Below are 72,089 nucleotides of genomic sequence, written 5' to 3' on the forward strand. Positions count from 1 at the left end.
CCCCTCAAACTTCAGGATTGGCTTTGGTGATAATTTTCATAATGCTCAAGATCGATCTCCCCTTGAGACCGAAGGACCCTGTAGATCAAGTTAGGAAAAGGCAGGACATTCTGGATTTGATTAGGAAACCGAGCTGCTCGTTCTACTTGGTCGTATACTAACTTGCCAAAATTGAAAGGAATCTTGTTTTCCAGCAGATACAAAAGCTTGGCACGATCAATGGTGACATTGGATTTGTTAGTCTAGGGAATCCAATTCAAACAACATATAAGATACAACCCAACCAGTGTCTTAGACATCACAGACGTCCGCAAACACTCAGAACCTCTGAGCTTGACGATTTAAAAGACATGTTAGACGATTTTGGACTGCGGTGTTTATGTCCATTTAAAAAAGGGGATGAACTCAAGATCTATAACCAAACACTCAAAACCTCTGAGCTTTTCATTACAACTCACTTAATTTGGTTTACACAACCACTAAAATACTTTAGTTTGGCACATGAGATTTCTACCACTAACTAGAACAGATCAAAAGAACACACTCTCTCTTATCTTTCTAGTCTACCGTAAACAGAGTAAACCTACTCTCTCTCAAGAAAAAGCTTCTCACAATCTTTTTTACTTCAAAACGGCTAACCCTAGCTGATCCCATTCATATCCCTTTATAGTCATAGGTCTTCATGGATCTTCTAGGTTAGATAACATGATCTTGGATGCCTCCAAATCACCAAGAGAATATATTTCTTTCAACCAGAATGTGCTCTGTGATCTCCTCCTCGTCATCACTTCAGTTCACGCAAAATCCACGTCATCACTTAATCCTTGTTGAATACTCCTTTGACGTAGAAAACCATGCCCATAAAGCTTGTAGAATATGATGCCCATAAAGGTTGCACTCTCACGTTTGGTTCATGTGTTGGATCCATTTCTGAACATTTGATTGGACTTCCCAAAAGATACAATGTCCTCTGGTTTCTATGTTGTTGCTACTACACAAGGTTAGCATATCGTCTGCATCTTGGTAGTAAAGCTTCCCTTGCTCTGATTCTATCTATTACCATTTTAGTTCGTTACGAAACACCGCCCAATTATTGTTTTTCAAGAAGAGCTCGAGAAAATCTTCGTTATCAATATTTGTTCTGCTTATGCAAGTTCCAACTGGGAAACTGTTTCTTATTTGTCGAACTCTAACCATAGCTCCAGACAGATTGCTAGAATCAACACCAGAAAACTTGAGGGTAACTTCACTCTTACGGATCTGCATACGACAAAAGTTACTATAAAAGTCTCATGGTACTTATTGTATATTATGTTGTCACATTGTCTTCTCAAATGCTTAATTCTTGCGACTCGATCACCCGGAAAAAATCTGCAATTCAGCGACCATGAGATCAATGCCAGAAGAAGGGCCTTGAACATAAACCAAAGCATTAGATGGCTACTTCTCAATTCGGAAAGAACCACCGATCTCATGCCATCTATCATCATTGATCTGTGTAACATCCCAAACCCAGTTTTGGGTGGGTTTCGATCAACACCAAGGAGGTTATCGGTCGACACCACTAAATTGGTGGTTGTTTGGTTTGTTTCAAAATCGATCGGTTTAGCTTGGCTTGGTTTGAAAACCCTAAGTCTCATTTTAAAAGTCAAGAGCAACCTACTTTTAAAGGGGTGGTCTTTGGTTGCTTCTAGGAGGGAGGGAGAAAGAGAGAGGGTGCTTGTGAGTTTGATCCTAAGAGCAAATGGAGCCTTGAGGATGGTTAAGAGGAGCAGAGAGATCTGTTTTGGTGGTTCTAGAGGAGAGAATGAGAGAGTTGTAGTACTCTGACTTGGAAGGGAGGAGAAAGGAGATGTGCGAACTGCAGTGGACACCAACACCTGCGGATGAATGCGCGAACTGGTTCGGGATAACGTCTTCAGAGCATCGTTTGGAGGATGAAACAAAGTCCGATTTGGCTGAAATTTGGTCTGGAGTGTCGTTGTGCTGTAGGCTTCGTATCCAACGGTTGGTTTTTCAAATAAAAGGTTGGTTCGTGATTTAATCAAGTGTTCATATTGTGGTCTGGCATAAACGGTTTTGTGGTAAGGTTGGAGTGTCGAGCGACACCAAGGTGGTGTTAGGTTTGGATGAGGAGAGAAAGTTGCAGTTAGGTTTGGATGAGGAGAGGTCAATGAAAGTGATGTCGTGGGCGTCGGTGTTGAACGACACTAGGGGAGTGTCGATCGACACCACATGTGTTGGTTTGCAAGTGGTGCGATGGATGACATTAAACATTAGGTGGAGGTGTCGTTTGACACTAGAGGAGTGGATAGTGAATTGGAGTGTTTGTGGAGAAGTATTGTCCATGGCTGAACGAAATCAAATATTCCAGTCCACCTCTCTTGTTACTCAGTCGCTAGGGGTGGTTGGTTGTACGACTCAGTAACTAGATGAGGTGGGGTTTGGTGCGATTGTGGGAGTTTTTGTAAGGAGCGATTTCTACGCCGGTTGTCTCGTCGGAATTATGGAGTTCTGGTAAGATCGTTTCCAATGGATCCTGTGTGAGGAAAGGGAATCCGGGTGCGGTCGTTTCACATGGTGATCACGCAACTCCTCCCAAAGCAACTTATGCTCCTCCACACTCTTAGAAGCATAGACAAATGAACAGACTCCTCATTAGATTCCTCTAACTTTACGGAGCAAGTTATCAGCTGACTACTCTTAAAAAAAGGAGTTTGACATTACTACGCCATACCACCCAAAGTCGACCACACCGGTGATGTTCATAGTTTTTCAACAGCGACCAACCTTTAAACATTTTACCTCCTAACCACTGAGCTTTCGTCTCCCGAACCCGAGTCTCAATCAAACAACCAAACTGAAAATTATTTTTCCTCACCCAATCCTATTTGATGGAATGTTATGAAAATTTATTTAAGCAACGAACATTCCAATAAAAACACGACATTTAATGATGCATGGGGGGGTATCTTATTACGCGAATCTTTAGGGATAACCCTATTTGATTGCTTACGAAGATATGATACAGTCTTATGAGCAGTCTTTGATTCTCAGGGAAGCAATTGTCTTAAAGGACAATCTCCCTTTGTACCACGTCCCTGAACCACAGTCCCAGTACCAGCATGGGGATCGGATGGACCGGCCAGCTTAGCTGAATCAACTTCAAAAGCCGTGTCTCCAAAATTCCCCGACTGATCTGCGTCCACCTGCTCGCAGTCCTCACCAAGAAAAGAGTAAGAATTGGAGAGGAGGGAGACTGCATCGTGAGGAAAAGCCTTTGTTCTTTTCCCTGAGCTGCGTGAATACTTTGGAGTAATCCAAGCTTCCTCCAAGGTCTCCTCAATACGGACAGTTGCCAGCTTCTCCCCAGTAGAGACTATAACCACACTATCACCAACTAGACTATCCGTAGGGGTTACAATGGTAGTTGGAACCAATGATGGCACTGTAACAGCGGAAACTGAAGGCTCCTTAGACACTTCTTCCGCGACTATCTCCTTACTTGTAGAAACAGACTTATCTTAAACAACCATAACATGCACAAAGAGACAAGTGGCACTAAGATACCCCAACTTCTTACAACAACTACACATGGGAGGCAACCAAGGGTATGAATAGTGGACAGTAGTATCGAGTTCTCCATCCTCCTCACCCGTGACAACATATTCGCTAGGCAAATTTTTTGTCAAATCCACCTTCCACCAGTATCTGAGCTTTATCGAAACTTACACAAGCTTCCGTTTTCAGGTGTAAACGAACCGGTTTGCCAACAGCACTCGCAAGAAATTCTAACCCCTTGTCCGTAAACATGGAGTGAGGAATATCAGTGAGAATGACCCATAAAGGTATGGACTTCATGGTTGGCTGAGAGTCCTTTGTTAAAGGCGTCCATTTAGAAACAATCATTGGAATGTCATGATGTTCCACATGCCCAAATTTAAAACTCGATGCCGCATGCCTTCATTCCATATACGAAACTTAACCATAGACTCATTAATCTCATAGACATTAATCAATGATGACTTATCCCCCAAACGCCAAAATTTTTTCACTATCATGTGGATATTTCCCACATGAGGTGCTTTAGAATTAAGAAACTTCCCTAAGAGAAAGTCCTCCCAGATTGGTTTCGCATCAACGAAAACCTCATGAGGCACCACCACTCTCTCTCGCCCATCCACCTCTAAAACCACAAACTTTTGTTGAGTGAAGACACGGTTTTGGGCTATATGAACCCAAGGCCTTCGCATCTTTGGAACCGCCGTTGTTGGATTTATCAAACCGATTGCCGTCTCGACTCATCGGACCCCTTTGAAACAGTTTCCACCTCCACAACCCTCAGCCCAACAGCCTTGGATACATCTGCTGAAGGAGAACCTGCCTGCCCCCCTCCGGACTCCAGTACATACGCGGAACGGCTCGGAGAGACCGCCAACGGCTGTATATGTGACCCAAAATTAAGAAAACCCTAATTGCTCTTTTTCTTTAGTTTACTAATATTATCGTCTGTCAATCAACTTAATTCTTCTTTCACTGTAATTTTAAAAAAGAGTGGTGGATGTCATATCGCAATTGTAGGTTGCGGCTTTTTTTAGTGGATGATTTCTAAACTAGATCCTGGAGATGTAGGTGGTTAACCGAACTCCTTTAACAAATCTCTTTGTCTCGTTTACTATACGCACATACCGATTCGTTACACTCTCTCATCATACAAACACTCTTAGATCTACCACACATACGTGTTTTCAACTTAAGCAACTGAATATATAAATCATAAACACAAATTATGATTCAATCTATAAACACAAATTAAACATCATTACCGATCAGGTAGCAGCACAACGGAAGTAAGGACGTCATGGATTCTGTTTTGACTGTAATGTATTAGTATAAATGCTAAAATCACTTCTACACATACATGTCGTTGGAAATCAACTTCCACCACATTTGTTCCCCTAGCTAAACGAATTTGCAGAATTATAAATTATCTTCCTGAAAATTTCAATCAAATGAAGTACCATCATGAGATTAAAACTTCCAAACATTTATATTCTGCTACACCACTCAACAACGCAAATCTAGTGAATCCTTCTTCAGCTTCCCAAACATGTTTCTTTTCATTTTTCGAAGTGGGGACCATGGTTTGTTTTAAGAGCCAACTCAAAAAACGCAAACCAAGTTAGAAAGATGTGCTATTGAANCCCGCCCTCCGGACTCCGGGACATCCGTGGAACAGCTCAGAGAGACCACCAACGGCTGCATACGTGACCCAAAACTAAGAAAACCCTAATCGCTCTTTTTTACTTAGTTTACTAATAATATCTTCTATCAATCAACTTAATTCTTTTTTCATTGTAATTTTAGAAAAGAGTGATGGATGTCGTATAGCAATTGTAGGTTGCAGCTTTTTCTAGTGGATGATTTCTGGACTAGGTCCTGGGGATGTAGGCTGTTAACCGAACCCCTTTAACACATCGCTGTGTCTTGTTTACTATACGCACATACCGATTTGTTACACTCTCTCATCGTACAAACACTCATAGATCTAGCGCACATACCTGTTTTCAATTTAAGCAACTGAATATATAAATCATAAACACAAATTATGATTCAATCTATAAACACAAATTAAACATCATTACCGATCGGGTAGCAGCACAACGGAAGTAAGGACGTCATGGATTCTGTTTTCACTGTAATGTATAAATGGTAAAATCACTTCTACACATACATGTTGTTGGAAATCGACTTCCACCACATTTGTTCCCCTAGCTAAACGAATTTGCAGAATTATAAATTATCTTCCTGAAATTTTCCATCAGAAATCACCAAAATGAAGTATCATCATGAGATTAAAACTTTCAAACAATTATATTCTGCTACACTACTCAACAACGCAAATCTAGTGAATCCTTCTTTAGCTTACCAAACATGTATCTTTTCATTTTTCGAATTGGGGACCATGGTTTGTTTTAAGAGCCAACTCAAAGAACACAAACCAAGTTAGAAAGATGTGCTATTAAATTATTATTTTCTTACAATAATCTATTAGTAAATTGCAAATGTACCATGACTCAAACCTTCAATTATAGAAAATCCTTAAATAAGATATTCTTCCACCACTAGGGCACTAAAAGAGCATCTATATTGGTCATACACTTATACCCAATAACCCAATTCATGTGCCTTAAACATTTTTTATAATCTATATTATTATTTTCACAGCAATTTTTCAGAAGAAGACTTGGAATTCAGACTTATTTACATACAATGATATTGTAATTAATTGTATTATTAATTTGAATGCTATATCATTAATTTGAATCACTCTTTCTATATTTAAACAACATTTAATAAATGACCAGTCATAAGAGTGTTATTTTGGTATCAAATAGGATTTTATTTACGTATTATTTTTACGATAGAGAATTAAGTTTTTAACTTATGTTAAACATAATATAGATTGTAACATGTTATATTTACATGTAAACATCATTTAATAAATCACCGGTCATAAGTTAAAAACTTAATTCTCTATCGTATTTGTCATTTAAATTTTTTATTGGATATGGTTATATACAATATGCATTATCAATACAAACTACAAACATTACCTCTCCAAAATGATAATTAAAAATATGTTATTACAAAAACACTTTCTACGAACACAGAAACAAACCAAACCTATTAACAACAATATAACTATATGAATTATACACAAAAAAAAATTCCTTATCAAAATTTCCCGGCACGTACGTGCTACAGCACGGGCAAAATATTTTCATATCATTATATTTTTTTAAATTATATAATGTAAGTATTTGTATATTATTTGTATGAAATCCAAATATCGGATTTCAGTTTGGTTTAAATTTGGATTAGTGCGTATGTAACATAGATGTATCTACTTTGGGATGGGAAGGGATCATGTCTCGTTCCATCCCCTCTCGTCCTAAATATTCAAATGGAGACTTTATATATTTTGTGAAGTAATTCTCCACTTTGGAACGGTTACTTTCAGAATTTTAGTATTTAAAAAAATGTTAGATCGATAGTTTGTTAAAATTGTTATTATTTTTTGATAATTCCAAATAACTAAATAAAAATTAAATATTCAAATAAAATTTGGGTATCCCGTCTAAATTTTTACCCAATCTCTATTAAAAATATAGTCTAACAAGTAATTATTTAAAAGAGAACGTTCATCATTGTGACATCCCGGTTTGCGGAGAGGTTTACGCCACCCATGTCACCAAAGTACAATTATTTTTTCGGTCAAGGGTCCTGAGAGAACTTCAAAGTTATGTATGCTTGGTATTCTTGAGCTGGAGTAGTTTCAAGATGGGTGACCTTCCAAGAAGTGATTGTCAGAACTGTGCGATTGGAGACAAAACACAGGGAAAGATCATGTGGTGATTTTTAGGGACGGTAAACAATTTTTAAAGCTTTTCGAGGGTAGTAAATCAGTCATTGGATATGGATAGGCCCATGGGCTGGGAGTGGACGTGGGCCCACTAAGAATGGTGACAACCGAAGCGTTACAATAATACAGAAAAATTCTGATGGATATAGGACGAGAGGGGATGGAATGGGACATGATCCTTTCCCATCCCAAAGTAGATACGTCTATGTTACATGCGCATAATAATCTAAATTTAAACCAAACTGAAATCCGATATTTAAATTTCATACCAATAGTTTTTAACTTATGACCGGTGATTTATTAAATGTTGTTTACATGTAAATATAACATGTTACAATCTATATTTTTTTAACTTACTTATATTCTATTAGCAATTTGTGTCGGACAATAAAGCAAAGGAGAAAGCAGATCGATTTAGACTATTTGAGATTTGCCCATCAAGGATTTAATTGAGACAAATTAGAAAAAATCAAACTTAAATTTAAAATAAAATAAAAAAATTAGAAAAAATATAGACCCGCGGTGTACCGCGGGTTAAAATCTAGTTAATTTTATTATTACTGTAATGTGAGTGTATATTAATGTTTCTGAAAAACACTATAAAAGATGTCTCAAATTCTAAAATTCTAAATTTTTTCTTTCTTTTTGTTGTTGTTAAAAACACCCAACCCCTCCATAGAGTTTTGACGTTTGGTTTTTAAACTTTTGTAATTCATGAGCTGAAAAAAGATTTTGAAAGGGTAATCTAAAAATATATGGGATATTCCATATTTTAATTAGTATTATAGGAAGAAATTCTTTTTTAACCCAGGAAACGTGCTGAGTTTATTCTGTTTCAGTTTGTCAATTGCGTCGAAGTTAGGACAATCTTATTTTATTTTCTAAACTGACGATTGCACTGCCTTATTTAAATACTTATTTCTGTCGGTAAACTCCTCTTGACAGATCTTAAGTTGAGACTTGAGACTTTATAACTAAGCATCAAAATCCTAAACGTATGTTTAGTTGAGACGACGGGAGAAATCCTTTTCTCGTGCAAGAGGTTAGTCATTTTTATTAAATTGTAATTCTCTTTCTTTCTTTTTTTTTTCTTTTTTTTTTTCATGGCATATTGATGTGCCTACGGTTAACGATATCTATAATTGAAATGACGATATATATCTATTTTCTCGAGTATTGACAGTAATACTTTGTCCATCTCTTCGACCGGTGCTACGATAGAGATTCTCTTCTTTTTTCTTACACATCATATAGAGATTCTGTCTAAGTTCGAAAATATAGGGTTTGGCTGCTCTAAGTTTACTCACAAAAATATGCCTCATGTCAAGAAAATAGAAATCAATTCTTGAAACGATTAGAATTATGAATTTATGAGGGAACTTTAGAATCAAACCTGATTAACAAGTTCTTTACATATATGATAATGGTAAATTAACCTATTTAGCAATAAGAAGATATACACAAATATTAGTTTTCTATTTATCTCGATCTTGTATCTCCGAAATCTTTTACCCTCCAACAATTTCACACGTGGTAACATGTATGAGATTGTAAAATCATCATATCCTCTTCTCAGTCTCCACAGCCAATATAGGGTCATCAGTGGCGTCTATACCTTGCCATAAGGTCATCAAATCAATGGAAGATATTGTAGTGGTTGTATATCTCCATCGCCTTATGTCACTATGTGAACTGAAAAAATTCATCAATTGGTCATAGTTCACAGCAACATCATGTCATCACCACATAAAACCCTGAAAGAGAAAGATAAGATAGGTGAATAGAACGAACCCATCAATGGTCCATGCTCATAATCCACATCAATATCATCATTCAAGGGAGGTCGCCTTTATAGTATGAGACAATCGTTCCGTTTTTTTTATAGGCGAGTATTACAAGTAGATCATAGATGGTAACCAAATCTTCCACTCCAACATCTAGCCACGGCCGCGATTCGCGCATCCACAATATCGATGGCTACGAGACCTACGTCCACAGTTTCCTTTTCCTCCAGCATTAAAAGACTCTTGACACTGTACCGGACTGTGTTCGTCCTATCTTGTTGGAGGATGCTTGTGGAACTTCGTTCCCAAGACAACTCCGGTTGTAGTTCTTTTTTCTCTTTTTAGTTGAATAAAGTTGGGAGGCTTGCCTCCCTTTTCCGACCAAAAAAAAAACTCCGTAGCTTTGAAGGATGGTTGAACCGTCTCTCACGTAATAATCTTTGTTCGGAAGGAGTCATATATATGATCCATCACTTCAGATTCACTGTTTGAATCCTCTGGATCAATAGCATCTCCATCAGAAGGAAGTGAATCCGCATCTGAAAAAGAGGAGCCCAAACAGTTAAACTTGTTTTTAGCAAGGACACTTACCTCACAGTCATTAAGAATATCACTATCTTTTATGACTTGATTAACAAGTTTTTTACATATATGTAGGGATATCAAAATGGTTAATCCAACCCAACTAAACTCATTATCCATGAGTTTATGAGTTGACTAGACTCAATTTAACAATTGAGTTAGATCAACTCATGAACTCATTTAATTAAATGGGTTAAATGATTAATTGGGTTGATCTATAAAAATATAAATTAATGTATAACCAAAATAGAAACAAGTATAATTAATTATCACCATCATAATGATCAACGTCACATAATTTTTGACTGGAAATTGTGGATTTGTGTTTTGGTGTAAAATTTACAAATTGCGCTTTTTGGCAGGAAAATTGTGGGGTTTGCATTTTTGGCAGAAAATTTTTGGGTTTGCGCTTTTTGGCAGAAAAATTACGGATTTACATTTTTGGCTGAAAATTTGCAGATTTACAATTTTGCGAGAAAAATTATGGGTATGAGATTTTAGCGGAAAAATAACGGGTTTGCGTTTTTTTGCGAGAAAATTGATGATGGTAGTATGATGATGATGATGGTGATAGTATGATGATGATGATGATGGTAATATGATGATAGTGATGATGATGATGATGATGATGATGATGATGATGATGATGATGATGATGATGATGATGATGACGATGATGATGGTACTATGATGATGATATTGGGTTGACAATGAAGAAAGTAAGGGATTAGTGGGTTAACTCATGAAGTCATACCTATAATCCTATATTCGAACTCATTTGACTCATTAATTTAAGCCATCAAGCCATTGAAGTTAAAATTTTCAACTCATTAGAGTTCATGTTGAATTGAGTTGACTCATAAACCCGATGGGTTCACTGTTGAGTTTTAAAAATGTGCTTGGTCAATTGTGGGGGCTGATCTTACTAGTGTGATTCGGTCGTTCTTCAGGTATGGTTTCCTACCTACTGGCGTGAATGCCACCATTCTAGCTCTTATCCCCAAAAAACAAAAAGCTAGTAAAATTAGGGAATACCAGCCCATTTCTTGTTGTAATGTGATCTATAAGCTCATTTCTAAGCTCCTTGCTCGCTGTCTCAAAACCATTCTTCCTCGTTTTATTGCCCCTAATCAGTCAGCATTCAAAAAAGATTGTTTGGTGATGGAGAACTTGCTTCTTGCAACTAAGTTGGTTAAGGAATATCATAAGGAGGAGGTGTCTTCTAGATGCGTGATGAAGATAGATATATCTAAACCTTTTGACTCGGTTCAGTGGTCCTTCTTGTTTAATGTGTTTGCTGCATTGAATCTTCCAGAGCAATTTATTCATTGGATCCGACTGTGTGTTACAACAACATCCTTCTCTATTCAGTTAAATGGGGAATTGGCAGGTTTTCTTAAGAGTGAGAGAGGTTGGAGGCAGGGCTGCTCCCTATCGCCTTACTTGTTTGTGATTTGCATTAATGTTCTCTCTACTTTGCTTGACAAAGTTGCCGCTGATCGGAGCTTTGGTTATCATCCTCGTTGTCGATGTATGGGGCTCACTCATCTTTGTTTTGCGGATGACATCAGGGTCTTCTCTGATGGATAGGTTTCATCATTGGAGGGTATTTTAGTCATTTTTAAAGAGTTTAAGGACATCTCAGGGCTCAGCATTTAGTTTGGAAAAATCAACCCTATATTTGGCGGGAGTCTCTAATTCAATCAGGTCTGAGGTCTTGGCTCGGTTTCCTTTTGCAAGTGGTTCTTTGCCTGTTTGGTATTTGGGCCTGCCTTTGCTTACTAAGCGGATGGCCCTGGCATATTGTCTACCTCTACTCGAGAAAATCAGGCAAACGATAAGCTCTTAGCAGAGTTGGTTATTATCTTTTGTTGGACGATTGCAGTTGTTGAGCTCAGTGATTTCAAGTCTAACAAACTTTTGGATCTCTCCTTTTCGGCTGCGAAGAGCATGTGTTCAGGAAATAGAAAAACTATGCTCCGTATTTCTTTGGTCTTGTCCGGAACTTAAATTGAAGAAAAGCAAAGTAGCATGGACGGATGTTTGTCTACCTAAATCTGAGGGGGGCCTTGGTCTGCAGTCGCTAGCAGAGGCTAACAAGGTCAGTTGTTTCAAGCTCATTTGGCGCCTTATCTCAGAAACAAACTCATTATGGGTTAACTGGGTCAAACGAGAACTAATTCAGTCATCTTCTTTTTGGTCAGTCAGTAATTCCACAAGTCTTGGAAGTTGGATGTGGAAGAAACTCTTAAAATATAGAACCCATGCCAAGGTTTTTTCATCAATGGAGGTTAAGAGAGGATTGTAGACTTCTTTTTGGCATGATTACTGGTGTCCAATGGGTCGGTTATATGATGTCATTGGTAACCGCGGATTTGTTGCTTTTGGTATCCCTTCCTCAGCCTCTGTTGCATCAATACTTGCTTCTCACCGCCGACGTCATCACAAGGACTCGATATTAAATGCAATAGAGAAAGAGCTTGACAAGCTTCTCCGTAGGGGCGCCTCGTCAAAGGAGGATGTTGCCTTATGGTGGCACTCAGATAACAACTTTCTGCCTTGTTTTTCAACATCAAATACATGGTTGCAGCTTCGTCAACCTAAGCCACATGTACCCTGGTCTAAGGCTATCTGGTTTTCTGATGCTATTCCCAAGTTTTCTTTCATTCTTTGGCTAGCTGTGAAGAATAGGCTCTCGACGGACAATCGTATGGCTGTGTGAAACAGAGGCATATCACCCTACAGAGCGCCTTCGGATCGTCACCCGAAGTCAATATACCAATTATACCCTCAGGCCGCAAAGTCCTTCGAGATAGTGGTACATCCCCTCATGAGTTGTTCGAGATCTCATATCTCCAAAGCAATAATTATGAGCTCGACCGAGTACTACGCTGACCATAACTACCTTTATGGCTCTCGCAGGAACATCGCAATGTCCCACGGCCAACACTTGCCACTAAGGCTACCGAGACGTCACAAAGACCCTAAACACGTCACAAAGACTCTAAACACATCATAAAGACCACACAAGTGCCCCGCAGGACTGCCACCAAGGCCACACAAATGTCAAAAAAAAGACCACCACAAAGGCCACAAACATCATCAAGACCGCCACCATTATATATGGCGTCACTAAGACCACCACCAAGGTATCCGACATCAGCAAGACCACTAACCCTGACCGGCGTAACCAAGAACTCTGTCACCAAGACCACCATCAGGTACAGAATATCACTAAGACATACTACCACTGACAAACATCACCAAGATCTTTGTGACCAAGACCACTGTCATGGTACAAAACATCACTAAGACTCCTATCAGAAACAAGCGTCACCAAGACCACTCAATGCCATGACAATAAACGTCACAAAGACCGTCACCCAGGCACACATCCCGCATGATCATCACAAGGATCACCACACTTTCCACAAAACTTTCCATTTTTAGAAACTTTCTAATTATGGAAACCTCATTTTTATGGAAACTTTCTATTTATGGAAACTCCTAGCTATTTCTCTTTTCTATGACACACCAGCCAAGTAAAGAAATACTCATCTTAATAGTCATAAAATGTAATAATTGTTACAACCCCAATGAATATTACATAATGAGAAAAGAAAATATAACAGCACCGAGCCAACGACCCGCATCCCAACCACCACCTCATCTTGGTACTTAGTCGCACAACCAACCACCCCTAAGCAACCAAGTATCAAGAGAGATGGGCTGGAATACTCTGTTCGCTCCAGCCACGGTCTTCAAACCCTCATGACATTGGGACCGAGGTTAGGCAAGCTCAAGCCTCGACCTGCTTCTCGAAACACTTTTTGAACCTTGCCTTCATCCTTGCCTATGGCTCCCAAGTCTCCTCTAACTCACCATCACAGTCCCACTGGAATCTCAACAAGAGAATCTTCTTCCGCCGAAGTTCCTTGATCCGCCTCTCGAGTACCGTCACCGGTCTAGCCTCAAGAGTCATGTTGGGCTGAAGATCTGTAGGAATCTTAGCCAACACCTTGTCATCCTTGCGAAGACACTTCATCAGCATCGATACATGGACGACCTTGTGGAACACATGCATAACCTCAGGCAACTCCAACCTGTATGCAACCGGTCCCACCCGCTCCAATATCCTAAAAGGACCCATGTACCTCGAACTCAACTTAGTCTCTGAGATAGACCTGTTTGGACCTCGAAACATGGCCATCTTGAGTTACGTCCTGTCATCCACCTGAAACTTAATGTCCTTCCTCCTCTGATCAGCATAACTCCTCTGCCAATCCTGAGCCTCTCTCATGTTCAACTTGAGCACCCGGATCATCTCTGTGGTCTCCTAAACAAAACTCACATCCAATATGCTCCTCTCCCCCACCTGAGTCCAGCATACAGGTGTGCGACATGTCTCCCATACAACGCCTCATAAGGAGTCATACTAATACTCGCCTAATAGATGTTGTTGTAAGCAAACTTTACCAGGTTCAGGTAATCAACCTAGTGACAACTCCAGTCCAGTACACACATCCTCAGCAAGTCCTCCAGAGTCTGAATCGTCCTCTCCGATTGCCCATCTGTCTAAGGATGGTAAGTTGTACTTATGTGCACCTTAGTGCCCAACTCTGCCATAAACGCCCTCCAGAACGCTAAAGTGAAAATAGAATCCATGTATGACACTATGCACACAGGCACGCCATGTAACCTCACAATCACCCTCACATATTTCTTAGCCAAAACTGCTGCTCTATCAGTCTTCTTAATGACCAGAAAATGTGCAGACTTGGTCAGACGATCCACAATCACCTAGATAGCATCCATACTACGCGACATAGGCAAACCAACCATGAAGTCCATCGTGATCATATCCCACTTCCACTCTGGAATAGGTAAACTCTGCAATAAGCCACCCGGCATCTGATACTTAGCCTTCACTAGCTTGCACGTGTCAAAACTCGAGATCCAACTAGCGACATCAATCTTCATCCAAACCCAGTGATAATACCGTTTGAGGTCACGGTACATCTTGGTCGCTCTATGAAGAACAGAGAACTTGCTCTAATGAGCCTCCCTCAAAATCTCTTTCCTCAGGCCCTCATCCTTGGGCACACAAACCCGACCATGCACAAGGATATTCCCATTAGCAGAGACCTGATACTCAGAACCCTCTGCTTTGGAGGCATTCACTAACCCCATATCACTCTCCTGAGCCAACCGCACTCTACTCATAAGATCCACTTCATCAGCTGCCTCTAGTCCCAATGGTTCTTGTGAAATAGCAAACAACTTCAAAGTACTAATCTCACTAACCATAGACTCTATATCCTGCTCCTAAGCAGAAGCCGCCCGCTTACTGCTCAGAGCATCAGATACCAAGTTAGCTTTACTAGGGTGGTAAGCTATATCCAGATCATAGTCTGCCACCAACACCATCCACCGCCTCTGCCTCAAGTTCAACTCAAGCTGAGTGAAGATATGCTTTAGATTCTTATGATTTGTGTACACCTGTACCTTTCTGCCATAAAGATAAGATCTCTAAATCTTGAAAGCGAAAACTACAGCTGTCATCTTCAACTCATGGGTAGGGTAGTTGCCTTCAAGCTTCTATAACTATCGCTAAGCATAGGCAATGACCTTCCCCTCTTGCATCATCACACACCCAAAACAAACTCTAGAAACATCTGTACACAACACATATAACATATCCTGCTCCGGCAAAGCCAATACTGGTGTACTCGTCAACTTCTGCTCCAGGCTCTCTAAAGCCGTCTCGCACTCCGGCGACCACACAAAGGAAACATCCTTCCCTCTCAGTTTAGTCATCGGTTATGCCATACTCGCAAAACCCCTCACAAACTTCATGTAGTACCCTGCCAACCAAAGAAAACTCATGTGATGTTCTGCGGTCTAGGCCAATCTCTGATGGTCTGAATCTTCTCTGGATCCACAGAAACTTCTGCTGCAGAAACAACATGACTCAAGAAACCCATCTCCCTCTGTCAAAAACTACACTTGTTCAGCTTAGCGAAAAGCTTCTACTCCTGAAACTTCTTTAGAACTGCTCTCAGATGGATATCATGCTCTTCATGACTCTTGGAATACACCAGGATGTCGTCGATGAAGATGATGACAAACTCATCCAAAAACTCCTGGAATACGCTGCTCATCAACCTCATAAACGCAGCTGGTGCATTAGTTAAGTTAATGGCATCACCACAAACTCATAGTGTCAATACCTCGTCCTAAAAGCTATCTTCCTGACATACAACAAATCTATCAGAATTCGGTGGTAACCCGATGCTAAATCAATCTTGGAAAACCAAGTAGCACCCCTCAATTGGTCCAAAAACTCATCAATCCGTAGAAGAGGGTATTTTTTCTTCACAGTAACTCGGTTAGACCCCGATAATCTATATACAAGTAGAAACTTTCGTCCTTCTTCTTAACAAATAACATCTCCCCACGGTGAAGTACTAGTACGAATGACTCCCTTTCCCAACGAGTCCTCCAACTGCTTCTTAAGCTCTGCCATCTCTGCATGAGCCATCCCGTAGGGCACATTGGACAATGGCATAGTCTCTGGTTCCAACTTAGTCGTGAAGGGATCATACCGAAATGGTGGTAACCCCTGCAGCAATTGGAAAACATCCTCAAACTCCTAAACCACAAGGATCTCACCCACACCAACCTGCCCCAAAGAATCTGACATCAAAATCGTAGCCAAATACGTTTCCTGCCCCTTCCTGATCATCTTCTCTACTTGCACAGCTGATATAACCAGACTTAACGGTCCTAAACCGCTCTATTGGGTCTCCACAAATGTAGCCCCTCTCGGCACACTCTGGGGTAAAGAAACAATGAGTAACTCCCGCGTCACACAACACATGGACGGAAGTCCTCCCACCAATAAAGTCCCTACACGCACCTTATGTACTAAAAACCCTAACATTCATCACAACCACCCATAATAACCAAAAATAACAGAAAACTACAAAGTCAATTTTCAAGATTATACCCATGATCGCGTTAGCACTGGTTCCTCCACCTTCCACTGTCGTGTACACACGCGGTGCCGCTGGCAATGGCAACACCGTCTGTCCCGCCTGCTGCACTCCTGACTGCACTGCTGCTACAGCCATCAGGTGTAGCTTAGGACACGACAATCTGAGTTGCCCCACATCCATGCAATGGTAACATACACGAGTCTTCGGCAGTGCTGGCTGGTTTCCCCTCTGTGGATAACTCGCCACTATATGCTCCAAACTCCCACCTCGAAGCATCCCGCAAAACTAGACTCCGACCTCTGCATGACATCAAACTTCCTCTTCTGCCCCTATGCAGGCTTAACGCCCTTTCTAGGAACAAAATGTGGCTGAGTCCGCTTCGGCTGCGCCGGAGGACTGACCACCACAACATGTAACCTCAAGTCATCATCTATCCCACTACAGTCTCCACTAGCTCCGCTCTTGTAGCGTAACTCCTCACTTTGCACCGAGTCCTCAGGTCATCACGTAGAGCCAATAAGAACCTCCGCACCTTAGCCGACTTTGGCTCCAAAGCCCGGCCTATATACCCTACAAGCCGAGTGAACTCTGCGTCCAGCTCCCTCACAGTACAGTTTCTCTGGGTCAATCCCAAGAACCGCGCCTCCATGCGATCAAGTGCCTCCTGCGTAAAATACTTGGCGTTGAACTCTCCCACAAAGTCCATTCAAGTCATCTCACGTTGCACTCCTCGTTTCATCACCGACCACCACCAGACCCTCGCATCCCCCGAAAGGTAGTCTGCTGCCAAGTCTACTCGATAGTGGTCGGGACACCAGAGCAATTGGAAAATATCCTCCTCCTGCTCTCTCCATTCATCCGCTGCACTCAGATCTGTGCCTACTAGGGAAAATCCTGATCCACATGTCGTAGCTGCACCAACATCTGAACATATTGTGCATCTACTACCCCAGCTCTCGGCTGCACACATGTCTGCACTCGAGCCATAGGCTGCACCGCAAGACCCTGCCCACCAACCATTGGCGGCACCAGAAGAGCCTGCATACCAACCGCTAGCGGCGCCACTGCTGGAAGCCATGCCAACACCAGAGCTACTAAGGCCCCAGGATATCCTCTCTACCTGCAACACCGTCCGCTGCAACCCCCACTCCCGGGGCAACACCGGTACTGACACCGAGCCCATCAGTCCTGCCGATACCGATACCAATCTAGTCTCCAGACACTCTAGGAAGAACCTGCGAGTCTGCCACCTCCACACTGGCAATGCTCTGGGCCACACGAACACTGGCCTCGAGAACCTGTTCCCATCCACGGCCACACTCATAACCTCGACCACGACCATGACCACGACCACGACCACGCCCGCGACCAGCAGCTACCTCACCTCTAACAATTTTTATCACCAAGAACAGAAGGCTAAGCAAACAAAACGACTCTAACTACACAAAGAGCACAACTCATCTTGGAATCACTAAGTAGGCTCGAAGAGGATGTTCTAGTACCCTATGCCACAAACAAGCATTCAATCCAAAATCCACAACACAAAGTACACATCGAACCCATACCTAAACCATATGGGCTCGACATTCCCGAATCTCTAACAGTGTCGACTGACACCTCCACATGACATCGACCGACACTTGCCAGGTCCTCGAGTCATCCTCGTGTTGGTGTCGACCGACACTGATGCTGAGCATCGATTTCCTTCAAACAAAACCTCTGAATCTCGCTTCCAAGCTTCTCCTTTCGGTCCCACATGATCCCAGGAACAGATATAAGCCTCAAGAGTCACGAAAAACACAAAAAAAACTCACAAGAAAACGACAACACATCCCAAAAATCATAAAAACAGTGATATTAGCTTAGATAAGCCATGGTCATACACTCACCTTTGCCAAAACAATGAGATTTCACCAACAAACAACAAAACCACACAACCACAACCTTCTCCCACGTTCTCAGCCTTAGATCTCCAACCTCCAAGCCAGAAACTCACCAGAACAAGGACAAAAGCTTCAGCAAAACCTTCAGGAACTCTTAGGAACTTTTGGGAATCGCTTTCTCTCTTTTTCACACCAAGGAGGCGACAATTAGGTTTCCTGAACCCAAAAATGTCCATTTCCCACTTTAAATATGACCCCCAAACCGAACCAACCTGAACTGATAATCAAACCGAACATCCCTCTACTTAAGGTATCGACCGACACCACCACTAATGTCGATCGATACCCTCACCAAATTATCAAAATTTGTATCACGGGTGTTACAGTAATGAACTATATGAAATCGGTCCTATAATTTAATTTTAAACTAGTAAACCTCAAACATAGTATTAGTAGACTACATATAATATATAGATAACATGGATTTACATTCTAAATATACAAAACATTAGTCATATATAAAGTTAATCTACTAAACAAATTATATTTTTCATTTTTTTAAAAAAACATATCACATGGTGTACTGCAGGTTAAAATCAAGTTGAGAATTAAAGTCAAAACCTATAAAAATTGTTAAAAATCAAATAATACTTTATAAAATTGTTAAAATTATAGAAGATACTATCACACTAGGGATCGAGTCCCACTCTCTACGAATGTAGGGATTTGGCTAATTTGTCGGCCTGTTGTGGCTCCAATGTTGACCAAAAAAATTAAACTAGATTAAGAAAAACTTTAAGTGATTTTTTTCATTATGGAAAAGAAAATTTTAACATTTTTCGTCTTACAATCTTAATTATTTTATATATTTATAAATAATAAAGTAATAATCTCAAACAAATATTACAGGTTTCAGGATCCTGTAAATTTGATTTTTGGTCACTTCCAACGCTAATGTTAAAAAAAATTCCTTCTTTTCATTATGAAAAATAACTGACTTCACCTCCTGTTTCATAACCAACGAAAAGATGTCACGTAATATAATCTTTAAAAATAAATAAAAATTAAAATCATATAAACAATTTAAAGAAACGAAATCCATAAACTTTTTTCAAATGAGTTCAAATATCAGTTTGAATTTATATAAGAGAATTATAGTTCAATTTTTAATTAAACAAAATTATATATCAGTTTGGGTTTATAATTGATGATTTAGAATTTAGAATTTCAATTAGACGAGATTATATGTCGGTTTAGATTTATAAAAGAGGATTTGGATTTATAATTAAACGAGATTATGTGTCTGTTTAATTTTATAAATGAGAATTAAGATTTATATTTTATAATATTATATTAAAAAGTTTATATATCGGTTTCAGTTTACAAAAAAGAATTAGAGTTTACATTTTATAATACTAAATGAGTTCATATGTGAGTTTAGGTTTACAAAGTAGAATTAGGGTTTAGATTTTATAATATAAAACGAGTTTATATGTCGGTTTGGATATACAAAATTTAGTTTTTATAATAATAAACGAGTTTATATGTCGTTTTGGGTTTACAAAGAATAGTTAGGATTTATATTTTATAATAAGAAACAAGCTTCTATGTCGATTTGGATTTAGAAAGGATAACTAGGGTTTACATTTATTTATTTTTAAAAAATATAATATGGCATAAATATTTATTTTGTTTAATGATTCTGTTTTTTATAATTCATTTTGTTTTATTCTGATTTTAGTTTGAAATTAATATTTTGTTTATATGTAGTATTACTTGGCATCTTTTTATTGTTTATAAAAAAGTAAGTTAACAAAAAAAAAAATCACCCTAGGGTGAACCGAGTATTGTCCTTTCATTATTACATTAGTACGTATACTTGATTCTGATTTTCATATTGCTTAAGCAGGAGCTATTATGGCTGGGGAACTTGTGTCGTTTGGAGTACAAAAGCTATGGAATCTACTCACGCATAAATACGAGCAAATTCATGGAGTTAATTATCAAGTTACTGAACTAAAACGATATCTAAACTTGTTAAGTTCTTTTATGGAAGATGCAGATAAGAAACGTACACGTGCGGTGGTGCGAAACTGTTTGGAAGAGATCAAAGAAATTATTTTTGATGCAGAGGACATAATCGAAACCTTTCTTTTAAAGGAAGAACCCGGAATGACAAGTGGCGTGCATAACCATTTCAGAAGGCTTGCTTTGTATATTCCAGATCGCAAGGAAATTGCAGTAGATATTGAAGGCATAAGTAAGAGGATCTCCAAGGTGATAGGTGATATGCAAAGTTTTGGAGTACAACAGATAATTGCCGATATCAGTACCCCGCCTTTATATGATAGACAAAGGGAGATGCGATTAACGTTTTCCACGGATCAGGAAAAAGATCTTGTGGGGTTGGAAGTAAATATTCAGACACTAGTTGAAATAATGGTGGAAGAAAATAACGTTGAAGTGGTTTCAATAACTGGGATGGGTGGTGTTGGTAAAACCACCCTTGCTAGGCAAGTTTTTAATCACAAGAAGGTTAAAGATAAGTTTGATGGATTTTCATGGGTGTGTCTCTCACAAGAGTTTAGCCGAATATCTGTCTGGCAAACAATCTTGCGGAATCTCAGTCCCACAGAAGACGAAAAGAAAATCATGAAAATGACAGAATCTACACTCCAAGGTGAACTCTTTCAATTGTTGGAAACATCTAAATCATTAATTGTCCTTGATGACATATGGAAAGAGGAAGACTGGGACCGAATCAAGCCAATATTTCCACCAAAAAAAAGGTGACCTCTTATGGTACTTAATAAATGGAAAATTGTACTCATTATGCTCTTTGTGTTTCTATATTATTAAACAAGTAAACGCTTTTACAGATTGGAAGGTGTTACTCACTTCACGGAATGAGAGTGTCGCAGCATGTGGAGATACGACATATATCAACTTCAAACCAGATTGCCTAACTTTCCAAAACAGTTGGACACTTTTTCAAAGAGTAGCATTTCCAAGGAAAGATGTTTGCGGTACGTGAAGGGGTTTTCATTTCTATTCTGATGAAAATCATAAATTTTTATAAAATCGCAACAAAGGAAAGATGTTTGCGGTACCTTATTTTGATATCTCTTTTACCACATCCAATTAAATTACATGTTTGTTTTATGGCCCAAATTTATAAATATAATTTAACATAGTGATGACAATGTGCAGAATTTACGGTTAATGAAGAAATGGAAGGGATGGGTAAGCAAATGATCAAACATTGTGGGGGATTGCCTTTGGCTGTCAAAGTGTTAGGAGGTCTGTTAGCTGCAAAATACACACTGCATGATTGGAAAAGATTATCTGAGAATATTAAATCGCATATCATGGGAAGAAACAATTTCAATGACAGAAACAACTCGGTGTACTATGTATTGTCTCTAAGCTTTGAGGAGTTGCCAACATATTTGAAGCAATGCTTCCTCTACCTAGCTCATTTTCCAGAAGATCATGCGATAAATGTAGAGAAATTGTCGTTTTACTGAGCTGCAGAAGGAAATCCAAAACCTAGGTATTACGATGGAGCAACTATTCGAGATGTTGCAAATGGCTACGTAGAAGAGCTCATGATGAGAAATATGGTTATTGCGGAAAAAGACAAGTTGACTCTGAGGCCTGAAACTTTGCACTTGCATGACATGATGAGAGAAGTTTGTTTGTTTAAAGCGGAAGAAGATAATTTCCTACAAATTATCGATTTTTCATCCTCGACTTTAGACTCACTATCGGCTCGTACATCTCGCAGATTTGGCTTTCAACATCCTACTACACTACATGTTGAGAGCAATATAAGAAATCCAAAGGTTCGATCTGTCTTGATTATCCCTCATAAACTTCATACGTGTAAGCTACAAGGTTTAAGCTTTAAGAAGTTACAACTGCTGAGGCTGTTGGATCTCTCTAGAGTCGAGTTTGAAGAAAGAAAGTTACCTTCTAGCATTGGGAAACTCATCCATTTAAGATACCTGAGTTTAGAAGATGCTGACGTGAATTATCTACCTTCTTCTCTACAAAATCTAAAGTTGCTGATCAGGACTGATGGTAGAAGTTGTTGGGTGCCCAATATCTTGATGGGAATGCAAGAATTGAGATATCTTGCATTACCAAAGAGTATGGAACACAAAAAGTTGGAATTGAGTAGCCTTGTCAACTTGGAGACCTTGGAGAATTTTTCATCAGAGAATAGCAGCTTAGAAGATCTCCGTGGTTTGACCAGGCTCAGGATACTCAAAATCAATAACTCTGGTTCGTCCAGTAGCGAAAGTATATCTTCATCAATATGTGGTATGAGACACCTGGAAAGTCTTGATATTGATGGATCCCTGAGTACAAGCACGACGTTTGTTTTCGATTGCAATCATCTCAAAATACTGAAATTGAGCATATATATGCCAAGGTTACCTGATGAACAACACTTTCCTTCTCATCTTACTGTCATAGATCTAAATTGTTGTCGTTTAGAGGAGGATCCAATGCCGATTCTAGAGAAGATGCATCACTTATATGAAGTCAAATTAAAGAGTGAAGCTTTCTGTGGGAGTAAAATGGTTTGCTCCGCTGGTGGGTTTCCTCAATTGCATATGCTTGAATTTTTAGGGTTACATGAGTGGATAGAATGGGAACTAGAAGAAGGAGCCATGCCCCTTCTTCACACTTTGTCGTTAAGTGATTGTAAGAAGTTGAGATGCCTTCCTCAGAGCCTGAGATATATCACTTCCTTAGATGTTGTGATGATGAGATCTATGAACGGTCACTGGGACGATGATTACGAGAAGGGAGGAGCAGGTCTTCGCGCATTCAATCACATTCCTAATTTTTCTTATGAAGGGGATTATCACGATAGTTATTACTATAGTATCTAAGAGCATCTTTACTCGAGTAACCCCCTAATCGTTCCTCAAAAAATAAAAATAAATTAACTTTTTTACAAATTATTATTATTTATTTATCTTTTAAATCTGCTCCACTAAACAGATGACACCTGTTTTGTTTGTTGAGAGTATCGGTTCTCAGATTACTCTGCCAAGGAACGTTTCTCTCTTTTATCCTCTTCTCTCTCTTCTTTTTATTATTTTTTAATAAGAGTATCGATAAAAGAACTGCCAGTAATGATGGTCTAATGAAGCATCAGTTACAGACATATGTCAGGTATTTTACATAACACTCCAAAACTCCAAAGAAATATATTTATTTATTTTTTACTTTCATATCATTTATTGACACGGGTTATTATGAGTTTCTTGGACGTAGATAGAGAAATAACATTTGCAACGTGTTTTGTAGACGAATTTCTTCGGGCGCAAATCTCTTATGGAAATTGGTCATCAGCGTATCTGATCCCCGTCAGAATAATAATAATAATAAACTCTTTGCATTGTTTTCTTGATGTCTTTCCTTTGTTATCTAAGTTCTGATTTCTCCGACTCTCCTAGAGTATCATGACAAAGAACAAAAATAAATATATACTTTTTGATTTGTATCAACTTGGGATTTATATTTGTTGGTTTGGGTAATAATGATCAGTCGATCTCAACATTTTCAATATCTTTGATCAAATCGAATTAATTGTATCAGCCTAATGCTTGATTAATGTTATGTTTTTCCTTCTATTTGATCATAAAGTATTTTTCTTTTGTTCATCTTCGTTTTTCTTTTGCCATTTTACTGCTAGCTATGCTTTTCAAATTCGATTTAACGTTGATGACATCTGGTAATTATGTAGATAGCTTACGCTTATTTACAAGCTTAGAACTCAAGTTACAGTTTTACTCTGATTCATTGTCTTATCCTAATAAGATTTATTTTGGAAGTAGCATTTTATTCACAATAATTTATAAACACCATACCACAGTTTCAGCAAATTGAAGAATCTACACATACACATAAACACATGTATAACACAAAAGCATCACAGACCTTGAAGATCAACAGTAATATTCTGAGACGAATCTCCCTTTTCAACAACAAACGTTTTCAGAACCTTAGAAGAAGTAGTAATCACTTCAACAGCATAGTTTCCATTATACCCTCTAAACGGAAACGCACCGTTTTGATCGATATGTCCATTAGCATGAGAGAGCCAAGTTTTTTTCACAGCCAAAAACCTTTTACCAGCTTCATTAACATCTCCTTCCGCATCCACCAAATGAGAGTTGTCTCTGCTCATGAACAGTTCCCAAAACCCCCATAACATCATACCTTCTACCGCTGGATGTCCGAAAGCTTCCCACATCATTACTTCCAAATCATCAGCCCTTATGTGCTCATTGACCGAGGAGACATCAAGTTCCGTGAACCATATCGGTAAACCGAGGATTCCTAGTTTGTCTAGTGCTGAACATACGATTGGACCAACCGGACTATCGATATGACCTTGAATCCCGATTCCTCCTACTGGCGCACCCTTTTCTTGTAGGTCAAGAATGTGTTCCGTGTACTTCTCGGGGCATGATTTTGGGTCACACCCGTCTTCTATGTGGTAATCGTTCACGAACAATGTCGCTGATGGGTCTAGTTGGTGCGCGGTTTTGAACATTTCGACTCTAATGTCTTTGCCTAACTTGTCTTGGAAGAATGATCCGTGTAACATCTCGTTATTCACATCGTAATGTTTGAATTTCCCTTTGTACCTGTTTAAAAGACCGGTTAAGCGGTTTTGCACTGCGGTGTTTATGCCCGTTTGGTTCATGTTTTGGATCCATTGCTGAACATTTGATTGGACTTCCCAAAAGATACAGTGTCCTCTGGTTTCTATGTTGTTGCTACTACACAAGTTTAGCATATCGTCTGCATCTTGGTAGTAAAGCTTCCCTTGTTCTGGTTCCGTCCAGTACCATTTTAACTCATTACCAAACACCGCCCAGTTAAAGTTCTTCAAAAAGAACTCGACGAAATCTTCGTTATCCATATTTGTTCTACTTATGCAAGTTCCAACCGGGAAGCTGTTTCTTATTTGTCGAACTCTAACCATAGCTCCAGACAGTTTGCTAGAATCAACACCAGAGAACTTGAGGGTAACGTCACTCTTACGGATCTGCATTTGATAAAAGTTACTATAATTATAAAGTCTTATGGCACTACACATGAGAGGTTGATAAAAGAGTATATTACCTTGTCACATTGTCTTCTCAAATGTTTAATTCTTGCGACTCGATCAACCGGAAAGATCTGCAATCCAGCAACCATAAGATCAATGCCAGAAGAAGGGCCTTGAACATAAACCAAAGCTTTAGAAGGCTGCTTCTCAATTCGGAAAGAACCACCGATCTCATGCCATCTATCATCATTGATCTCGACTTGTCCTCCGTTTACCCATTGGCTATCGATACCAAGTGCGACATTAACATTTTGCGGACTAGTAACGCCAGAACCGACTTTGACCCAAACTGATATTTGGTATGTTAAGAAGAGCTTAAGTTTATCTGTGATCACTTGAGCTGGACCCATCCATGTCTGTGTTCGGTTAGTCACAAGAATATAGCGGCCACTTAGAGGTACGTGTGGTCCAAGCGAGTCTCTTGCCATTGGAGGAAGGATTCTTGGTGATCCTTCCGCGACACCTAGTGTGCAGTTCCCTAATGGAAACCATCCATTGGTTGTATTATCACTTAAATGGCTATTTGTGACTATGTTTTCCCCATATGCAGGATTCTACAAGAAAAAAACAACAATCTTCAGTAAAAACATTTTTTGCTAAATTTGTTTAAATTTTACTGCGGTGAAAATATGAACTGGATCTTTGGACTAACCTCAATAGAAGGGGGCGGTGAAGGAGGGAGTTTCTCGGCGTGTTTCACAGTTAAGCTATTGAGGAGAATATCAGTTCCTGGAGGTGGACCTTCGATGTAAATGACTACTCGTGAAGCAGAACCGTTGAGGAGGAACTTACCTTTTAAATGTAACCACTCTTTGTCTGTTGCCTGAGCACTTTAAAAAGAACAAAAGGAGCATTTTACAATGATTCTTGATATGAAGCATGAGTTCAAGAAAGTGATATTAAACAAAAAAAAAGAAACTAACTTTGCAATGCCAATGTATTGATCGCGTTGATTAGGATTTTGGACCCATAAAGTTGCTTGTACTGTAGCAGTAGTCACATTTTTTCCATAAATGCGTACTACTGCGGTTGCCTCGTAGAGGCGTTTTCTTTGAACTTTCCCGCTGATCTCTTGCTGAATACCATGCCAGTACTGCGTGCGTTCTGTAGCCGAAGCGAAAACTTTCCCGGATTCTGGTACTATCTTTCCATCAGCGATTGAGTCATGTAACACAATCTTGCAGCTTCTCCCAGACCAGTTGTTTAGTCCATCTTCAAAGTTTGGGTTCACTACTATAGTCTCATCTTCAGCAGTAACACGCTCCAGCTTTAAAGTGTTAACACAATCCCAAAAAATAAATAAATTTCTTTAAATTACTAACAGTAGTGTATTCATTTGGACTAGTCCTCCTATTGTAACAATTTGAGATCATATAATTGATTTACATACCGCAGGCTCGCTTTCGCCTTGAATGGTAACAGACTGTATGAGAAGATCGATCCCCGGTGATGGACCTTCCAAATAGAATACAACTTTTTCTGGTAAGCTCGGTAACGAGAACATGCCTTCTAGTCTCACCCACTTCTCTTTGAAGACACAAGTTCTGCAAAATTCAAAAATCAAAATTTTGTTCTTTTGTCAACACTACAATTATGTGGGAAAAGACCTTACTTTGCAATGAGCTGATAGTTTGTTTGCGATTGTCCGTTTTCGAGCTTCAAGGTGGCCATAACTTCTACCAACCCTTGAACAGGTCCGGATACAGCAACAGTTGCTGAAACTTTATAAAGACAACAAGGTTTCACTCTGCTTGTAATGTCTTGCTCCAAGCCTTGCCAAGTTTCTTTCCTGTTCTTGACAACTACATAGCTACCGCACTTTGACAGGTCTAAAAGACTATGAGAGACATTAGACCCGGCGGTGACAACAAAGGCCTCGCAGCAATTCGGATGCCACGAATGCATCCCGGAAGAGAAGTCATGATTCACAATTACATTGGTGGGATCAGAACCAATAATAGAAGATGTTACATTGTTGTTGTTCTGTTTTGCAGGCTGGTCAAGAAAATGATTAAAACAGAGAAAGGTAAGACTTAAGGATTCAAAAGTTATAACTTAGATACGAAGATAGACAAGACTTGGTTACGAAGAAAGGAACATGTCCAAACCCTAACCTCTTCAATGTCTTTTCTTGAAATCATCTCCATGCTTTCTTTTAATTTCTTACAGAACCAAAACCCAAAACCCAGATCAAATTAAGAGTAATTGGCAAATGGGTGACAGAGAAATTCCAAGAAAACACACAAAGATTTAATCTTTTATGTAAGGGAGAAGACAAACCTTGTCTGGATTTCGATTTCTGTTCTTGTGGGTTCGGTTTGAGATGCAGCAAACTGTGAATCTCTTCATTATATAGAGACACACAGATCAGTTTGTTCTGTGATTCTTGGTGGAGTTTTACAAATAGATCGAAAGATTTAAGTGAACTCCAAGATATAAACCGCGGGACCAGCTAACCAACCAAACTCTGTTTGAAATTTTAATTCCTTTTTTTTTCCAAAACCTCTTAAACCTTTTAAGAACAGATGAATCGTTTAGATTTCTGGTTTTATGTTTAGTCCCTTGGAGGTTGTTGTGCTATGAGAAAAGATATTTTTAAAAAAAACAATTCATATGCGGGCACATATTATTTTAATTGGGTTTATCGGGGAAAGTCAGTTTATAATTATTTATTTATTTACCTCTGATTTAATCAGGTATTAAAAGCATATATATATATATATAATTATATATATATATATATACTTAAAAACAAACATGCAATTATATAAAAAAACTATAGAATAAAAATGACCAAAAGTTATCAAAAAAAATTATACTTGTGCATATAAACTTGCAAATCATAATATAAAAGAATATTTAACAGAAAAGCTATTGTTTAATATTGTGAAGAATCTATAATTGTCCTAATATCTCATGGACATGGTTAGTGACTTATATTTAAAATTTAGTAGTTTTTTTTATCAATTAGTAATCTTTAAAAAAAATAACTAAGTTTAAACTTAGTATTGTTTAATGTAGATGATTGAAAATAAAATATTAACATGGCTAGTCAAATTGGATACAATTTTCAATAATAGTTGACTTGAATATTGGCAAAAATAAATCAAACTTGAATATTGGCAAAATAAATCAAACTTTTTCATAAATGTTGATGATCCTTCTTGGTTTCATTAGGTATCCCCAATTGTAAGAAATATAACTTTTTTTTTAATGTGAGGATCAGCCCCGGCGCTGACCCAGTGCACAAAGTGCATTTGCACCATGTCCCATCTAAATTTAATTTTTTTTTCTTTTATTTTTATCCTAATTTTTATAAAATCTGAACTAAACTAATAAAATTATTTACATTTTAACCTAAATTTAAGCATATTGTTGCATTTATTCTTCTTTTTCTTGCAACTCATCGTTTGATTTTACTGTTTTCCTCAAAATCTGGTGAGTAATTCAAATATTTAGTGGTAAACAAAAAAAAATTCCTTAAAAATTGAATATTCACTGACTATCGCACCGGATATAGTAGATGTTTAAGCCGGTCGCACCGGATATAGTAGATGTTTAAGCCGGTCTGGTGAGGATAAGTTATTTATCAAATATAGTAGACATCATATACTATATACAATTATACATAAAGTAACATCAAAATTATCTAAATATCAGAATGTTAATTTTTGGGGTATTTAACTTAACATATAAAGAAACAAAACTAGATATCTTTTTAAATGCCTTCTATTTTCTTTCTTATTGCAACAATGCTAAATTGCTAACTACCCATCAAATTGTCTTTTCAATACAAATAAATTAAACCATTAAAGTTGTCAAAAATATATTTGAGTTCGAGATTGTCATTCTTGCATTGTCGTACACGCATTGAAAAAAAAAAAAAAAGGTAGTGATCGTTTTTCTTTTTTTTTTTGTTTTGGTTTGAAAATCATTAACCCATGAAAATTTAACTATCTACAAAAGGGAAACATTGTTTGTTAAGTATTACCTAATTACAAAAAGGTAAACTTTTGTTTGTTAAGTATACACATAATAAACCCAGCACCACTAGCTGAACTAATGTATACTAGAGTCTATATGATTAATTCTTTTAAAGGAAAACTTCAAGTTCGGAGAAGGAATTTTTTACCTGCTAGAGTCCTAGAATCAATGGATTTTATGGATATTCCTCGAAACTTTGGGGAAATCTAAAAAACCAAACATCAACGGAATCCACAAAAAGGAAAGGACTAAGCGGACTTATAACCATATGGTCGCAATTAAAGATTGCATCAGTTTCAGATTTTATGATTTGCAATANAAAAAAAAAAAAAAAAAAAAAAAAAAAAAAAAATTTAAAGGAGAGATCACAACAAATATTATTCAAGCGATCATCTTCTGGTACATTTGTATCAAATAGAAAACCATATTTCTATCTGGTACTCCATATATTGTGGATATCCAATGTTCCTGAACATAATACTAGACATCGTTTTTTGTTTTTGTAACTTGTTAGTAAGCAAAAAAAAAAAAAAGGATATGTGTAATATTTTTTTTGATTAAATAAACTAGGGTCCATTTTTATATTTTTATTTTTTCCTAAAACCTCTAAAATATTAGGGCCGCCAGTTTTGTTGATGACTTAAAGTAAAATCTGTTAACAATTTGCCAGAAACAAAAAGGGAAAAAGAAGGTAAAAGGTTATCATCGAGAGGAAGAACAAAACTTTAAAGATTGGCTTAGTTCCCCAACTTGCTAATTTCTTCTAATTGATTATACTTGGATAGCTTGGATTAGAAGCAAACTATTGCTTTGTACTCTAATCATACGTACGAGGAAACTTACTTTCAAATGGCTAATATATTAGTGCATTGAGTCAACCTCTTAAAGCTTTATCTATAAAATGGTTTTCTTTTTCTTTGGGGTTAGGGTAACTTTCAAGGAATTATGAGCTGAGGACCCCAAGTTTTCCTTAAAACTCTACGTTAAGTTTTTCTCAATCCCCTCCCAATTTGGACTTGAACTAAGGGTGCTAGGAAGGTCCTAGGAAACGCCACTAGATTAAGAGAGAATTGGTTAACAAGTGAGCTATTTTCAAGAAAAATAAATTAACATCATACACATAGTCTATCATAGTTGTGTTGATCGTCCTTTATAGGTCTAGGAGTAATGTACTTCTACAACGCCTTGACGTCCTCATGTATTTTGGTACTGTTATTTTAGACTAGTTTTCTTTTGATGGTGGAAGGTTGTTGTCTAATGCTGTCGTCCATGCATGATGGCCGTCGTAGTTTGAATTACGTCATACAAATATCCAGATTCTCGTTAGTCTAGGGACGTAGTCTTAAACTCTTGCTATCAAATACGTGAATAGTTTTTTATACTCAACTCCAGTCTCCATTGATATCCTTTGATTTTTTGCTTCTTTCTCTAGTAAGCCACTGAAAACTTAATGAACTTTACTAGTTTGCTACTCATAGTCATTTAGTTCAAAAAAAAAAAAAAAAAATGCTACTCATAGTCAAAAATTTAAATAAACAAATAGAGATGTTCTGCGGAGATGTTAGACCATATGTTTTACTGCTTTATACTAGTTAACTCTGGTATTAGATTACATCAATATATACTTTACATCAAAATAAATAATATTTACAATCATTCAAGTTCATTTTTTTCATTTTTTTTTTAAATACGAGCGCATAGTGATTTATTTATTTATTATATATATTTATTAATTTATTTTTAAAAAATAGAAATAAATAGTGATTTCTTTATTTAATTTTGTTTTTTATTTATTTTTATTTCAACAAGTACAAGGAGTGAGCTCAAACGAGCGTTTAAATTTCTTTTTATCATTTGTTAGATACATCCTTATACAAAATTATCTTCAGTTTAATATATTTTGCTTTTGTACTAAAAGGTTCTCAACCCACGTATATGAATAAAAATCTTGTAAAAGTGATATCTACTGAAATTTATCATTACCATGACGCCTATAAATGACACTTTAACTCTTTGCAAAAACAATGGTGATAATAAAGGAACAACTTTAACAAAACTTTCCTGTTTTATTATAATCTCTTGATACATTATAGTTTTAGGGTACATTGTTTTATATAGAGGCAGAATAAACAATCTAGAATAGGATGAGTCATTGTGACAGCTGTGGAGAGAATTAGTCACCATCCTTATCCTACAAGACACCAAATTGGTTATCGAGCAGGAGAATTGCAGGTACAGTCTTTGTCTTCACTTAAGAGTGTTGACTGGGCTTCTGTGATTGGCATCTTCCTTGTTGGACTGTTTTGTGATCCATTTGACCTAAATCACTTATATTCCCCCTCAAACTTGTGGTGGGTGAAGCACCAACACCAAGTTTGGCTCTTAGATCTTCAAATTCCCGTTTTGGTAAGGACTTGGTAAAAATATCGGTCAGTTGCAATTGTGCAGGTACATGCTGTGTTTCAATGTGTCCCAATACTACTTGTTCCCTGATGTAGTGAAAGTCAGTGTCGAAGTATTTAGACCATTTGTGCAGCGCTGGATTTGCACTCAAGTACACTACAGAGAAATTGTCACAACGGAGCAGAGTAGGGAACTGTTGTGAGACTTGCAAGTCACGTAAAAGAAACGAAAACCAAGTAATCTCTTGAGCAGTGGTTGTTAAAGCTCTGTATTCTGCCTCTGTTGATGAATTTGAGACTGTTTCTTGTCTTCTTGTTGACCAACTTATCAGATTAGGACCGAGAAGTATACAAAAACCAGTGGTGGAGCGTCATGTCTTCTTACATCTGGCATGGTCACTATCACAGAATGCCGAGAGTGACAAGTTGGAGCTTTTTTTAAAATATATACCCATGTGCAGAGTTCCCTTTATGTATCTGAGTATGCGTTTGAGAAGAGCAAAGTCAGATACCGTAGGTTCATGCATCCTTTGATACACAAAGTTGACAGCAAATTGAATGTCAGGTCTGGTTATTGTAAGATACTGGAGCTTTCCTACAAGACTTCTGAAGTATGTTGGCTCTGAGAAGAGTTCAGGACTCTGCTTGTCCATGTTTTGTGGTAGTAGAGTTAGCATAGGATTGCAGTTAGACATTGCAGCTTGATGAAGAATGTCTGATGCATAAGCTGTATGGTGAAGAAAAAGACCTGAAAAACACTTTTGGATTTCAATACCCAGAAAATAGCTTGGTGCTCCCACATCTTTCATTGAGAACCGCTTGTTGAGGGAGATGAGCAGATCATCTAAGAGTGTTTGATCATTCCCTGTAAGGAGCATATCATCAACATACATTAGTAGCACCAGAGATTTACCATTTTTATGATAGGTGAATAAAGAAGGGTCTGATTTGCTGCAGGTGAACCCAAACCCGATTAAGTATTTGCTAAAAGTGTCAAATCAGGCTCTCGGAGCTTGCTTCAGTCCGTAGAGTGCTTTCGTAAGACGACAGACATGAGATGGTTTTTGTGTATCAACAAAACCAGGTGGTTGCAGCATGTAAACTGGTTCTTGCAATTCTCCATGAAGAAAAGCATTTGATACATCGAGTTGTTTAATCATCCAGTCTTTAGTTATGGCAACATCAAGAACCATTCGTATAGTTGGAGTGCGTACAACCTGACTGAATGTTTCAAGGTAATCCAATCCTTCTTCTTGAATAAAACCTTTAGCCACAAGACGTGCTTTAAGCTTATCAACGGGTCCGTCCGGTTTTAGTTTGGTTTTGAACACCCACTTGCACCTTAAAATGTTCATTTCTTCTGTAGGTTCAACCAAATCCCATGTATGCAACATATGAATAGTATTGATCTCATCATGAGCTGCATCGTTCCAACCAGGATGTGCCAGAGCAGCTGTAATGTTTTTCGGTTCTTCTAGAGCAAACCTTGAGGTGAGGAGAACATATCTAGGATTAGGTTCGTGAGTGCTTTCTTTTGCTCTTGTTGTCATAGGGTGAGTGTTATTTTTGTTGTTTTGGTCCTCTTGTTGCTCTTGTTGCTCTTCTTGGTGTTCTCCCTCTGATGCAGAGTTCTCGTTCTCAGTTTCTGTTGAGTTTTCATCCTCACTAATTTCATGATCATCTCCTTGTTGAACTGTCTCATGTGGTACAAGAACTTGGTGGACTGTTTTGTGAGGAATATGAACTTGTGGAGATGATGATTGTGCTTCATTAGAGCTTGTAGTTGGAGGAACTGAAGCTGTTTGCCAAGCTTGCAGAAGAAGAGTCTGATATACAGGAATTAGAGACTTGTACTGTTGTGTAAATGGAAAGACGCTTTCATCAAACACTACATGTCTTGATATGTAGACTTTACCTGTTGGAGGATATAGGCAGTGGTATCCTTTATATTGTGTATGGTTCCCCAGAAATACACATTGCAGAGACCTCAGATCGAACTTGTGATTGGCCATGGGTCTAAGACACGGATAGCATGCAGATCCAAACACTCTGAACATGTTGTAGTTCGGTTTTTGTTTAAAAAGTAGCTCATAAGGACTGCAATTGTTTAATGTGATAGAGGGAATCATATTAGAGATGAAACTTGCTGTAAAGAAGGCTTCTACCCAGTGATGAAGAGGAGTATGGCTGTGAAACATCATTGAAAGGCCAAGCTCCACCAGATGCCTATGTTTCCTTTCAGCAATCCCATTTTGCTGAGGAGTGTAAGGACATGAGATTCTGTGAATAATTCCATGTTCTGATAAGTGTTATTTAAAAAGATTGCTTATAAACTCTCGTCCCCCATCACTCTGAAAAACCTTGACCTTAGTATTGAACTGATTCTCTACCATTTTCTGAAAAACTTTGAAGATTGCAATAAACTCTGATTTTGCTTTCATTGGATAGAACCAAGTAAACCTTGAGAAATCATCCACAAAAACAGCATAATACTTAAATCCTTGGTTTGATACAACTGGTGATGGTCCCCAAAGATCACAATGTATTCGATCTAGGGGACATAAAACTCTAGAATCAGAAGAAAAAAATTGAAGCCTACTATTCTTCCCCATCTGGCAAGGCTCACAAATAGAGGTGGTGCTGCTCTTATTTGTAATGATCTCCTTGCTGATTTTAATTTGTTGGAGAACTTGTGAATTTGAATGCCCAATTCTGTGATGCCATGTATCTTCAGAGGCTGTGCACTAAAGGTTAGAGAACAGAGCTACAAATTCTTGATTCCCCAACATATAAAATCCACTACTTCGAGGACCCTTTGCTACCACCTTCTGGGTAGGTATATCAACAACGCAAACTTTATTAGAATTAAACCACACACCACAAGACAGGTCATCACACAATTTAGACACCGAGAAAAGAGACTTTTGCATTTCCGGGCAGACAAGAACCTCATTTAACGAAAGCTTACCTGAAGTGGAAGCAATGGTGGTAGAGCCAACGTGAGTTATAGGCAGAAAGGTTCCGTGTAAGTTGTTGCAGTCTGGAGGTTTGTAGCAGAGGAGGTGACATGAGCCGTAGCTCTAGAGTCAGTGACCCAGTCATTGCCATCAGTGATTTGCAGAGAGGAGAACACTTGAGCTACATCAGGACGTTGATAATTTTCATCGAACCGGTTCTAGCAGTCAGTCGCAACATGTCCTGTTCGACCACAAATCTGACAGATTGGTCTTTGTCCAGTTGCTTGAGAATTGGTTTGATGTTGAGAAAAGCCTCTGTCTCGTGAGGAGTAACCACCATGTCCTCTGTTTTGACCTGAAGACCTTCCTCTACCACGATAACCTCCTCTCGACTGATTCCCATATCCTTTTTGTTGAGCATGAAAGGCAAGATGTGGAGTAACCGAGTCAGGAACACTGTAGGACCGAACCTTGGTGTCAAAGCTTTTGCCTTCAGAGACTACATTACCAAAACTTGGTGGAGATATCTTGCTCAGAGAGCTTTGAATGACAGTCGTGATTGGGTCATAATCACGACCCAACCCATTTAAGAGCCCGAATATTTTCAGGGACTCATCAATGGGTTTTCCAATAGAACTCAAAGCATCACAAATGGCTATAAACTCACGACAATACGCATCAAAGGACAAATATTTCTTTTGTAAAACCCATAGACTACGGCGAAGAGTAAATTCCCTAGCAATGCTACTCTTATTGAAGTTCTAAGCTAAAGACATCCATACTTCTCTAGAGGTAGTGATGTTATGTACATACCCGAGGACTTCTTCAGAGAGAGTACCAAATAGCCATGACCGAATGATTTGATCTGTGCAGAACCAGACTTCATATTGTGGGTTTGGGATCTCCGCACCGTTTTTTGTTGAGATGGTTCGAGGTGGAGTTGTGACGACACCATAATCCTATGAGCTTTTGACATGATAACAGTGACTCATACTGAGTTTTCCAAAGGAGATAGTTGGTATTATTGAGCTTAATAGTGACAGTACTAGTGACATGTATATTGTCAGGAAAGGGATACGCAGTAGCCATTGATGGACCTGTTAAGGTTTACAATAGCTCTGATACCATGATAATAAAGGAAGAATTTTGAGAAAACTTTACTGTTTTATTATAATTTCTTGATACATTATAGTCTTAGAGTACATTGTCTTATATAGAGGCAGAATGAACAATCTAGAATAAGATGAGTCGTTGTGACAGCTGTGGAGATAGCTAGTCACCATCCTTATCCTACAAGACACCAAATTGGTTATAGAACAGGGGAATTGCAGGTACAGTCTTTGTTTTCACTTGAGAGTGTTGACTGGGCTTCTGTGATGGGTCTCTTCATTGTTAGACTGTTTTGTGATCGATTTGACCTATATCACTTGTAAATGGCTCATGAGCAAAATAAGAGCATGGTGTTAATTGTCACACTAGTTGCTTGCTTATTACTCAACATGCAATTAGTTATGTCTTTTCCTAGTTTTACTGATAACCAACGGGTCTTACAATTATTTGATTATTTAGGACCTTATAAAATACAATTATTTTATTTAACTCATTAGTCTGCATTTTTAAAATATAGGTTGTAATATGCCAAAAAAGAATGAGGAATTTGAAGGTTTTTTCACAAAACCGTGTAAAACCGACCAAAATCTCATCATTCACACGACTTTTTATCTTCTCTTTCTCTCCTTCGCTACTTGTCTCCTTCTCTTTCTTTCTTAAAAGTATCTACCAAAACACGGAATCCAAATGTAGAATGCGAAAAAACTCATTCGGATTATTTAGAAAACATAGCTAGAGATTACGAGATTCGATATTATAAAAATTATTTAACTGACTTTGCAAATATTTATGATTGTACTGTATCTTGATCAACGGGTGATATGTTACAAAGTCAGCGATTGTTTTTCCTTGTCCTTTTGTATTCTAGTATTATGGTGGTTACAACTCTTAACATTCACCACCCCCACAAATGTCAAGCTGGAAATGACATTTTGAGAAAGCCACTAGGCCATCAACTCTTGTCAAATTGTCAACAAAATATTAAAAACTTTAAAGAAATTGTCTGACCAAAAAATATTAAAGAAATTGTCTGACCAAAAACAAAAATGTAAAGCCTTGAGGCCACAATATAGGTTAGTAAAAGTCCCACAAACCAAACTATTTAGGGCCTACCAAAACTAATCCCTTTTACTATGCCGTAGGAAACATTATACTCAATTTGGTCTCTCAGACATGCGATTCTAGCTAAGATATCTTGTGTTTTAATTCGAGAGTCAAATGTATAGTAAATGTGTGTATTATTATGCTATTATTGTTTGTATGACTAAAGTAAATTTGCAAGAACTGTGACAGCTCATATGTATTAGATTGAAAGCGGTAGATACAGAGAGATTCATGTAGTTTCATCACCAATAATGTATTCTCATCGGATTTAGACACCAGATAGATTAAAAGAAAGACCAAACTACTACATATATGTTTTACTCTCCTGACAACTCTCTCATGGTTCTCAAACTCACGCATGGACAGTCCGGAAAGGCTTGTATGTCTTGACACTACTTATCAGTCCGGCGATGGATCCAGCCGCAGCTAGTAGTGAGACGATCAAGCAAACATAGCACATCATTTTCAGTGCAATCCATCTAGCAGAGTACTTCTTAATCTTGGTCTGTGCAATGTGCATCTCAACAGGGAAATAAACAGTTAAAGGCCAGAAAGAAGCTGCTCCTATAAGACCCAATATTGCGTTGAAGAAAGGGAATATCATAGCTACCACAGTTGTTACAACCACATAAGCTGTCCTCCACACCAATCTAAAGAGGCTGATGTTGAATTTTCCAAGGACAGGTACGTTTACTGAATATTCAGCAGTGATGAACTTGTTGTCTGGATAGTTTCTGTTGCATTTTTTCTCTACAAACTGGAAGATAGGTTGCGCGAACACCTGAAAATGTTATGGTTCGTTTTCATTAGCTAACAGAGAGAAAGCGCCAATGACTAGTCTTTTTTTGGTTTTTGGTTACCTGATAGGCACCAATAAGGTGGGCAGCGATACAAGCGTTTGCAAAGTCAATTAGCCAATAGGGCTCAAAAAACCCGAAATCTGTAAGGAAATCTCCAGGGGCAGCGCTTCCAAATGCAGCATAGCCCATGCATCCACATAAGATGTAGAAAAATGTGGTTGTTGATACTCCCACAAGACTTGCTCTTTTCATGGCTTTGTTCTCAGCTGGGCTAGATCTTAGTGTATCCTGCAAAAAGCATAAAATTTTTAACTGTTAGTAATACAATAATCCAACTGTTAATATGTAAAACTATTCTTAATCAAACTGTCACTACCTAGTCCACGTATGTTCTCCATGGTTCCAAATACCGTACATTACAAGTCATTAAATGGTGAAAGCTACGATCATTATGTGACAAAAAATAATGAGTTGTAGTGTCAACTCAATAAGCTAACGCTGTTGATAAGAATATCAAATCATTGTTTGTTGTGGAGAAGAGATTGATAATATCTTTGAGTGCGACTCTTTGTCCTTAATAAGCACATGTTTTACCTTTAAGCTAAAAGACAGATTCTTTACTTTTTGACTCTTTTGGGTAAAGCAAAAAACAAGTGGTCCACATGGAATCGATTGTCATTGTCAATAATCTCTAACCACAATTCTATTAAGAGGTTCATATCCAAAGCTAATAACACTCAAATGAAATTGATGGAGATAACTTGCCTGAATCTCGATGAGAACTGTGGCGTAAGCATAAGCGAACGCTATGTCCCCAACCGCTTGAAACGATCTCCATATCTTCTGAGCTGCGGTTACATCAACTCCAACCGCTGTGCCCGTTATACTTGTCTTACCCACTCTCCCAACTTTTCATATATAATAACATATTTACCATTAGTTTTGTAATAGTTCTTATGACTATGAATAGTATAGATAAATTGGTGTGCAACAAAAATCTTGTGCAGGTTGTGTTACAACTACTGATATAGATACTTTGAAATACAATATAATAATGAATGGTTAACAAATGAAATTTTGCAACTAACGAAAGGTTATAAAAATTGTATGTACGTACCTGCGACATACGAAATGGCTAGACCAATTCCAATAGTTGCATAAGTGAAGGACATGACCGCAGCCATAATGGAAAGGAAAGAGAGCTTGTGAAAATTTGGGATCTGGCTAAGAATAACCTGAATGATCCCAAAGAGAGCCATATACGGATAACTCGATACACTACAATCCGCCTGTTTCCCTTTATCGTGGTAACAGTTCGCTTTCCCGACCGCTCTGTTTGAACAGGATTATGTACCAACATCAATATTTTTTCACAGCTTCTATAAAATCTTGTCACACATTTTTATGACAAGAAAATTTAATTTTTTTGTAACGGTTATAAAGTAATAACATATTCACATTGTGTAGTTGACTTACACCAAACTAATAGAAGCAGTGATGGTGTAACCAACAGTAATCCCAATCAGATTCCCATACTGTGCCAGTCCACAGAGCTGCACTTTCCTACCACCTGTCATATTACAATAATTGCAGAAATATTATTTTCCGAGTCTATTTATCTATTTAATTATTACTTCTGTTTTTTCTAACCTATTAATTAATTTTCTGTTTCATAAAGCAATTACAAAACACTCCACGGAACCATGTATAATACTACTATAATCTATTTATTTCCTCCGTCAACATCCAAACACGAACAATAATGCTAATACTACAAAAATGGTTGCCTCATATGTCAATATATTCTTTAAAATTTCTCTTCTCCTTGGTTTTCACAATCTTGGATCATTATAAACAGTCCAAAAAACTTAATTAGTAAATATTCAATTTGACAACCAGCTAAAGATATTATTGATTGACTAAAATAAGTTTCAGACTAATTAATTATTTCCAACAACCATAGTGTATAATTAGCAATTGAATTGGACGGTTACCAAAGTTTTGCATTCAGTCAAAATTTTATATACTTCAGAAAGCAAATAGAGAAATTTGTGGCAATTATAGTCCACAAGTTTTTTCCTTGAAAACCAAAATTGCAGAGATTTAAAGGTCACTGAGAAAAAACAAAAAATTCATTTACTACAAAGGCACAAAACTCAATTTCAATTTGAACTAGACAGAACAATATTTTTTTAATGATTAAAAAAACACCAAATAAAATAGGAAAAAAAAATTGTTTCATCAGAAATCTTTGTGAAAAATATAGCCAAGAATCATGAATTCAAGATTCATTTCACTTTTTTTTTTTTGTAATTTCAATGAGTATCTTATGAACAACTCAAATTGATGCAAAACAGTACTGTCGCTTTTGATCGACATCAATCTTTAATAATTATTAAATTTTGCTTTTCTAACCACAATAATTCTTCCGACAAACGTCATCCCAAACTAAATATATACTACACAAAGTACAGTATCTAATGAAACAGATCCATACCTTAAGAAAATAAACCTTTTTCCAAAAAAATGAACATTTCCTAAAGAAACCTTTTCTGAACAAAAAAAAAGTGTAAAAAAAAAAAATTACAAGAAAACAAAAGATATATAGAATCTTTCAAGTCATGGTAATAAATTGGTGTACAAAGTCAAGTTTCTTTTTTTGTGTTCTGCTTTCTGACATATGAAAAAAACATTGCATATTTTTTAATACTTCAAAAACTGAAGCTGGTGTAAAAAGTGAGATTGTTTTTCATTTTTTTCAATTTACTTTGAAAGGAAAACAAAAAAAAAATAAACAGTAAAAACAAAAAAAGAAGAGAACCATACCGAGGTAAGCTTGAACAACCTCCATGTAAGTGTAGTTCCTTTTCCCGGTGACGGGATCCGGCGCACGGTAGCAATCAGCAAGCATGGTCGAAGTGAAGTAAGTGATGAACGAGAAAATAAGCAAAATCGAAGTCCCTGCGATCCAACCAAGCTGAGCTATAGCCCATGCCAAAGACAACACTCCGGAGCCTATAACCGCCGTGATAATATGCGCACTAGCCGTAAGCCATGTCCCTGTACGCTTCTCTCGACCGTCTTCATCGACGTTCTTGGTCGGGTCCGTGATGTTGTAGGCATCGCCGGACTCCGCCGTGGAGTGGTTGTGTTGTTCGGTGTTGAAACTCTTCATAGTGAGAGCCAAAGAAGAAGAAAGAGAGAGATGAGATGAGATGAGATGAGAAGAAGATAAAATAAATGTTTTAAGTGAGAGAGAGAGATGAGAGAGTAAATGAAGAAGTCTAAGTATAGTCAACAGATTTGTGTTTACATAATATCATATATATAGACTTACTTGTATATGTATATAATGGAGTTTAGCATATATGCCAACGAGACGTATACGTAAAATACGTGTTCGATTTTTAACTTTTTTTTGCAAAATGTTTTTATTTAATACGGTTTTCGGCTTGGGATATGTAAATTGCTTTTGGCTAGACTTTGAGACCACCTATGGGGGGACGATTTTAATATTCAGATTCTGTAATAATTGTTCTTTTTCTATGAATGTTAATTTAAGTGAATTATAGATAAAGTTTTTTTTATATATATACTATAAGTTCAATAAGAAAAAAGAAAAAAAATACCTTTATAAATTAATTATGTTGAGATCATGACATTTTATTAATTTATAGTGATATTAATATACTAATAATATTATTTTATAGTGTAAATTAATAATTATTAATTTATAGATATAAATTTTATTTTTTAACAAATTATGAATTGAGACAATTTTAGAAAAATAAAATTAAACTTTTGGATGTTTTCAATTTAGAATTGAATTGGTAATATTTTTAAAAAATTATTGACAATAAATTACAAATATTCTGTAAAACTATCAAAATTAAAAATAATGCATATGCAGAAATTGAAAACTTTTTAAAAAACATAGCTATTTCTATGGCATTTATAGAGTATTTTTTATTATTATAATTTGAAAATACAACATAACAATTGTTTGATAAATATGCGCTATTGGAGAAAATTCAAAATTTTAAAACATACATATATCAATATATATATATATATGTAAATTTAAATAATTATTAATTTATGATATTATTAGGACCATATTTTACATGGAGATTTCAAAAAATTATTATCTTATTATCTTATCAAATTTTGTTTTTTTTACACTCGCCAAACTTGGGACCAACAAAATTTATTAATTTATAGTGTTTATTAATTTATAGAGTTTTTACTGTATGGTTTTTTTAATTGTATAATCTAGAAAAAAAATTCAAATATTATAATTTCGTTTGGAAGAACTTCAAAAGATACACTTCTAAGAACTTGTAAACTTATATGTAATGTTCTAAATAAAATTATTTGCTCTCTAAATTCCTTTTTTTTTAACAGCAAGAGAATATATTAACTCAAAATAGCCAATGTGAAGGGGTATTGTTTACATAGATAACTCGATGCGAAACTGAATGAAACTGAAGGGATATTATTTGCTCCCTAAATTCATGAAATACATTCTATTTATAAAAAAAAATCTAAAACATATCTTAATAAATAAGTTATACCAGAATCAAAGTAAGAAAATAATCGATGGTTTTGTATTTGATATAATATTGATAAAAGCGGATTTTAGCATTTGTACCATTGTTCTTCATTGCTTTTGGAGGAAAATGAGATGTTTATATTATAGGCACTAGATGCCACGAACATTTGGGTTTCCAAATTTCTGATCGATGGAACCAAAATAAATTTATTTTTATGTATTTTTCTTATGTTTATTAAGAAAATATATATATTCAAAGATACGTGAAAGCTATATGGATTCGCTAACCAACAAGTTAAAAATCATCAAATTTTGTTTTTTTTTGTTCTTTTAGGATCATCAAAATTATTACTACACATCAAGAGTTATGGACGTTGAATCTGTAACAAATAAAAGTGAACAACCAACATAGATGCATCTATAATTCTATAGAGACCAATTAACACTTTAATTTGATGTTAATATAATTTAACACGTTACTCTTTTTTATGAAATTTACTTTTTGAATGTCGAAGTTGCCATACTCATTATTGAGAGTTTGAGACAGATAAATCGAAAGAGAAATGTTGCATATGCAAGAATATGTCTAACAGCATCTCTATTGGACATATTTGATAGAGGGTCAGAATCATAAAAAAATTTAAAAATGAAAAAAGTATCTCTGTCGAGAACTATTAAGATACATCATTTGATTGGTTGGATAAACTAAAAAGTAATTAGATAATTAAATTAATTAAAATATTATTATTTATTTTTTTGACATCCAAATAGCTTTAAACTGATGGAGTTGCTCTTAAGTGGTCTCCAATTACTGGAAATAAAATTCTGAATTATATAGAACGTATTAGCTAGAAAAACTTGAAACCCGAGATAATCCGAACATTCATGCATAGATACCAAATTTCATAAATCCATAAATAATGAAAATATGGATGGATTCACAATATAAAAGAAAAATAGAAATCATTCAGAACTCTCTTTCTCTTTATAATCCTTCCTCATAGAGTTAGAATTTAGTTTTGTGTATGTCTACTTGGTCGAAAAGTTCAACATACATTTATAAAAAAATTCAAAATTTGAAAGGTGTACCTTGAGAGCTAATAGATCTTTGAGATATTAGTGAATAGAACAAGTAATCTAAGAGTAATGTATTAAACAAAACAACTCAGTATACGCTAGACGGTAGTTGGTTTAATCATATATATATACAGTATATATATATATATATATGTCGACCAACAATTTATAAGTGATATTCAAATTTATTAATGTCCATATCTTATCTATGTACGATGAAAAAATTAATAAAATACTTTTATTGATTCGATAAGTTAAAAATTTTAGAAAAAACTTGAGATAAGAGTTATTTTCTTGTTTTATAAACTATTACATATGATGGAAGTAATAGTATAGAAACGAGTATTAATTCTGATTTATTTGATCTTCAAACTTTGGTTTTATATGTTCTAAAGATATAAAATTTAAGAAAAAAACAAAACTCTTGAATTTGATGAGTAAAAGTGTGTTGACCGAAACAAAAATAAACTGATGTAGAGTAAACGTGTAATATGTGATGGCTATTTTTCGTACAAGATTACTTTATCTTAATTATTTATAATAAAGGTTTCTCATGCAGCCACATAATATTGTCAATGCAAATGCACTTTTGACAGTAAAAATGTTAGACCGTTACTTCTTTGTTCATGTTGCTTCTTTAGAAACAAATGTTGATTAAGTACTTGTACATAACAAGCTGAAATTTCATCTCTATTAATTAATTAGCAATCAATACTAGTTCGGTTTTAACTAGTGAGTCTAGTGTAGTTTCATTACGCACAAAAAAAGACAAAAAAGATAAAAATTAAAACAAATAATTTATCTAAATATCTTCCAATCAAAACAAAACAAAAAACTTATATAATGAGAGAGACACTGTACTAAAACTTTAATTAAGATGCCAATTGTGAGTAAGCGAATTTGGAAACCAATAATTAGAACCATTTATAGTTTTCTCATTTTTCACCTAGCTCCAACACGCTTGAAGGGACAACTTGTTTCGATAGTTCCGTAGAATAATTTCAACGAGATGACCAATAAATCATTGAAAAATAAAATAAATAAATCATTGAAATTGAAAAACAAACGGCTGATTTTGTTTTTTTATTGGTCAAAGGCTGAATTATTTTTATAATGATTAACAAAAGACTTATTATGTGAAACCTTGACTTCTTTGTCTAACAGTTACGTATTAGGTATACTCACATAATCACATGGTTTATATTACAGTATTTCTTAGTATTAATAATTTCTAGAAAGATTCAAGATTTAAAAGAAAACTTTAATAAACCATTAATGGCATTTACTGAATCTTACAACAAATGGCATATGGAGACAGGTGCCTTCTGTAACGTCTCAGAATCTGAGGTTCTTTGCCTAAAAAATCAAAACTTGTGGTGGTGAATCTTCACTTAACGCATAACTGAAACACCAAAAAGCTGTTAGGTTCATGCAAGATAGTTAAGCCTAATTAATTAAAATAATTTAGATTATTTAATTAAAAGTAATGGTCCACAAGAATGTTTTATGTGACCTCTCACGAGTTGCCTCGTATTTGAAAAGTCTTTGTATTTGAAGATTGCTCTGAAAGAAACAGTTATATTAATATGTGTATGTTGACCATGTACACGGATGGAGAACCAACCGTAGAGTATGAGTATCCCCAATTGTAGATCAATGTATAAGATATTTTCTTTGTCTAAAATAATTTTTAAAATGTGATATAAAGATGGAAGCAAAGTGGAAGTTTCAACTTTAAAAAGAACAGCGAATAAATCTGATATTTCAATAACAGGTTTTGATGTGAATTTTTTCATCTTTTTTTTTTTTTTTTTTTGGTACTATGCAATCAGGTCAAAGATTGAATTTTCCTATCTTTTTTTGTTTTTGTCGAGAGAATTTTCCCATCTATGAATTTTTCTTGTGAAGTTTTGATTGGTTGGGTAAACTAAAAAATAATGTTTGTTTTGGTCTTTTGTGTGTTTGAAGGCCGGATTTTGTTGGCAAGGTGTGTTCAGTTTTTATGTTGTAACCACAGTCTAAGTTTAAGATAAGTTTGGTGACAATAAAAGGAGGAAATTGTGAAAAGAACTACCAAAACTAAATCCAGAACAGTTTTAAACTCAAAGGAAGACAATAAGTTTGGTTGGCATGGTCATGTCAGTTGTTTCAAATCCAAGGAAGGCAATAAGTCTTCAAATTTTGATTTCAATGTTTATATCATTTCCATTGAAAAGGTTGTAGTTCTTAAAGCTATGATCTTTTGTTTTTAAACATTTTCAACAACTTTGTCCCAAAAAAAAAACATTTTCAACAACAAATGATGGATGATTTTTTTTTTTTTTTGGATTTTTTTTTTGAATTTTGTGTGGTATAGTAGTGCGAGGCTGTGAGCTAGCAGAAAAATATGATTTTGTCCTTGCCTCCTTGGATATATGGTCGTGAGGCAATTTCTATGCTACCGGCATTGAATAAACCGAAATCCTAATACTTGTAGATTATATAGTGTTGGGATATGATTACTATGATATTTCCTATATATATATGCATTAGATTTTGCAGTAAAAAGGAAAAATAAAAGTATTGTGTTAGAGAACTTTTTCTTTTTCTTAGTATGTTATTAATTAATGTTACAATTCATTCTTTGGAACAGTGTCTCATTTTCCTCAAAAATATGCAAATTTCTCTTGCGAAAATATCTGCTTCTTCAAGAGAAGCATAGTGAATAGGAAATGGTGTTCCCGCAAGCTTTAGCATGTAAATGATTGGAGTCCGAGCCTTTTTTTGATGTTCTTTGATTCTAAATCCAGTAAAATAAGTTCTCACACTTATTAAGTTCAAGATATTCTAAGATTAATGTTTTAGCAATGATGTCCATTCTCCTTTAAATGATCTAGTTTAGTCATTTTTTTTTTAGCTTAGTCCTTTTCTTAGTGCCTATCTTTGTCAATTTTCCTTAAATCACATCACATTATCTATAGGCTAGCTTCTTCCTTTTAAAAGAAATAAGATTTAACCTTTTGCAAAGGAAAAAAAAAAAGAAGAAAGGCAAAATAAGTATATATGCACTAAAAATTTGGAAGTATATGTACTCGAGAGACACCACTACAATGGATACAATCTAACCTCGATCAGCTCTGGCATCCTAAGGACAACGAAGAATTAGAAAACAAAACAAAAATGCTATGAAAAACACTCATTTGTCATTTTTAAGATGTTCATTTTGGACGTGACTATCTCGTAACTTTTCGAATATATATCATGGGTGTGATCCCGACTTATCATTTTCTCGCTTGTGGCAATATGAGTTTTAACTTTGTCTCCGAAATTTTATGGGGTTTTTGTCGGTTTATCCTATCTTCAAATTATGTTGCATCTGTAGATGCTTTTATATTTGAGTTTGTAAGCTCTAAATTTGTATTACTCCAAAGCTAATTTGTGTAACACATTTGGATTGAATGGATAACCTTTATAATACATTTGGTATTGTTTGTACCGGGGATTGCACAACTTAAACAAATAAAGATTTTGTGGGAAAGAGCAAGCAAATTCTTTTATTAATCAGGAAAAACGTGAGATCGTCACTTAAAACAAGTCGGGATCGAGCTCGTTAGTTTACAAGCGAACTAGCAAGCTTAAAGTGACGAACTGAAAATATGAATGAATTATACGAAAGACAATAACAGTTTTCGATGCAAAGTATTGCTTTGTAGGTTTTGTCCGCGGGTCAAGATGGTGATCCCAATAAATGTTTTCTCCTTTTATAGGGGACTGTTGACCTAAGGGTGTCTAGGGTTTTTGTAGTGAATTCCCGAGATTGTCCTTTGCGGGAATTAGTGGACTTGCTCCCAATCTTTTCGGGCCGAAATTGTAATTAATGAGTCTTGTTGGGCCGAGTGGCATATTATCCAACAGGTATGATTGGAAAACAATACTTTTGCCCGAAAAATAGTGCTCATTACATGTAATTCTACTGTATATATAGCGTCAAAGCAATTAATTTCTTAAACTAACATTTAATGCGGTTGAATACATCTCCTTCAACAAGAAACATGCACAACCCTTCCATTTAAAGGATTAGTGACCGACCTAAATTTATAATTTACTCTTTACAAATTACAAATTACATCTCTATTCACATTTATACGCATATATATTTCTGAAAAATTATCAGTCGATCGAATCTCTTTTATCTACTATTATTCCACATTTTTACACGTCTTCATTCAATGTTATCATATTTTCTTAATTTGGTACCTTTAGAAAACACGTCTTTCGAGAAATCCAAACTAAAAACAAACATTACTTTACACAGCTCCTCACTTCAAGCTTGATTAGATTCCCTATAGCATGCACTTGATAAACATGATCATCATTTAGCTCAACTCATAAATATATAAGACTGAATCTTATACTATCTTTGGCCATATTCCACATTATTTTTTTTTTTTAAATCCGCTTTCGAGAGCACCTAGGTGTTAACATGTTACATGGTACATTGGTGTCTGCCAAACTCATTAACGTCTTCACTATCTTTTTCATTTTAAAGTTAATATTCATCATTTTCTAAATAGAAAACCACAAAAGTATTTTTAGATTATTAAACGATAAAGATCCCATAAGAAGTTGAATAATTTTCATCATTACCAAAAAAAAAAAAATAATATATACTACTATTTTTTGTCGTTTTCAACTGTTATAACAACACGTCTTCCTAAATCTAGTATTTTTCAACTGTAGTTTGTGATGACGTTTTGTTTTCTCTAAAACGTGGTTGTGGTTATCTATAGACAAAAAAAAAAGGTTCATTAATTGATCTCTGAATCAAGGACACCATTCGAGAAGATAAAATAGGTAGAAGATATCAAATCTGACGTCGCAACATATTTACCAGAAAAGATTTATAGCGATACCTGTAAAGATATACAATAAAGTGGCTTTGGCATTGCAAAAATTGGCAAAGTAATTGACCAAACGAATTTTTCATTCTTTTACTTTATTAGTGCAATGTCTATTTCACTAGCTAGCTATATACTATACGTGGGAGGTTCATATTATTTATAAAACTTTACGATATATAGAACATTATTTTATCAAATTCAAAGACACGTGAACGAGTTTGGCCTATAAAGTCGACCCCACGGAAAATAATTCCAAATTACCAACTTATACAATGATTTCGAGTATGATGGAAAAAAGAAGGGACTTCGAATTTTGATTGCCAATTATTTTGGGGGAATCAAAATTTTCGTAGTCGACAACCAAAATGAATTTTATGAATTTGAGCTGATAAATTTTATTTTTATAAAGAAATGTATTCAGAGACACAAAAACAATTTTTTTTAAAAAAATGTAGTAGAAGTCGACTTTGATTAAAGTTAAAATAAACTGTTATGTATTGTGAGACAACTAATTCTGAACGAAATGGACGGTGTATATCGTTAAGTAACTTTAGTGCCGACTTCTTGGAAAGTTTAAAAAGTAAACAATAGTCACAAAACAATATAATAAAAAGTTTAGATGATAAAATTGGTTTTTCAAATATAAGAAAAGTAGTTCTTGGATTCTTATTTCAGGTCATATCACCAGATTTTCTGAACGATCACTCAGACCCGATCAATGGAGTAGTTTGAACACGACTCACATAGTACTTTAGTTCATGTTAATTAGTCTTTGATACTGATTGATATAATAATTTGTTACATTCATTTAAAATATTTATGAAACTGAGTTCTGAAAGGTTTCAATGTCGTTGAAAAACAAATTTTAAACTGTTTGGTTGGCTAAGAAAAATAAAACTCAAAAGTAGTGAAGAGAAAATGTATATTCACTTCAATTTATAAAATCAATATATGAATGTGAAATGTAAGGAAAATACTTTATCTAACATTTTCCTTTGTATTGTACTGTTATACTGTACACAATGTTAATGTCCAGTATGCCACTCTATCTATATATCTTTTTTTTTTTGTATTACAAAACTTATATTAAGTGGAAATTATATGTTGGTCACAACATAACATGTGAAATATTTTTGTTAGAATATCCATTAATTATATAAATATATGATGTCCATAATATAGATAATAAGAGCCTCCTCCATACAGCTTTATAAAATGTAACGTTGGAGTAGCATGGTCTAAAACGAAACTGCTTAGTGGTGCTTTTTGGGTGCTCCATTATCACATGGGTAAGGTTTTGATGTATGATTACAATTATGTTAGGTTTGGTCGCTCGGGCCGTTGAACTTTTTAAATTATGTTATGGTGTTGGGAAAAGGATAAATTTCAACCCGTACTATTTCAAAAGTGTAAATTCCTATCTAGACAATATAATGGTGTGTTATTCAACCTAAACCCTCACTTAATTCAAATTTACTACCTAGACTTCGAATCGTTACCAATATTCCTACGTTGACTCAAACATTATTAGTCAACCATTAAATGTTTTGATCAATTTGATACGTAAGCGATGATGTGTCAAGGTTGTTGGGTTCAAAACCTTAAAACGACATCATTTGGAATGAAAGGTTAAAACGACATGTTTTAAATTGGGGGAAAGATCTTAAATTAGGGTTCTTCAGTAAGTTCGATTTCAATATGCTTGTGCCTCTCTTTTCCCCAATTCAAAACACGTTGTTTTAACATTTCATTCCAAACGACGTCGTTTTAAGGTTTCGAACCCAACGACCTTGACACATCATCGCTTACGTGTCAAATTGATCAAAACATTTAACGGTTGACTAACGCTATTTGAGTCAATGTAGGAATACGGTAACGATTCGAAGTCTAGGTAGTAAATTTGAATTAAGTGAGGGTTTAGATTAAAAAACACACCGTTATATTGTCTGGGGTAGGAATTTACACTTTTGAAATATTACAGGTTGCAATTTACCCTTTTCCCTTATGGTGTTATAGTATCCAAACATATAGCCACTTTATTTGTTTGATGTATATCTTTGCTAACCTTAAGTTACAAACGTTTCCAGGTTTACATTATTGCTACGAAATACGAATACTAAGGATAAAATTTTCTAAAAATGTTGTGACAAGACTAGTGTTCAAAAGCTAAACTCAGTTGAACAAAATTATGTATCTACAAGCAAGCACCAATGATACAAAGAAGAATGGTTCTATTGTGACATAAAAGTTTATATAAAAACACTCAATATTCAAACATCTTCGTAGTGAATGATAAAGAGAAGAAAGTATTCTCTCAAAGCTTTTTTGCATGAAGCCGGTTATCAACTACAATTATGAGAAACTAGTTGCGAATAATAAAAGAAGAATGGTCGAGCTCGAAGTTTACTTACCGTTATATCACTGATGTCACATTTACCAATAATCGGAGTTAGCGAAGAAGACACTTGTAAAGCAGTGAGAAAAAAGTTACGACGAGCGAGGATTGGCTCCTTCTAGACCAAACTCTAGTAGAGAAAGAGCTGGTATGAGTCAGTGGGAGAAAAAAAGAGAAGGAAAAGGAAGAAAATTAATAAAAAAAATGAGACAAAATATGCGATAAAATTAACCATAAGACTTGTTTTTATGTTATTTGAGGGTATTTTTCTTGTATTATTATTGTCAATGTGTCATAACCCTAGCTTAAACTTGTATATTGCATGTTATTGACGTCTAACAAAAAAAAACAGAAGAGCTTAATGAAATCAACAATAACTAACTTCTCTCATCATCGCTAATAAATATGAAATAGTTGTTACAATTTTTTCTATTCATACGCGATCACTTTGAAATATCATAAAATGACAAGTATCATTTAAAATAACGGTTAACAAAGTGTTAAGAGTTTAGAAGTTTTTTATATTGGTAATTGTTGAGTACATATCTTCGTTTGATACTAAAATATGTTCAAAGGCATCTTTAAAAGACCAAAAGATTAGACGATGTACCTGATGTATAAAATTCTGTTTTATCCAGAAAAAAAAATGTATGAACAAGTGATATATATATATATATATATATATAAATTATAATATGAATAAAATTGTATATGGACCATTGTAGATTCCTTCACAATTGAAGAACAAATTGTTAGAAAGAGACACATCTTTTTTGTAAAGCAAAATGGAGAATATCGTTAGCATCACGAGTGGTATGGCATCTTCTTCATCTATTTCCCATCAAGTTTGTTTAAGCAAGATAATGTCTTAATGTTCTTTTCAAATGTAAAATCAAAAGATTCCATTTAGGATTCTTTGCCTATTTTGTCATTTTATTAATTTAGTAGATAAGAATGTGTATTGATCAGCCCATCATGACTTAACAAATGTTTTGCATATATAAGGATCTCTGTACCAACAGAACACTAGGATTTGCTGATATAAGCTGCTACAAAACAGTAATGTACGTGTATATTTTTTTTCTACGAACTCGAATCTAACATAATTGTATAAGCACTTCGAAGATACACATAATGATTTTTTCTTAATTAAATTGGACTTCGTAGGAAAAAGAATATTTTGCATAAAAAACCTATAAAATATAGTGTTACGGTAACGGTAGTAGAATACAGTATCACAATTTAACATTTTGACCCAATGGTTTGGGTATAAAATAGTGGCCCATTAAGCATAACTAAAGGCCCAAAACTAACAAGTCAAGTTACCCGAAAATTAGCGGGTCAGGATTATTTTTTACCGTACGAATCGAAAAAACAAGACAAAGCTTGGATCGAACATGGTCCGGTCTCCTTCTCTCGTATGAACATTCGTCCTTAAAGACTCGACAAAAATTTAATCAAATCTGAATTAAAGTTTCCATTTTTATAACAATTAAAAGCTCCCCTCGAATTGCTCGACGATAAATTTTTATTCTTTGTACCAATCACAATTTGTAGCTTCCCCAGATCCTTTTCTCATCCTCTGTTCTTTTCTCCACATTGTTGTTATCTTCAGTGTTTTGTCTCATTGTTCTCTTTTCCCAGAAGCTGAAACCAAGAAAAAGCCCTAACAAATCTGTGTTCTTTCTTTTCGTTTCTGTAAATCCGTCAGATCTTGATCTAAGAGACCTTACAGGTTCTGTTCTTGCTCTGTTTTCGATTCATTGCATTTAAATTGATCTTACGAATGATGGGTCTTGTAAAAGTTTTTTTTTTTAAATGTGCTTATTGCATTATTTGCAGGTGTTGTTTAGTGTTATGGTTCACCTAAACATTATGTAGACATGTTTTTAGTTTTGGGAGATTTATAGAGAGAGAGATGAGATTGATTGATAGTTTGATACTAAAGAAGAACAAAGTCCAAAAGATTAAGAAAGTGATGTGATTTTATTTTTGGTTCACATATGATACGCCGTCTTAGATGGTTAATTGGATTGAGTAAAAGAAGTAGGCAAGCAAAGACACTTGATGCGAAACCTTACATTGCAAAGGTTAAGCCTGTACTGATGGTTGATACGGTTCAAGAGATTGCGATTTATATCCACAGGTTTCATAACCTTGATCTTTTCCAGCAAGGGTATGGAAGCACTTGTTATGTTTTTGTTTGACTTCAAAAAAAACTTAAGTTTCTAGTTCTACAATGTTCTTTAAAAGTTTCTGATTCTTTTAATTCATTAGATGGTATCAAATAAAGATCACCATGAGATGGGAGGATGGTGATAACGTAACGCGTGGTATTCCTTCACGAGTTGTTCAGTATGAAGGTGATATATAGCTTTTCTTATGTATAAGTTACTGCTCTTAGTCTAAATGTATTTGTTGTTATGCCTGAGTCTGCATTGTTAGAGACTTTATGTGAAAAAGAGGGTTGTTTTTTTGTTACAGCACCTGATTCTGGTTCTATTGACTCATATGGAGTGTGGAGGATAGTTGATAAAGATAATAGTTTCTTAACACAGCCCTTTCGTATCAAATATGCAAGGCAGGACATTCGTCTGTGTATGATGATTTCATTTACTCTGCCTCTAGAAAGATATGAGGTAGCAATCTCTACTCATTATTTATTCTTATTATGTATCTGGTGCGTTAATAAAGTTGTGTAATGATTCTGGGTATGCAGGGGTCAGCTACATCTGCTGCGATATTAAAGTTTGAGCTTATGTATGCTCCGTGTATAGATAACGAATCAGGGAAGCAATTAGATTCTTCTCCTGTTTCAGTTCATGAGTTCCGTATTCCTCCTAAAGCGCTCACAGGCTTGCATTCATACTGTCCAGTGCATTTTGATACACTTCATGCGGTTCTTGTCGATGTGAGTGTCCACATCACTGTATTGAAATCTGCTGCTTACAAACGACCTGCTAGTCTATCAAGGTTAGTCTACAAAATGTTTCAATTCGATGTAATATTATACTTTATTGTCTGCTTTAAGTTCATATTTTTATTTAGTTGATATGTCAAAGTGTTTGATGCAGTGGCGTAAGTAACAGTAAAAATGTCAGTGGCAGCACTGCTCAATCTTTCAAGAAAGTATGTGCTTGTGGTTCAATGGTTTAATATTTTTTTGCATCTGTCTAGATTTAGAAAACGTCTTATTGTTTTGTTGCCAACTTTTTTATCCACTAGGCACTTGGTCTGCTTGCTTCTGCTGACAAGAAGCTGGTGTCATTTGTTAAAGCATTACTTGGAGCTCGTGCTATTTTACTCGAGGATATGCAAAGACTTAGCGAGGCAGCTGGTCAATCAATAGACTTGTCTGACTTTGTTTCAAATATGAACAATGTTCCGTTATCTAACTCAACAGTTGACGGTTCAGGACAAGGCAAGGAACAAAACAGTCTTGAGGTCCTTGCTTTATTTTGATGCTGATTGGTTTTTTAATGGATTATTCAGTTTCATTTTCATCTCTGCTTATTTCTCAATTCTCTTTGGAACAGAAGTTGAATATCACATTTGATTTAGCCAGTGATGAGTGGCTTCATGAATTACCAAAGGATCAGCTATCCCGTCTATTCCACTTACTTGGCACCCAGCTGCATTATCTTTGGACCACGTTTCTAGGATTTCACCGGTAACTCCTTTAGACTTTCAATGATCTTCTTAAGTTTCTTAAGCAATCTGAAAAGATGAATATTCTAGACATTTATCTCATGCGTCCTTTTTAGGGATAATCACACAAAAATACTGGAATATCTTCGTGATAACTGGACTAAAGATCGGAGAGCTGAATGGTCAATATGGATGGTGTATTCTAAGGTTGAAATGCCCCATCATTTTATAAATAGTGGAATGACTGATATCTTAAACCAGAGTGCACACAAAAGACACTCAAGCGTGTTGAAGTTGAATGAAGTGAGTTTCGTCTTCTGTCTCTCTTCTTGTTTTTGTGAAAACACAAGCCTGCCTCATCCTATTTTTTTTTCTCATGCAGCCTGCTCAAATTGCAGCTACCCGTGCTGAACTTCACCGTCGAAGTATTGCACAGATGCGGGTTTGTTCTTGTCTGTTTGGTTTAGTTCTCTCTTTAGTTTATGAACTCTTCGTTTTATTTTGTCACAATACAATTGTTGGTGCAGATTAACAACCGTTCAATACAAGACATGCATATACTTGGAGATCCTATGCGGGTTCCCATTGTTATTATTGAACGTGTATTGAATGCACCAAGACGCACTTTAAGTGATAATTCGTATTTGAGACATGTGGATCTGCTCGATTCTAACTTGCTTAATGGGAACAATGATGAAGCGGATAAAACAAAACATACTAACTCCCAGCAAAGTGCTCGTGAACTAAAAATCGTTGTATTTGTTCATGGTTTTCAGGCAAGTATCTTCTGGAAATGTTCTTTCCTTTTTCGATTTGTTTTTTCACTTACGTGATGGAAATGTGTTTATTATTTGTTACCACAGGGGCATCACTTGGACTTGAGGCTTGTTCGGAATCAGTGGCTTCTGATAGATCCAAAAATAGAGTTTCTCATGTCCGAGGCAAATGAGGAGAGAACACATGGAGATTTCAGGGAAATGGGACAGAGACTTGCCCAAGAAGTTGTTTCTTTCCTTAAGAGGAAAAAAGATAGATATGCGAGACAAGGGCAATTAAAAGGGATCAAATTGAGTTTTGTTGGGCATTCCATTGGTAATGTCATCATCAGAACAGCACTTGCCGGTAATAATTCTTTAAAAAATCTGGTAAAATATCAAATGACTCTTTAGTTATGTTTTGGTGTTTATGCAATCGCTTTGTTGTTTTCAGATAGTTTAATGGAACCATACAGGAAGTTTCTACATACATACTTATCGCTCTCGGGTCCGCACTTGGGTTATCTGTATAGTACAAACTCCTTGTTTAACTCCGGGCTTTGGCTCCTGAAAAAGTTGAAGAGTACACAAGTTATTCACCAGCTTACACTCACAGATGATCCTGACCTCCGTCATACTTTCTTTTACAAACTCTGCAAGGTTAGAGAACTATACCTCACCATGGTTTTCGCAGAAATGTATCTTTGTTGTCTGGTTCTAAAAACTCTGAATTCTTTCAGCAAAAGACGTTGGAAAACTTCAAAAACATAATTCTCCTCTCGTCCCCTCAGGTATGCTTCCCAGTTTGAAACTTGATTGTGTGAAGTTTGTTACTAGTAGTTGATCAGATTAGGGGACAAGAATCTCAAGAATGATGTGGCTGTTATGTAATGCAGGATGGTTATGTTCCATATCACTCGGCAAGAATCGAATCATGCCAGCCGGCTTCTTTCGACAGCTCGAAAAGGGGAATAGCCTTTTTAGAAATGCTGAACAATTGTTTGGATCAAATACGTCGACCGGTCCCCGAAGCACCACATCAGCAACGGGTGTTCATGCGCTGCGACGTTAACTTTGACACAACTGTGTATGGTCGTAACCTGAACTCATTCATCGGACGTGCTGCTCACATCGAGTTTTTGGAGTCTGATATTTTTGCAAGATTCATAATGTGGTCATTTCAAGATCTGTTCCGCTGAACTTCTTTTAGCTGAAGAAATTTTTGGGATTTACAAAAGGGAAATATGCACTGTTGTATATTAGCTTTATAGATAGTTTTGGTCTAAAATTGTTTTTGAAAGAAAAGTTAGATAGTTGGTTTACATTACAAGCAATGTATTTTTCTTGCAAGTAGAAACATAAGCATCGTTTGAGAGGTTACCACTTCTTTACATAATAATAGAAGGTTAGCGGTTCCTGGGTGAGTACAAAATAACGGTAAATACATCGTTTGAGATGTTAACCCAATGTATTTAAGTTTGGGATCTATCACTTCTTGACATAAGAATACTACTGGAACATTCCTGATTTAGTACAAAACAACAATTTATAGGGGTGGATTCAATCATATATTTAAAGTTATTTGAGGTTTTATATGATTTTAATGATTTAAATAAAATTGTAATGATTTATTGTTAAAAGAAAAAAATCCTATTGAAAACCATGCCATTTAGATTTTTTATTTTTTTAACTAAAAAATCCTTTATAATTCTTTAACTTGTTTGGGCTTAGTCTTGAGTGAATTTGATGTTGTCACCTTTTTGTATTCTATAAATGTAATTCGTTCAGTTTTTAATATAAATTCAGATGACAAAGAAAAAAAATCATTAAACATTCACTCTTCAAAATGATAGTTAGTTAGTTTTTCAAATCACTAGTTCAGTTAAACAAGATTTCATAATACCTTTTAAATTTCATTATTGATTTGCTTGTTATTAACATAAATAATTGAAAATGTTTGATTGAATACACCCTTAAATATCTACGATTTTGTGGTTACAAACGGAGACTCAAGTTTTTTTTTTAATCATTCTTACATTTTAAAGTCTAACTACGAGTACGACAATCAGTTTATGTTGGTATATAAATATATCATACATCTTTTGTACAATATAATTTTTCAACCAGACATTAACTACATAAAATATTCCATTGTAGTCCAATTTGAATATAAATATACTACCTTATGTTTTGAATATGAAAATCTTCATGCATCATTTTTATAATAACATAAACATAAAAAGAACTGAATTCACGAAGTTGGAAATTAAAAACTAAGATTGCAACATTAAAGGAGTTGAATCCAGTGTCATATAAGCAAAATCTAGACATGTATAACTTTTGTATATGTAAATAGTTTTTTTTTGGTAAACACGCACAATACAAACATTAGAAGTTTTAGGAAGGAGAAAAAGAAACTCTAGTTTTTCATTTGTTAGTTGCTTAACTATTGAGCTTCTTATCTTAGCTACAAAAATGTTTTATCTTCTTCAATCCAGCATTTACCATGGGTAGCTTTTCTACCCTTCTCTATATTCAAATCTCTTAGTTTTCTTCATATTCTTTTTCTTTTATGTATATTTAATATTTTTTTCAGTCGATATGATTTTCCGTTTGGTTTGAATGTGGTAGCTTAATTGTGATAGCATCATCGACTATGTTGCTGATGGATTCGTTTCTATGTAATTGATCTAATTTATGATTTTGTTTCATAATCATTGCTTTTATTTCTTGTTTTGTTTCACGATCAGATCCCAATTTAACTAACTTGTTATCATATGTCATACTTCCCAAAATCTACTTTTCAATCCACTTTAGTTAAAAATATTTGGACAATTGGAGTTTTAATGATTATAAGGAATTTTAATGGATTTTCTTAGTTAAAATTTCAAAAGATGATCTCCTGGATTTGGGAGGATTTTACAATAGATCATAATTTAACAACTTTATAAAACTCAAATCATTTCAAATACACCCCCCTTAGATTTCTTTATATATTTGACTAAGAAAACTCTTTAAATTCTCTTAATGTCATCAAAATTTAATTCTCAATGTTTTCAATAATAATGGATTTCAATAAGATAACCAAATAACTAGTTCAATAACATTGAGTTTCCTTCAAATTTAAAAGCCCATAACTGATATATATGATTTTTTTTTATTTTAATACAATCACTTAAAACTTTGATTGGATTACACCCCATTGTCTCTTAGATATATGTTTGGGCAATTCTCACAGATAACATACATATATATATATATATATATATAAGTTTTGTTTCCAAATTTAATACTAAACTCTAAAACCTAAATTCTACTCTCATAAAACTACACCCTAAATGTAAAATAGTCAATTCAAACCTAAAAAAATTCTATAAAAAAATTAAAATATTTTAAGTATGTTAACTAATGCCATTTGCGGAAGTTTGTAGTGTGTGTGCTATATTTGTCCATAAACTTGTTTTCGTGTTATTTTAGGTATTTCTCTTTTTTTTTTTTTTTGGTTGTTGTACGTTTAATATTTTGCTGTGAAAAGAAAATTCTAAATTTCTATAAAAGTTTCTTTAAAAATCAGTTTAAAAAAGCCTTAAATAATACCTATCTAAAATGTTGGTAAACAAATATTCTAAAAATAGTTTACAGCCGGTAACAACTATACAGTGTAAAACAAAATATTTGTTGTATTTTTTTTGTTTTAAAATTTACTTGCAATGAATGTAATTGATCTAGTGGTATGAAAAAATTAATCATCTTATCTATCACTTTTTTTTTAATGAAAAAATTTATTTTTGACATATTGGTGGGAAAAAACTGTAATAAAGAAGAAATTGCATTATCTATCACTTTTCTTTTCTAGTTCAGTAGATTTGGGTCCATTTTGGCTATTGTTTTACCGTTCGTTCTTCCATTTACCAAAATTCCACAAAAAGTTTGTCTATTTAAGGTAGGGAGCTGCCATCGAAACTCTTGGGCCATTGTTTGTGTAGGTTTTAGGTCTATCATCATGATTTAAGGTGCTGCGCATCAATTATTTAGGTTTTCTTACGTTGATTCAATGATTCTCTTTTCTAGGCCCATCCCAATAATAAGGGATGCATGCAATTATTTGACAAAACCTTTGCGGCACATGCATGTGTTATATAGCTACTATTGTTTCCAACCACATGTGTCCCGTTTCTTTGTCTACATAGAGATAGCGTCAAAGGATTAAATAGTTATGCTCTAAATTGTTTGTTTCTGTGCCAATTGTCAAGAGCGAGAGTTTGTATTGAGTTATATTCGTTTTGGGACCAAATGTCTAAATATAGAACTTTTTGACTAGTCATATGAGATCTTTGCATAATTGTTTTACACGTTTTGGAAAGAACAAAAAAAAAAACTAGAAAGACTGAATAGATGTTGTCAATCTCAAAGGATTGAGAAGCCATGATGAGAGTTCTGCAAAACGTATAGACGTTCGCAATAGACCCGTACGTGTTCTCTTTCAGAAGTCTCAAGTGCAATAGGACCACCATTTAGGTATATGCACGCACGTACAGCTTTGACCAATCAATATGTGTAAGCAAGAAAGCTATTGCGATGGCCTTTTTCATAAAGTCATCAGGCTTGTTCAATACTATAACAAAAACAATTGTCTTAATTAAATGTTAAAACATACTACTGCAAATTTCCTATGCCGTGCTTTCTTACGTGAGAATTGAAAACATTAGGATTTTACGCTACCTTATCTACTATGTTACCAATCAAGATACACACTGGATCGGATCCCCATCATTCTCTTAATTAATATCCGAAATTTATAAGTAAGATTGTTTGAGAAGCATGCTAGTTTATTTTCTAGAATATAGGTTACCCAAGTTTTAAAGATGTGAGATAGGTTCCACGATTCTTGTGGTCTTCGACGACTTATGCATGAGAAGAAGACCGTAAGATTATATGTTGGACAGTGGATCAGTCAACAATTGTCATACATTCGTGAAAGTGAAAGCCTATAGTTTTCCATCTTTGTAATTGCATAAATAGTTGATAAATAGCTTTCTAGTACTAATTTCCATTGAATAGGTCTTGTAAAAATATCTTTAATCATCCAATATCATTAGCTTAAAAACACTCCAAGGATAAAGTATAAAAGACAGAAGTTCAAGTAATACTTGAAAATAAATCATATTATATGATTCTCCAATAATCTAGATTGCGTAGTTATTTTTAAAAAGAAGTGGTTAGTTAAACCAGTTAGAGGGATATTATCTTAGTGTTACTAGAGTCGAGCTGGGTTTTTTTTACCTACAACATCATTTCTAGTTCCACTTATACAAAAACGACTATAGACTTTGGCATGTCATGGGTCGTGTATATATATCTTTCAATTTTTCCTTGAGAGTGTTTGACTAAATCGATTTCGAGATGGTGTTATCGTAGAGTGAGTGATTTTTTTGGTCATCTAGTGAGTATTTTTATTTATATCGTTTACATACAATAGTAAAAGTGTTCACGAAAATAGTTTAATGAACGAGTTGAAACTTTTAGAAGATTGACAAACATGGGATATTTTTGAATATGTCATTTTTGGATAAATACAAGACAATAGGATCATGATATAATATTTGACTCACTAATTAGCAAATATAACATGAATTGAGTCTTTGACCAAACCATATCAAAGCGTTATCAAAACAAAACAAAACAAAAATCAAAGACCTTATCGAAAGCAAATCCAATTGGAAAATGTATATAGTTAAGGTTTCGGTCCATAATATGAAACCGAGATAAAAGTTTCTTACGTGCTTCTTTGTTCTTCTGTTTGTGGTTGAATTTATAATGTCATAATGCATTTAATCGTTTTAGCGTATGTCCAATTTGATATAATTAAGCATACCACGCCACTAACATATAAATAAAGCGAGGTAATATAGTTCTTTCTTTTAATAGTGGTTTATTATCTCTATCGTCTGATCAAAAGCAAAACATAAATCAACTTAATCTAGCCGACCAGAAGAGAAAAAAAAAAATATGACTTGACATTTTTGTGTGTGTCAAATATGCAATGCAAAAATCAGACCATCTTAATTAGCTCCAAAAAGTAAACAATAGGATTCATTGATCACTGAACACTTTAATAACTTTTCAAATTGTTTTATCCGTTAGAGCTAGTGACATTTAGCATATACAAATATAGTTCTTTTGTCGACAAGGACTTACGATAGCTACTCGCATAACCCATTTTTTATTTAAATAATAATATTAATAGTTGAAAATAAGAGTTCCAAAATTAGAGGTTGAAACAATTAAAGTGCCGTTGTCATATAACTATGACATGTTCATATTGTAATTTATGTAATGATATATTCCGAGTAAGTTTGATGTTTTTTATTTTGTAACGAATGAAAAGTCGCCATTATTATTCATGATACACACATTCTAACCGGGTGGCAAAGGAGTGGTCTTCTCTTTTCTTATCTTGATAAGTGCTATTTGATTTTTTTAATTTACTTTTTTGTACTCTTTATAATTGACTTTGATTTTTATTTACAAAAGAATAGTATAAAGTAATAACGAACAATTCAAAGCGAGTAAATTAAGAAAAAAGTATAACCATTGGTAAGGATTCATCCGGGCGGCAGAGCCAGTGGTGAGTTATTTCTTTCAAATATAAAATCATATCCTATTTTGGGGGATGGTTAAGGCAAATTAAGGTCGGTTGAGAGAGAAAGCTCATGCATCACGCGATTAAAATATGTGAATGTTCAAGAAACAGATCAAGCTAGTCTTTTTTTTTTGTTTGTTTTATCATACATGTCAATTTAGAAACTATACAAAAAAATAATATTAATAATACTTGTCAATAAAGTTTGATAGATATTATATGTTAAAATCTTTCGTGACATTTGGCAATATAGTTTTCTGATTATTAAAATAAACCATATGCACTATGTAACAATTATATTATTGGGAAATGTATGCAAAATAATTTCTAGTAACTATGGTGAGTTAGTAGTTCTAATTTTTGTGGAAGAGTAGCTCTATTGATCTAGAGTAGGGATTGATTTTCCGTAAACGTATAATTGTTTAGTTTTATTTCTTTGATCACATGGGTATAGGTTAATTGCTTACGACACATGTGTAAAATTGGAGGAAATCCTACCTATAGGATATCTTTCTGAATTTATTCTGAATTTTAAAAAGATAATAATAATAATAATAATAATAATAATAATCTTTTAGTGGATGCAGTTTAAATTTTTATCACACTTTTATTTGTTTTACTCGTGTAAGGTTATTAATGTAAAGGCTTCGAAAGCCAAAGTGTTATTAAAAACGTCGATGCAAACAAGACTTACTTTTCGTGGTTGAATAAAATATGTCGATATTGACATGTTTGGAATGCTGGTGCCCAAAATATATTTTGTTACGTAGAAGAGGAATGCAAAATATATTTCCAAGCAATTTTTTGATGTATTCAATTTTTACACAGGTTTTTAATATCTAATAAATATTTACGTGGAAACCCCTTTGTTCCAGTGATTGACTATGACTAAGAGCTGAGTAATACTTCTAAATCAAGAGGTATGGGGTTCCACGTCCAAATAGTGCGATTTATTATTTAATGTGAAGATTAAGGAGACAAGCTTACATGAGATCTCTAATAATGCATAATTAGAGGCGTTCACCGTGATTTTACCCATGAAATAGGAAGTGTGTCTTCAAAGAAAAAAAAAATAATTTGTAGAGAATTTAATAAGGTCGGAAAGAATCATATGTGGTAGAATTGTTTAAGTAACAGTTCTCATAATTTACATTAAGTAATAAATCAAGAGTTAAAAAGAAAATATTTTCATCAATTTTAATTTATGTATAAAGAAATTATACAATATACCCATGCAAAACGTGATATGTACCTATTATACAGTTATATACATATATTACAATTACAAGTCATAGACAGGGGGATATATATTTTTACTATCCAAAAAAATCGAGTTTAATTAGCTCCAAAAATATTTCCGATCGAAGAGTAGAATAAGGTAAAATTTTCTTTTACGTGGTCAGACTCTATACATCTATCATATCAGTTGCAGTACCAACGCTGGCTTCGGAATATTACATTTGATATTCTATACAAATTAATAATGACGTTATATATATATTTACTTTATCTAAATGTAATATTCCGAAGCCAGCGTTGGTACTGCAAATGTAATATTCCGAAGCCAATATAATCTAAACGTCAACCTAGTGCATCTTCATGAGGTTGCGAAGCCGACAAGATTTGTGGTAAGAGAGAGATATAGAAAGAGGTTCTAAACCAGTAATCTACCAATGTTACTTCGTTCTCGCAAGACCCTATATATCAATAAACACATGAAAGGCCATACAGAAGGATAGTTACAAAACAAAACAAAAAAAAGGAAGGATAGTTACGATTTAAAGATCGGTGACTTGATTTTTATTGATGATGTCTATGAAAATTGTTTCGTCATACTATTTCTGCAGAAAATGACTATGCTCTTTGTTTCAAATTAAATATTGTTTTTATAACGTTTTTTTAGTAAGTGTTTTTCTACATTTTAATGCATATTTTGGATTAAAATTACAATTTCATCTCCACTGATTTAATGTATTAATCAATAAAAATATTTGTAAAGTATATCTATTACAAAAAGGTAAAACATAATTTTTCTTTTATAAAAAAATATGTGTAATAAACCAAAATTTTGGTTACCCGAATAAAACCAAACTCATATTAAAACTATATTTTTGCCACTACGCCACTAAATTATTTTAATGAATCAATGCACATTTTGGATTAGATAAGGAAAGAAAGTTTAAACTAAAAAACGGAAACTATAATGAACAGATATCATATATATTTATACCAGATTACCATAATATTTTAGATAACCATAATATCCAAGAATTATTAGATATATTTATCAAAATTTAATCAAAGTTTATTTAAATTTAAGAATTTTCTAAAAAAATTATATTATTTCAGATATACCGAACCAAACCGAAATTAATCAAAATCGAACTGATTCCAAACCGAAATTGTAAACTAACCGAATGATCATAAACCTCTATATACAAAATATTTGAAGTCGAATGGATATATCTGAACCCGAACCGAATACTATAACGCATGGATAGTATTTAAGATACATATTTCATGAATAAGAACATAATAAAATTGATAATGTTTGAAAAGTAAGAAAATTGTTTACAAGAAAGGAAGACGCTCTATGTCTCTGCGTGGGGGACCCTGCCTACCTGCCTAAGATAGGCTTTTCAAACACTAATCTCTTTCTCCTCCAAACTCGAGCTTTACCACACGAGACATTTCTAGACTTGGAATCTTTTAGTTCGGTATTAAGTATTATATATATATATATATATACATATATTTCTCTACTTGTGATGCTTCATGTGGCTACAGTTGAACGTTTGATCTAGCCAAAGACGGTAAGAACCTGTGATTGATGTAACTTTTATTGTATACTTGACATACGTATTCTAAGTATACGTACATGGACACTCACATATATCACCTTTCGAATCTAAATATTATTTATATGAGGTAAGAATTAAGACATATGTCATAACTCATAACATTGCTTTCCTCTTAGGATTTTCAGGGATAGAATTTGCAAAATGACAACACACAAAGAATTATTTGGATAATGGACAAGTGCTTAGATTGTAATTAAAATTTAACAGAAGAGTACAAGTAATTAAGAAGGATGCCAAATGTAATGCGATAATATCATCATCTATGTAAATATGTAATTTCGAAATTGTTTCACCAGTAAACTTAGAGATCTAGTAAAATTGACCTCATAATGTTTACCAATAATAGACAAAAAAAAACATAAGTTGTTCACGTGTAAATAATAACAAAAGGTGGATGTCGAAAACTATAAAATATAATTGTCTTTTCTTTCGTCATAATTCAAAAGCCAATGAAATTCCAACTTTTCATAGATGACCAATGAAATTCCAACTTCTTAAAAATATCTTCTGAAAAGAAATATCAAAGAAAATTCATAATGTCGACACGTAAACGCATTATCAATTCCACTCAGTTTTTTTTTCTTTGTCATATTTATGTTTTATTCTTTGGCCACATCGCTGGTGAAGTTCGTATAAATTCATGTTCTGGTCCCCTAAAAAAAAGGAAGAGAGTAGTATATATAAAAGAAAAGAACGGATATTTTTTATTATTTCAAGATGCTTCTCTCTGTTCAAAGGAAACAACCAAAAATCAAATAAATATGATCTCTATTAAATTTTAAACGTATCGAATCTCGTTTTATGGGGCGTACGTATGGCTTTGAGACAAACAATATGATAGTATTAAAGGGAAATTTTTTTTTCCATTTTTGGCTGCGAATATAATTTCCTTTTATGGGACATGGAACAACCAAAAAAGCTCATAAATAAAGATTCATCTTGCCTGTCGTTAAGAAAAGAATTGATTGTTAAATCAGCAAAGTTTTCACAATATATACAAAAGAATTGGCAAAAAAACTTACTAATCAATTATGGAAAATATTCTAGATTTTTTTTTACTTTATATCCGTAGTTATTCTGATTGTCTTCGACCCGTAGGTCTGATCGATACAGACCTAGTGACCTACCGTACATTAGTATGGTACTATGGTCTTGACACCAAAATGGTGAAGTATTAATTCTTTTCTAAGTAATAAGTTGAAGTTGTAATAATGGAGTTAAATGTTATCATTTTATTTTATTTTATCTTATGGCTTTGTTTAACAAAACAAAATATCATTTCTCCTACAAAATGGACAAAGATAAATATAACCACACCAAACTGAGTTATTACAAAAGGGAACAAATAAAGTACAAACTGCTAAAGTCAAATTAGCTAAGAACTATCACACCCATACAAACATAGATAACACAAACACCACTAAAGCCCACAAAATAAATTCGTTCTTGAAAGATAAAAAAGTAGAAATTAAGGAGCAATGTAAACTCCGAAAAAATAATGTTTTGATAAGAACATATGTACGCCGATGTTGATGGCAAATGACTCCAAAGAAAAGCTATCAATCTAAACCAACATCGTTTTCATCATATCTTCTGTATCGGAGTTGGACCGGCTCTTTGATCTGACAATGGGGAGAAGAGGAGGAGTTTTTCCAGAAGTTTCTGACGTCAGCTCTTCAGCTCTCTCAGCTTGGACTGCCCAATCTGTTCTCAAGAGCGCACACAACATGAGAGAAGCACACGTTGCTTGAGCTGCAAGCAACCCGAGCCAGAGACCTGGAAACCCTTGTTTGAAAACAAACCCAAACAGAATAGCCACCGGCATGCCCACAAAGTAAAACGAACCCAAGTTTATGTTCGCACCAAGTGTTGGTCTTGCACAGCCTCTTAAGACCCCACAGCCGGTGGTTTGAGGACAGTTTCCGAGCTCACATAACCCCACAATGGGCAATGCGATTGAAGTCAGCTCAAGAATCTCTGCATCCGTGGTAAACAAGCGTCCCCACCGGTGTCTAATGAGCACAGCAAACATCATTGCCATTAGGCCTAAGGCGGTCGCACAGAAGAGTGAAACAATCATGGATATACGAGCTTTCCCAGGGCGTTTGGCCCCAAGCTCGTTGCTAATTCTTGTGGAGACACCAAGGCTGAGAGAGGATGGGAAAACGTAGACCAAAGCTGTTGTTTGGATCAAGATTCCCATTGAAGCCACGGTGGCTCTTGGGTTAGCCAAAAGTCCACACAAAATGATCATGAACTCGTACCACCACCACTCTAAACAAACAGACACACAAGTTGGTATGGCAAGAGAGAGCAAAGACGACCAACCTTTAAGAGCGTCAATAGTAAGTGGGGCCCATGTGTCACTATGCACGCTCGTGAAATACACAAAAGAAGATAAGAGGACTACAAGGTTGAGATTTGTCAAAACCATAGCTATTGCGACTCCCGCGACTCCCATCTCGAGTTTCACCACTAAGAGGAAGTTCAAAGGAACGTGGACGAGAACGGACACGGCCGTGGAGTACGTCACGGGCAATGTAATGTTTTGTGTTCGGAGGTAAATGCGAAGAGGGTGAAGTAGAGAGAGGAGGAAGAGGTCAGGGATGGCGAATAGAAGGAACTTTTGAGCTACGGAGGAGATCTCTTCATCTTGGCCGCACCATAAGAGGATTCGCCGCATGTTGAGCCACGAGAAGGAGATCGGGACCGAGCAAGAGAGGAGGAGGAGGACGGTTCTTTGAAGGGTTAGTCCTAAAAGCTTCATTTGTTTAGCTCCGTAGGCTTGGCCGCATATTGGTTCCATCCCCATGGACAAACCGGAGATGACGGAGTAGCCGGTGATATTGGCAAAGCCTATGGAGAGAGATCCTCCGGCCAACTCAAGCTCACCGAGGTAGCCTAGGAACAGCATCGATATCATCGCTCTTGAGTACATAAGAAGTCCGGTCATTGCCGTCGGCCCAGAGATTCTTCCGATCGCCTTCACTTCTTCTAAGCCCTGCCGCCAGATTAAGAAAACCAAAGTCATCAAGAACAAGAACCGTCCACGTCCATAGATATTTTCGTTACCAACTTTTTATTTTTTTTTCTTTTTCTGGTTTATGGTTAATTATATTAATCAAATAAAGCTTATGTTAAACTTTTACATAAAAAAATAAGAAAAAAATACCAAAAGGCATAATATATATATACTTTTGGCATAGTTCGTACAATCTAGTTTTGTCAAGAACTCGATTCTTGTATTGTTTTGTATTATATATATATATATATATATGTACACCGTAATAAATATATTCATATATAAGAAAGAAAAAGAAAATTATTTACCTCATGAAAAGTTGGCCATCTTTTAAGGTCTAATGAATCATTATTCGTGAATTCGGAATAATGAGGGTCATCTGTATTATCACATGTCTCGAGTTTTGAGAAATGGGTTTTGTGTTTACAAGATAATAAGGATGAGGAAGAAGAAGAAGAAGAAGAAGATGACGGTGTAGAATTACACATGATTCTCCAGAAGAGTAAAATGGGTTTTGTGCAGAATAGATATAAAGTGACAAAGAGACAAAACCCAGAGCTATTATAAGTCTTTTGGAGGCAAAAACTATATTATGCAAATGGTAAAAAGAAACAAAGAGGAACTAATATTTTTAATATGGAATTGGTTGGGCCTTTTGCAGGAGAAGGCTTGCTATTTATAGAGTTTCAAAGAATGTATGTCGCCTACACGTGGCTAAATATTAATTAAAAATCAATTCTTAACAAAGCATTTGTTTTCTAATATAATACTTGTTAAGTGGATGATTTTTTGTTTGCTTTTGACTAAACAAATCGTCTCCCCACCACCGAACAACGACACATAGTTTCGGATAGATAGCTCGAGAGTTTTACTTTCATGGAAGAGAAAAAAAGAAAAAAAAGAGGTCCAGTTTATTATATTAAATTACATCGCATTGCCTTTAATAATACTGAAGCCTCCTGCCTAATTTTGAGACAAGTTTGGGGTTCACTATATGTATCGAACTCTTTCGGTAATGTCGGCTGGCCAATTCATTATTGTATTAACTCTTGTTACCTCTTACCCTGAGAGGACCCGTCTAACATTTTTACGGGTTTATGTTTTTACGGTATTATGTAACACGAATCTTACAGAGCTTTTTTACTATATATTTTTTTACTCAAGATACAGTAACTTTTCTTAAAAAGTAATAATGGATACAAAGTGACAGATATTTCGAAAATACCACATTCATTCTGTATGATATATGTCAAACAAAAATACTTTAAATAACTTATTCAGATAATTAGAAAATGATAAAATATTAGATTGCCGAAGTGTAATACCACACAAGCTTTCATTTAAATCTACAACTCCATACACTGCAAATTTTAATTTTGCTCTGTTTCCACAAATTAAAAAACTTCGATAATGTGTAGCCTCGCTGAATCTGATTTTCAAGTTTTAACTTTATCATCGTTAAAACTTAACGTTTGTAGCCTATTCTAATCTTATACGCGATTAAATTTTCATAAATTTGATCAAAAAATCCGACCCAATTTCAGACTTGATCCAACCAGTGCCGTGCCTAGAGATCTAGAGGTCTAAGAAAAATTTTGAACATTGTGGACATTTTTCTTTGGAATAAGAAAGAAAACAAGAAAAAATGTATCGAAGCTTAAAATTTGAAAAACATGCAGAACTATAGATAGCATTGAAAATAGTAAAAGCCTCTAATAAATGAATAAGTATTATTAATTCATAGACTTTACATTGTGCTTATATACGGATTACCAATTCAATGTGTTTACGATTGTATTCACATAAAGTGACTCTTTTGTTCGGTAGAATCCCTAGCTAGTTCAAGTTCCATTTGGAAAGAATTTTAATTATGTCTTGATAAGATGATACATGATTCTTGATCCAAATTTCCTAATTGAGGCTTAATCTAAACAATATTTATATATATAAAAAATAAAACAACGTACGCAGGTGCACATGACTATGGTTTGGCTCCAACCATGGCGGAACACTATATAGAGAGAGGGATGGGCCAAATTCTTTGTTAATTTAGTAATATTCCTCCATCTGTCTCATAAAGATTGATGTTTAAAATTTTTACACATTTTAAGAAAATAATAATTACTGAATTTAAATATATTTTTTTTTGACTAAAAAAATATTATTTAATTTTAAACCAATAACAATTCAAAATTTTAAATATTTTCAATAATTACTTTTTAAAATTTACTAAACATCAATCTTTGTGAGACAAAAAATATTTCAAAACATTAATTTTTAGAAGACAGAAGGAGTAATTGCTTTCCTTAAATACACCCAAACATTTAGAAATAGAGGTCGGTCTTATTTAATATCGATGTAAATTTTAAGGTTAGGTCATAGGTGCAATGATGACAAACAGAATCTAGATTAGTCCACATGCTTTTGGAAAGATAATATATTATTTTACTCTTTTGCTTAGTTACGGTTGACTTAAGTTTGCTAACTTGCTTAGTCAAACAAGATAAGATTTAAAAAGTATTTGAATTAAAATAGCATTTTTCCCAAATAGAACTGAAATTGCATGTCTATTACAACTTAATTAAGATCTGACCCATGCACGGGGAAATTTTTTATATACATGTTCATATTAAAAACTGTTAAGTGTTAAGTGTTTAGTGTTTAAGAGTTGTATCTCTATATTAGTTTTATATCTCTCTGTATTATATATACATAATGAATGAAACCAATAATATAATTTAACTTTAAGTTTGGAGACTATATTATATTCGTAAGTATACAATTGTTAATTAATAATATATATAATTAGTGGACCAAAATAATATACTTGTGTTGTATTTGGGCACAATTGGGCGGAAATTGTGTTTTCAAGTATTATTAAGAAATCATCAGTAAACAATTTTGTAAACAACTAGGTTTTAACTTGCGGTATATCGCGGGACTATATTTTTAAAAATAAAATAAAAATGTAACTTTTTAGTAGATTAACTATATATATGACTAATGTTTTGTAAATTTTAAATATATATCCCTTATATCTAGGTTTAATGGTTAAAAAATTTATGTTTACCGGTTTAAATTGTTAAATTCAGAATATAACATGTGGTATACCATAGTATTGTTTGTTTATTTTACATAATCATAATTTAATAAACTTAATTAGATCTGCCTAATATTCAAATGTCGATGGTATTAACAAAATAATGAATTGATGATTTACTAACAGTCAATGAAATAATTTTCAATTTATATTAATACCCAAATTCATCCCGCTAGATATCCAAACACAATTTTTGTTCTTTGCTTAACCACAACGTGCACGTTTTTCAAAATCCAAATAACGAAAAGTGCAAAAAAATACATTACCAAAAATCTTGCTAATCAAATATACATTATCTTTAAAATATCTTAATTTTAGAATTGTTTACATATGATTCAGAAATAATTATGAAATATGATAATTCTTTTTATTTTCCTTTTTTTTTGCAGATAAAATGGACAACGTAAAGATTTATTGAGATTTGTAAATACATTTTTATTGTTAGTATTAAATATTGTAATAAATTAAGGAGATATTTTAGGAAATATTTATCAATTTTACAAAACAAATATTTAATGAGATATTGTAATTAGTTGTTGATTGATTAAGGAGAGATAAATATTTATAAATTAAAATTAAAAATATTTAATGCTAATAGCATGATTGTAAATAGGTTTGAACTTGAGGATTTATTTCATAAATGTGTTAAAATATGCATATAGATAGATGGATGGGGGTTTATTAAAAAGAAAAAAGAAAATAAAAATTTCTGGAGAACTTAATAGTTTTTCCGATCAAAAAGAACCCATCGACTGCTTACTCCGTTTCCACTTCTCGATTCATTTCACCATCTCTATTTTTATACCAGGAAGCGATTCAAACCCAATTATCCCTAATACAGAGTGCAGTCCCTTTTATGCGAAACAATTTCGTAGAGCCAGTGGTAATCAAGAACCAAATCAGAAACTCGACCAGGTTGATTGATTTCTTCCAAGGCGGATTCGATTGTGGGTTTTACAAATCTCCTTATGTATCTAGTTAATTGGGT

The 72,089-nt window shown here is 34.9% G+C and overlaps 4 protein-coding genes, 1 long non-coding RNA gene and 1 pseudogene across 6 annotated transcripts; 3 read left to right on the top strand and 3 right to left on the bottom strand.

Moving 5' to 3' along the window:
- LOC104750195 lies at positions 20,465-23,824 on the top strand (annotated as a pseudogene).
- On the top strand, positions 23,822-24,211 carry LOC104750194. Its single transcript, XR_761557.1, has 2 exons — positions 23,822-23,863; positions 23,999-24,211. It is a non-coding gene; the product is annotated as an uncharacterized LOC104750194 (long non-coding RNA).
- Positions 24,513-28,363, bottom strand: LOC104750196 (endo-1,4-beta-xylanase A-like). Its single transcript, XM_010471959.2, has 8 exons — positions 28,092-28,363; positions 27,926-27,973; positions 27,424-27,806; positions 27,202-27,355; positions 26,735-27,078; positions 26,464-26,641; positions 25,826-26,365; positions 24,513-25,748 (listed from the first exon to the last, which is right to left on the bottom strand). Exons 1-8 carry the CDS (start codon positions 28,158-28,160, stop codon positions 24,624-24,626), a joined length of 2,841 nt encoding a protein of 946 aa, XP_010470261.1. The 5' UTR covers positions 28,161-28,363; the 3' UTR covers positions 24,513-24,623.
- LOC104750197 (amino acid permease 1) lies at positions 37,530-41,482 on the bottom strand. The gene is made up of 6 exons (XM_010471960.2): positions 40,995-41,482; positions 39,645-39,738; positions 39,286-39,500; positions 38,934-39,076; positions 38,229-38,456; positions 37,530-38,149 (listed from the first exon to the last, which is right to left on the bottom strand). The coding sequence occupies exons 1-6, from the start codon at positions 41,341-41,343 to the stop codon at positions 37,721-37,723; spliced, it is 1,458 nt and encodes a 485-aa protein (XP_010470262.1). The 5' UTR covers positions 41,344-41,482; the 3' UTR covers positions 37,530-37,720.
- On the top strand, positions 52,469-56,891 carry LOC104750198 (protein FAM135B-like). Of its 2 annotated transcripts, none has more exons than XM_010471961.2 (15): positions 52,469-52,807; positions 52,915-53,248; positions 53,350-53,435; positions 53,557-53,711; positions 53,792-54,045; positions 54,147-54,201; positions 54,298-54,516; positions 54,609-54,742; positions 54,837-55,023; positions 55,103-55,162; positions 55,248-55,496; positions 55,584-55,842; positions 55,930-56,135; positions 56,216-56,266; positions 56,372-56,891. In XM_010471961.2, exons 2-15 carry the CDS (start codon positions 53,076-53,078, stop codon positions 56,672-56,674), a joined length of 2,391 nt encoding a protein of 796 aa, XP_010470263.1. In that variant the 5' UTR covers positions 52,469-52,807; positions 52,915-53,075; the 3' UTR covers positions 56,675-56,891. The 2 variants fall into 2 exon arrangements, with proteins under 2 accessions (XP_010470263.1, XP_019092980.1); XM_019237435.1 differs by having other exon boundaries at positions 53,093-53,248; positions 56,372-56,674.
- LOC104750199 (protein DETOXIFICATION 48-like) lies at positions 66,255-68,628 on the bottom strand. The gene is made up of 2 exons (XM_010471962.1): positions 68,310-68,628; positions 66,255-67,980 (listed from the first exon to the last, which is right to left on the bottom strand). Exons 1-2 carry the CDS (start codon positions 68,487-68,489, stop codon positions 66,544-66,546), a joined length of 1,617 nt encoding a protein of 538 aa, XP_010470264.1. The 5' UTR covers positions 68,490-68,628; the 3' UTR covers positions 66,255-66,543.

This window comes from Camelina sativa, chromosome 16 (assembly GCF_000633955.1).
Source record: "Camelina sativa cultivar DH55 chromosome 16, Cs, whole genome shotgun sequence".
NCBI classification, from domain to species: domain Eukaryota; kingdom Viridiplantae; phylum Streptophyta; class Magnoliopsida; order Brassicales; family Brassicaceae; genus Camelina; species Camelina sativa.

Coding starts and splice junctions, on each gene's coding strand:
- LOC104750198 (XM_010471961.2), top strand. CDS start 53,076: ATGATACGCCGTCTTAGATGGTTAATTGGATTGAGTAAAAGAAGTAGG. Junction 53,249..53,349: donor CTTGATCTTTTCCAGCAAGG/GTATGGAAGCAC, acceptor TTAATTCATTAG/ATGGTATCAAATAAAGATCA. Junction 53,712..53,791: donor TGCCTCTAGAAAGATATGAG/GTAGCAATCTCT, acceptor CTGGGTATGCAG/GGGTCAGCTACATCTGCTGC.
- LOC104750199 (XM_010471962.1), bottom strand. CDS start 68,489: ATGTGTAATTCTACACCGTCATCTTCTTCTTCTTCTTCTTCTTCCTCA. Junction 67,981..68,309: donor GATGGCCAACTTTTCATGAG/GTAAATAATTTT, acceptor ATCTGGCGGCAG/GGCTTAGAAGAAGTGAAGGC.
- LOC104750197 (XM_010471960.2), bottom strand. CDS start 41,343: ATGAAGAGTTTCAACACCGAACAACACAACCACTCCACGGCGGAGTCC. Junction 39,077..39,285: donor AGCCATTTCGTATGTCGCAG/GTACGTACATAC, acceptor ATATATGAAAAG/TTGGGAGAGTGGGTAAGACA. Junction 38,150..38,228: donor ACCTTATTGGTGCCTATCAG/GTAACCAAAAAC, acceptor TAACATTTTCAG/GTGTTCGCGCAACCTATCTT.
- LOC104750196 (XM_010471959.2), bottom strand. CDS start 28,160: ATGAAGAGATTCACAGTTTGCTGCATCTCAAACCGAACCCACAAGAAC. Junction 27,974..28,091: donor GAAATCGAAATCCAGACAAG/GTTTGTCTTCTC, acceptor TGGTTCTGTAAG/AAATTAAAAGAAAGCATGGA. Junction 26,366..26,463: donor CACCGCCCCCTTCTATTGAG/GTTAGTCCAAAG, acceptor TTTTTCTTGTAG/AATCCTGCATATGGGGAAAA.